Here is a 72,089-nt window from a genome sequence, read left to right as displayed (position 1 = left end):
AGAATAAAAAAATAGTGGTCGCAATGGGCAAAGATGGAGAGACAAAAAAAAGATGAAGGTTCATTGAAAAACTCAGACAATGAAAACTGACTTCTGATATACAGAAGGGAACACACAGTTCAGGCTGACTGAGTCTCATTGTAAAGGACAGCATAAAAGGATAGCGTAAGCAGGTGAAGATAACATCAGAAATGCCAAAGGAACAAAATGAGATATAACTAGCAAGAGACATCAGAAATGTACCTCTAGCGACACAGAAACATTAAGAAAAGAATTGGTCTACTGTGCAGCAGAAAGAGAAAGCTATTGATCGACAATGCTGAAGTGTCAGAAGCATTATATAGCTTTTTTGTTTATCCTTACTGAAAGTGTCAGCTCTGATCAGACAGAACCAAAGAGTGGGAACCCAGAGCTCTTGGTCTGGTTACAGTCAGCATGTAGTTGCAGGCATAATGGTGACATATTGTGTCACTCATGAAAATGATGTAATAACTTTCTAGTGCCATAGAAAGCCGACATCTAGCATACCACAGGCACAGTGAAATGTTTACAGGAACTTGCATGCCCTGAATTTGTCAATATTTTATGTTACCAAGGACTTTAGAAAGCTGAAGAATAGGCTGGGTTCTTGCTGCTTTCTACCACTGCTTGGAGCACCAGAACCTACCCTGTATGGACAAACCTCAGCCAAAACCAGGGCTTTAACTGATGTAGGGGTTTTTTCACGTGGAGACCAAAGATATGTCAGAGAGCACTTTTTGGAGTAAGAGTGTGAGTAGTAGCTATTGCAGCTCCACAGACGGTATTATCTTTGTGTCATACATAAAAGTATTCATTTCATTTCATTTCATAGTGGGTACAGATTCAAAGGAATCGCAGTGCAAGGTAGACTGGATTGCAGCCCTGGCTTTCAAACTGCCAAAGAAAGTTAGTGATGCAGTGAGGAGGATCAACTAGGCCCACATTTATACAGTCCTAAAATTACCTTCGGCCCTTTGAAGGCAACCACGAGGCTGATGTGGTGCCCAGTAAAAATTAGTTTGACACTCCTGAATTAGACTGGAAGTTATTTTACGTGTGCCTTTAATGAAGAGATTTGCCTTTAATTTGAGCTCTTGGACTGATTGTTCATGTTAGGGATGTGCAAACCAATTATTTTATGTGTCAGTGCATTTAGAGTAGCTACAACTGTTTTAAAACTAAAATAATAGTCTCTGATTCTCAAGTCTGTTTACAAAGTTAAAAGATTCAATATAAAATAGCTTAATTGTTTTCCGTTGCTATTTCCTTACTCACCTAATTAGGACCAGAAAAATTTTGTTATATTTTGGAAAGTATGGAGTAATTCTCAGTGTAAACTGAGTTTAGGTTTGCTCTTCTTTCTGTCAGTGATTCAATTTTATTTTGGGGTCTTATTGCCTTGATATTTCAGTATCTCTGTACAGCTGAATGTGGACTTACGCACAGTAGTAACAGGGGAAGAGGAGAAAGGTGAGACCCAGCCACGATGTGAATGGGAGATGCAGGATCTGTGCACGCTACGCTGCATGGCACACTTGTGCAACCCCGACTGTGATGGGAAGTCCTGGAGTGTGTGTGAAGTCAACAGATGGTGAGAGAGGGGACAAGATCTCCTTTACCCTTCCCAGGAATCTCATGCTAGACAGCTACTGATGCAAGAGCAGATATCCTGCTTTGCATTGGAGTGGATTCAAAATCCGGCCTTGTGCTGTGGCACCCACAGAAGGGTGAGCCTGTGGTTAGGAGTTGGGAGACTTTGCTTCACCTTTCTGTTCTTCCCCAGCATCCAATGTCATCTTGTCAGAGTTCTTAATGCCAGATTTCCAGAAGCTGTTCAGGCAAAGTCCCCTGGGTTTCAGTTTTGTTGGAAAAGGAAAGAATACATCCGTAGCTTTTGTGCTAGAGGTCTGCAAAAATGAGGATAACCTGCTCCCATACATGGGCATGTAGATGAAAGCGATGCAGTCCAGTACTAGCGAATATGTAACTAAAGGTTAAAAATGTGGTATATAGCTAAAACCTATTACTCTTCTGTTAAACTACTTGTGTTCTCTAGGAACGTTTTGATGTGACTGGTTATGTTTTAAGGAGTTTTGAATATGTTCCTGTAGAAATGTGGAAATGTCTTCTGACTCGTCTTCTGTTTTCCCGCAGCACCTAATGTTATCTGAAGGAAGTCAGTACCCTGTGTCATGCATACCCTTGATTACTCGTTAGCCTGCATTTACTTCTCTAATACTTCAGGATGGGTATTTCTACAGGCTAAATATATCTTGATATGCCAGTGTAAGCGTTCGGGTAGTAGCACGAACACATGACAATTGTATTCTTTCATTAACAGCTTTATAATTTTATACTTGTGGAAGTATCAAGTGCTTCAAATAATTCAAATATATATATTTCAAATATGTATATTTATTCAAGTGCTCAATATAATTCAAATTACATCTGAGGCAAATTTGGCTGGTTTTAATTTCTGATACATTTGACAAGTACAATGTTTTAAAAGCAATGAAACAGCACATGACAAAAGCCTCACTTAAAGATGCTGATCAAGTTAAAAAGCCTGAGTTTATAAAAAAAGATGGAATTAGTTATAAGGACTTTGAACTTCGCTGTCTCTATTTTAGGGTTGAATATTGAATGAGTAACTGGAGGGGGGAATATAGTGTCACTTTCACGACTATGTCTCTGGAAGTTTTGTCTTTGCATATGTGAAAAAGAAAGATTTCAAGAGTTTTCAGAAAAATCAAAAGTTGGAAGCGATGGAGACTTTTGTTTGTTTGGGTTTTTTGTTTGGCTGGTTGGTTTTAAAACCATGGATTCTCCCTACCCCCTGCAGCCCCACCCCACCCTTTTTTTTTCTTTATTTTTTATTTTATCAAATAAATGAATAAAAATCTCAGCCTATATTGCTGCTCAAAGCAGCTTTTCGGCACAGGTCCCATTTCCTGTTAAAGATTTTCCCATTCACATAATGAACTAAATCTGATCTCTTGAACTGCCTGAAAGTCTAGCACTTTGTTAAAGTTTTGGAGTAAGTAATTGTCAGCTACAAGGTATGGGATGTCAGAATCCGTTTGGACAAAACAAGTAAGTAATTATATAGACAGATTTAAAGCTTCCAGACTGCAATTTGAGATAGTATTATCTAGTTTTGTCATAACTTATTCATATGACCTGGGTTTTCTTGGTGTTTCTGAGTCTTATGATGATAGCAGGTGAAAATAACAATCCTGAGTTTGCAGTAGCACCAGAATAGTTAAGCCAAAGCAACTGGCAGTTTATGCCAAAGTGATTTCTGGGCAGCAAAGGCAGGAGGACGATATATTCAACAAGAAAACTTGCAATTAAAAGCTGAACATTTTTGTCTGAAAAATCCTGGACTATGCTTCACAAAATTGTAGAGCAAATATATTCTGCTTCCATTTTTTCCTGTAGGATGAGTTCTTAATTAAGAGATAAAATTCTGATACAGCCTGGATTTTCTTTCTTGAGACCAGAGACATAAATCGCAAAAGGTTGCAATGTACTGTAAAAGATGCAGTTACCAGTGGGAGACTGAAACCACACAACTACTTTCTCTAGACAGTGAATAATCCATGCAAAGATTAACCTTTCAGTTTTCTACCAAAATGTGGAAAGCAGATTTATCTAATCAACTTTTTTGTTTCACAATGTCTTGCTCTTCTATCAACTTAGTTTAGGTACATTTTTTTTCAACAGTTCCTAGGCTTCGGTCTTGAAAGTACTGATGTTCACCTGAAAAACCATATTGCTGAGAGCAAATGTAAATTGCCTGTGAAATAGAAATGACAAACATACTGGTAAGACTGTAACTTAAACTCAGGAAAATGGAGTTTTAGGTGTATTTAAGTATCTAGAATCTGAGACATTGGGGCTATCCCAGGGAAAATAAAGTCCAGTGAGATCAAGTCAAGAAAGAAGTTTTTGCAAAAAGATTTTTCTGAGGTTTTTGAGTTTTTTGCTAACAGTCTTACTTGCAGACTGAACATTTGGTTTGCTTTGTTTTTTCCAGAGAATGTTGTGGGACATCGTATGTGAGAAGAAGAGGGGGAATTGAACTGGTTAAGACTGTCTTACCAGAGCTTCACCCAACAACTGGTTTGAAAAGCAATAGGAATTAAGTCTTGCAGAAGAGTTTTCCATTTCCCATGTTGCCATTTGATTCTGATTTGACTGGACAGTTTGTTTTCCTTAAAAGCCTTAGAATTACTGTGTATCTGACTCAGTCATTTGAGCTATAGTTTTTAGCACTGTGGGTATAGCATCCATTTATGATTTATGAAATGGCACTAGCAATCCAACCATTGTCATCCTTGGCTGAGGCTGGTGTGACCATCGGAGTTTGGTAGCCCTGTGGGCTGTGTTCTGCACTGCTTTCTGGCTGTCTTATGTCAGGATTTTCTTCGGGATGGTGCTCTTTAACTGTGAGGAAATCAGAGAAACCTTGAAGGCTGTACTCCGATCCAATAAAATAGACTTTGAGAATATCTTTTGGATGTGTAACAATTTGTAACTTTAATGTTTGAAATACAGCGAGGATAGCTAGAAATACTCCTTCCTTTCTGCTTTTGTCCAACTTTTGACAAAAAGCCTATCCTTTTACAGCACACACATCAATTCAGCGTGTGTGTTGAAGGTAGAGGAAGCTTAACAAGGACCTTGAACCTCAGATAAATGTGGTTTTCCCTCACAGGTGCTTTATTGCAGTGACTCTTCCCATCCTGAGGCAACTCTTCATTCTCTCCTTGGACCTGAACTGGAAATGATTTAACCTTTCTTTGTTCCTTACCCCATCTGCCTCCCACCTGCTTCCTGATCTCACTTTTTGGTGTTGAAGGTTGCTCATAGAAGCCTTATTGCTCTATGCATGCTGCCACCAATTATATAGCACCACCCAAGCAATTATAAACCTTTCAATCAATGCAAGTACATTAGATCCAGGAAGGAGGATTTGTGGGATGCTAGACATAGGTGTTAGGTCTAATTTCTCCCTCCTTTTGCTGTCCCACATAACTTCTGTACTGCTGACCTGTTTCTTTGCTGGGCTTCAACAAGAACTGCATTTTAAGTGTGAGCTTTGCTGTGGTGGGTGCAGGCCTTTGCTTGCCTTGTGCTATCAGATCGATCAGTGACAAAGGGAAAAGAGGTCCATGCACACCTTCACAAACCTCGCAGATCATGCGGTGCTGCTCAGCGCTGTGGTCTGCTCCTTGCCTGAGTCAACCTGTGACTCAGTAGAGAGGGTCAGCCAACAGAACCGACAACGCAGAAACTGGTGCGATATTCAAGAATAATTGGTCATATATCCATATCCTTCCTTAAGGTCAGAAAGTAAGAGGTGGAAAGCTTACTCATGATGTTGATACAGAGAACTTACAGAACGGAAAGACTGAGAAGATAGCGAGATAGAAAAGCTATGTACTGTTCTTAAGCCATGGTTGTATAGGGTTGTTTCAGAGCATTCAGGAAAATGGTGAATTCAAGCTGGAATTGGTAAGGAAGGAGGCTATGAAGTTGGCTGAGAAACTGGGGAGCCTTTTTTATGAAAGGAGATGAAAATAACATACATTTGGGTTCCTGCAGAATGAGTTTTGAGAGAAGTGGCTGATTTCAATGTACTCATAAAAGAAGTAAACAGTAGCAGAGATGGGTGGGAGAAGAATGATTGAACCTACACTGAAACTTTAAAAATTGTCACCCTTCCACTCAATCTGGAGATGAGAGACATTCCATAGAGTTGCCTGAGTAGATTTTTCAATTTCCTCCACTTGTCTTCAGACTATGTTTAGCAAACTCAGTTTTTCTTAAGCAGACAGGTAGCAATCCAGCTTTGATCACAGCGGTTATCTGAAGATTGTATCATGTTATAAAATTACAAATATAAGTAAAAATATTTGAGCGCTATAAAATACACAAGCTGTCATGGGTATTTGGATACTTCTGATGGAGAAAGAGAATACTTAGTTCTGGAGATTATTTACTTCATGGCTACAATAATATTTTTGTACTTTGGAGAGATGTTATGTAACATTATTTAAAGGTTATTGTGGTGTCTAAATATTTTACCATGTAGACCATATTCACGTCTAAATATTTTACCATGTACACCATATTCACATCTAAATTTCCTAATGGATATGAGTTTTGCATCAGCATCTCTTAATCTACAAGGGTCTCGCTGGCACCTACAAGAGCAAAAGCTGAGACTTTAGCCTACAGTGAAAAAAGGACCACTGTGAAAGTTAGTGTGTCGAAAGGGGAAAAATTCATATCAAACTGCAACTTGCCAAGAAAAGGAGCAATGTTTTGTTTTCTCTTTATGCACGGTTTTTACTGCTGGAAAGAAATTTCCCATGTTTGTCAGAAGAAACCAGAGGCTTTAGTGTGGAGCAGCGTAGTTCATACTGCTCATTTATTCCTGCACGCTCCTCTGCTCTGGGTGCTCTCTTCTTAGCTACTGCCTTATTCTAACTTTCTCATTCTCAAAAATAAGCAGAACTGGCATATTAAATAGAGGTGGCTGAGTAAAATGCACTGCCTACATTGTGACAAGTGTTGCCAGTATGTTGTACATTGCTACAATCCTGGAGAGAGCAAGGTAGCACCGGAGGCTCGCAGATAGCGTTCCCATCTCTTTTCCTGCTCAGTGTAAGCAAATATTTTCTCTTGAAATTTGTTAGGTTTTGCTTTACAGTACAAGAAAGTACATAAATTCTGCATGTTTATTCACAGAGATTGAAGGCTAGGTGAATTGTCAGAAAGGGTTTAAGCAAGCTCTTCTAACTTCAGGCTCTCAGAGAGGTGCCCATATGATGAGTCATCCTAAGCAGCCTCTGTAGTCAATGAAAAGAAAAGGCGATCCTCAGAGGGAGAATTATTCCACCAACAAACAAGGTGATTGTCTTCCCAGGCTAGGCGGTCTCTTAGATGCCTACAGTGAAGTGGAGACAGAGGAAGACCTCATAAATCGAGATATGAAATATCATATCATTACACTGCATTGACTATATAAACTTTCAGCAACTGGAACATTAGGAAGATGTTGGTAAGCTTTCCCTCTCATCAAATGTGAGTTATGTCCGTGGCCCATCCTTTGCACACATCCATGTTACATCAGCTGATGGACGGTGGAGGATCACTTCATACTTGCCTCGATTTTTGTGCCCTTTACCCCATGTGTTCCTGGGCTACCCCCTCATTAGCTCATCAGCCACCCATGGCTGGGCCTGTCCTCTGACTTGCAATGGTCATTCTTACATATGTAAATGTTTATAACTGATCTGCATGTAGATATTTAAGGTGGAGAGGATTCTTAGGTGACAAACTTTGAGAAATGTCTCAAAAGTCTCGGTCTTCAGATGATCAAGGACACTTTTGTCACAAACACCACTAGATCTATCCTTATACTAAATAACATGACAGTAAGCTGTTTTTATTAGTAATCGTAAAGATCTAGTTAATAGTGTCTTTGAATTAGGTACATATTTTACTATAATTTAATTAAACATGGGGTAGGTGTGACATTGCAAGACTATAGACATGTAGTTAAAAGGTTTACTTTTGAAAACACAAATCTTTAGTCTTATTATGTGTACTTTGCATAATATGCTAAAAAAGTCTTAGAAATACAACAGATATTTATTTTAACAAACACTACGACCTCTTTCAGTTTGTTAGTCTTACATTTAGATCACAGTGGACATTTCCAATGTTTGCCTCATGCTCAGCATGGTGAGATCTGTTCTGAAATGACATGCAGATTTAGGTGGGATTTCTTCTAGACAGGCTTTCTTTCCACTCTGATCTTCAGAAGGACCAGATTAAAGCACCTTTGCACCCTGGCTGATGTCATTAGGGTGGTATCCAGGACTGAACTTCGAATTGGCTCCAGATGTTATGTGATCTCCATACTGCGGCTCAATCTGCTGGGCTGCTCAGTCCCTTTGCCACTTGTGGAGAATTGTTCTCTGTCAGCTTGCCTCACCTTTAGCATGGAAAAAAAAAATTTAAAAAAAAAAAAATATATATAAAATGCCCAGCAGTCATTACCCAGTTCATGAGGCTCATGACAATTTCCACACAAAGAGGATGTACCTTATCTAAGTTAGGTCAGGTGATGAGATGGGGGAGTTGTGGTTCAAGCCTGTGACTGGGATGCATAAATCTTCCAACAAGGCTCCTTAGACTACATGTCCCTGCTAAATGCTGGTCTTCTGCAGTGCTACAGCCTCTTCTCAACCCCAGGTTCCCACGTGTGATGTACCTCTGACTGACACATCAGCAAAATATCAGTGGTAATGCAGGCTTTTGGTGCTGGAGAGATGAGACAGTACTGCATGCAGGGTGCAAGAGTTCCCAGGCCTGCAGAGAGAGGGCAGGGGGGAATGCGAAGCTGGGCCAGAGGGGCAAAATGTGACACATGGCAGGTCTGCTAGACAGGACCAAAGGACCTTCTGAGGAGATGCGGGAGACCTGTTACACAGGTGTGCTCCCTTTGTGTATTGTGTCCCTATTTTTCTATCAATTGAGTGAGACACCTTTTTGCAAATACCTAGAAAAATTAATGGAAACTTGAAAGGAAAGAGATGACTTCACAGAATTTTCCCTGATGAGATAGTCCCATATATATAACACAGGGGAAATACAATAAGTCTACAAACTTTCTGTCCATACAGACCTGAAAATGAAAACAGATGTCTTCTAAGGAAATCAGATATAAGCTCAGAACAGGATGATTGCTCTCTGTGCAGCCAGACATGTCTTTCAAAGACATAATACAGTTTCAGCAAAACAATACCTTTATTTTCCAAAATGTCTGTACTGAACAACAGACCTACTTTGTTTATTGCAAAGGCATTCTGCAGAAAAGTGTAAAAATAGAAGGGAAAGAAGTGCTAGTGGGTTTTAAGGAGAAAAAGGCAAGCGTTTAGCAAGCACTTTTGAGAATAAAGCTCTCATTGATTAGAAATTTGTGAAGGTCGCCGCCATCTAGTGATGAGATGTTGAAGATGTTGCTCACAACTATAACGGTACCGAAACTCCAAGTGTCTTTTCCAACTCTGTATTCACTCAGCATACTAGATGTGTCCTGAATCAGTGGGTTTTCATTTGTGTGTCTTGTGGCACATAAGTTAACTGGGAACAGGAGAGACTTATTGAGACTTGGTGTATTTGTTCCTGTGGGCTGCCCTTGCAGTCCTAGAGCAGGGCATTCATGTAACTGGGAGCATTTGAGTGCAGTTTGAAGTAAAAACGTCAATCCAGCAGTTTAACTATGAATAAAACTCCAACAGTCAGGACAATAAATGTTACTCATGAACACAAAATGGACAGTGCACATCCTCTTTTATGAGCTGTCCCCCTGTGAAGCACTTGGTCAATGTCATCGTTTTCATTTAAGAAATTTTAAAAAATGTAGCTAAATGTACCTACTTCTTGTGCCTGGCTTAGCAAATTATTTGAGCGCTTTGTGTCACTGAGGATTTGAACAGTCCTCAAGTGTTTTAATCTAGGCTTAAAAATTCTATAAAACCAATCACTGTCATCTGAACACAAGGGAAATACAGTGTGCAACCAGTTGGGGAATCTTGCATGGAGATCTGTATATTTTAGAAACTCTGAGAACCAGGTCTGTGCACACAGCATCTACACCTGGTCAGTGTCCACAAAGCAACTTTTGCATGTTTGCTATTTTCTTTTAGTAGACACGCTTCTTTGAGCCCCACCTGTGTCTGTGTGGTTTCCTAGAAATGCCTTTACAACGGGCTTGACAGAGGAGAAAACGCAGTGGTGGGGGAAGACAGGCTTTGACTAACAGCTGTTGGCTTGGAATTATTCACACAGGAGAGCCAAAGTATCTACTTTGTGTAGTAGCTCAAAGAAATTTCCAATATTGACAAGCTCAGCCTGAAGTGAAGATGGATGGAACTTGAAGGGCCAACCAGCAACCCCCACATTTGCCTGTACAGTCAAAACATTATGCGCAACAGCCTTAGCTTCACTATTCCTTCCTGCTAAACCGCACCTCAGACATCCTGTACAGACAGCCACAGCTTCTTTCCCACCTTGAGGTGTGCACAAGGTGATGAGATGGTCTGCCCGATGCGACAAGCTGATCTGCCCAATGCTCCCACAACCTGTGGTGCCCACGGGTGAGTGTGGAGGAACCAAGAGGGACCGGGGGGCTGTGCTGCTCCAGCTGGCAGTTGCCCAGAGGAGATTTCACCATGGCCATCAGCATGTGTTTTGGATCCTGGAGAAGTGACTCCTTAACGTGTTTAACACAGGAATATATGGAGATAGGGCCAGTTTACAACTTTAAGATTTTGCTTCCCAAGCTCTGTCCCAGTTCAGATGAAGAGGCGCAGGTGAGTGACTGTGCAGCAGCTCCATTGACTGAAGTGAAGGTATTGCCTTAGCAAAGTTATAGTTCACATGAAGGTTGCAATGCTTACTCCAGTCCAGTGTGTGTACCTGCGTCTGAACCCTCTGCAAACTGCAGGCACTGGAAATGTCCTGCTAAGACAAAATTACATTAATCAAGCCTTTTGGCCCCACAGGTGTATGTTACTGTTGCTAGGTCACTGTGTTGTGAAAAAGGGGCAGCTTGTGCCTCTGAAATTTGCTTCCTTTCTGAAGCTGATTGCCACCTACCAGCCAAAATCTGATGACCTTTCTGGGGAAGGAGCATAATCAAAAGTGTCATCAAGATACTTAATCTGATTCATTATCTCAGCATGCATCCCTTCAACAGCAGGGGCATGAGGGAGAGAGCATCATCACAACAATGACCTTGACCAATCCACTAGACTTCTGATTTCCCTGAACGAAATTGTGCCAGCAGCACGTATTACAGCAATCAAACTCAATCTGTTTTCTACCACTAGTCTAAGTTTATTATAGCTGACTTGCAGTTCTAAAGGGCTTGTTGCCCAATCATCTAGTTTAAATATTACACCAGGAACAAAGCTAAGTGGTACTAAGTCAACGAGATGCTCGAATATGATACAGGGAATAAGTTTCTTGGAGCTGTTTTTATGGAAACAGACCTCTCCTTTTGTTTTCTGCTGGAAGTCAGCTAAGGAAATCGTCTTTTTACTAATAATGAAAAATAGTAGTCTAGTTTTTGAGCAGATCAGTGACAAAAGGAACCAATCTATCCAGCAAAAGGACGGATACTGCAGTCTTTACAAGAACAACTGAAATCTGATAAGCTGAACAAACATCAAATTGCAACTACAGAACTTTTTGGAGTTTGCGGGTTGATGAATCATACTTGTGGCCTTGAATGACCCAAGTGAAAGGCCATCAGTTTCTTAATATCTCTGCGAAGGCATAAGGACATTTTAAGTCTCCAGCTGCTGCCTGGCTAGTAACCTCTATATTCACAATGTGTTCTAGCTTCGGTACAACTCCATGTTTTCAATACTGATGGAAATGTAGTGTTTGCAGGCAGTATCAAGCTGGAAGGCATGCTCAGAACATGGCAGGACATAAGGGAAATTCAGAATTATTTTAATGATTTGGAGTAATACTCTGGAGTGAAAAAAGAAACTGCCAATGGGATGAACCTTGGTGGCACCAAATATGTGATATCAGCAGAAGGCAAGGATAAAAAATGGTAAAATGCCACATTTGGAAGTAACAGGCTAGAGAAGGACTAGAAGCAGGATAAAAAATGACTAGGAGATAATACTGATTCTTCTGGATCATGGCATAGCAATCTAGAGGAAAGAGGAAGTGACGGTAATTACTTGTAGGCTGTGAAGTAGTGTTGAAATGCCTAGTATAGTACTAGGGAGGCACCACAGCTTAAGAAATTCAGCGAAAATCCATGAGACTGGTAATGATAGAATAAAGCTTTATGACTAAATACCAAAGAATTTGGAATTATTTAAACTACAACAGACTGTCAAAGTTTACTGCAAGGAAACAATAAACCGTGGCAGATGCTCTGCTAACCCCCCATCCTCCCTGCTAAGGAAAGGTTGATAGGAAGAAAAGGGAGAGAGAATTGCAAGTTGGAAAAGTGTTAAATGCTTTACTAATGCTACTAATAAATAGAGAAAATAATACAAAATATACAAAACCAATCTTGAATTTCCCGTCACTCCAGCGGCTGCAGGGCAGGCACCCAGAAGTCCCGGGTGGGACTTCACAGTAAACAGGGACTGGATTCAGGGGTGCAGGGTCTGGATCCAGGCCTCGGATTCGCAGGCATGACTGGCAGGGTCCTCTTCAGCTGCCGGCCATGGTCGAAGAGAGCGAGACCCTCCCGATCTCCCTTTTTGATAGGGTGTATGATGTGTATGGGATGGAATACTCAGCTTGTCAGTTTTAGTCACCTGTTCTGTCCGTCCCTCCTTGCAAATATGTCCCTCTCACTTATGGGACATGCGAAATATTATCAGTTAACCTTGGTTGCTATAGCAATAAATCTGAACAAGGGCCTCTTTGGCATTCCATTGATCATCTTATCAGCTTTGCAGCGCAGTGTCTCAAAAAACATGCAGCTGAATTCAGAAAAGTGCAGTTACTTAGAAGGTACTTAGAAGAACTTACCTGAAAGGAAAAATCCACTAAAAGAGAACTGGTCTTGTTTTTGACAAAACCAGGACACAAACTGAAAGGTGATCTAGTCTTCAAATAGAGGAAAAAGTTGCTAAAATAGGAGATACTGATTTCTACATGTTGTACAGATAGAAAAAGAAACTGTGAATTTAAACTGCATCAAACTTTAAGTTAGACAAACCCCATCTTTTTCTTATAGTATATAGAGGTACATACTAGCACGTATGACTATTCTGACAGAAGGTAATGGAGTCTACAGTTTTGAAAATAGACCAGAAAAAAAATCTATCAGGAATTCTGTGGGTATATCTGATCTTAAAGAAAGGTATGAGTGAACACCTCCTTTAAATTTCTCCCACCCTTATTTTCCATCATGAATATGTGACCTTCTCAGGTAAGAGCATATATTTCACCTCCCCTGTAAATTCAGCAGCTCCTTAAGAGAGCAGACTATTGTTTCATGATTTTAAACTCAAAGAGAATACAAAGACTGACAATCAATTCTTTACATATATATATATATCCTGAAAAATTATTCACCCTCGCCAAATTTAGCAGCTTTCACTGATTGCCACGATTGGTGAAGATAAGTCATGCTAGGGCAATCCTGTCACATTCAGACGATAGCATGCCTTCTAGGAGTATAACATGGCACATATTCCTGGCCCTTGCTACTCAGAGTGAAACTTCAGGCTGTAGTTCATAGCAGTCATAAATGAAACTGTTAGAAGGTGACTTTTTATACATTGAAAACAGAATCTGAAAGAGCAATCCAAAGCTAGAGAGTCTTTCAAATAAATGTTTTTTCACATTAAGCCTCCAAAGTCTGACATTTGAGATGTTTATGTAATTTGCATTGTGTTTAAATATGAGACTCAGAATTTTGCAATGCCCCTCTTCTCACTGAGCAACAACCCATCTTCTGTACCATGTTATCTTACAAAATAATAAAAGAATGCAAAGCAACCATGATGTTAGATTTGTTAGTGAAGTGGGCTTAGACAGAAGGAAGAAGGGTCTCCTGTTCCAGCCCCATCTCCAGCTGGGGGCTTGGGGTCTTCGCTTGAGGTGTGACACATGGGTTTGAGCTCCTTCTGCCTGAAGGAGCCATTGAACAGAATCATCCTGCTTCTTATTGCCAAAACAGCAGCTTGCTATGTAAAAGTAGGCAAAAATGCCTTGTATACTTGTCTTTAAGAGCAGAGTAGACCAGGAAGCAATTTTTAGCTGTGAAGCCCAGCCTCACACTGGGAGAAATGTACTTTTCCATGGAGTACTGTTAGCTGCTGGCTTGCATCCTGCTGGCTGTTGGGATTTACACAACCGAGCTACTCTGTGGAGACCGGGCACCTCGGTCCTTTTTCCTTGGAGCTATTTGCCTACGTTGACTCTCACCCCCCATCTCTGCTCTTTAGAAAAAAACAAACAAACAAACAAACAAACAAACAAATCTGCATATGCTTTAAGTGCCTGACCTAAACACTTGTGTTGTTATCTCGGGCTCTGTCTCTTTGCAGTTTTGCTTTGAAGGCAAATTTTTGCCACTGGTTGGATTTCTGCTCATTCTGTGGCTTTCGGTGGCCTCAGATCAGGTTTATGGGTCCCTCTGGCTTATTTTTTGGCACTGTATGTAACTCTCTGAAGCTCCCAAGGGAGGTAAAACAGCAACTGAGTTGCTTTCTGTAGAGCTGACAAGACTAAGGGCTGTCCTCTGCTTTACGCACTCCCATCTCACTTTTGCCACTGGAATACAAGAAGTTTAATTACGGAAGTTAGGAGACCCAGAAGACAAACTGGGCCATTTCACCCTCTTTCTTCGTGATTAAGCTCAGTCTTAAACACCACCTCTTAGTCAGTAATCCTCTGTGGTGTGGACTGAATTTTGGTTCTCTGGAATTAAAGGGGGAGCTAATGGGGTTTTCTTAGCCTCACCAATCTCTAGATGATGATTATTCGCCCTTAAAGAGGAAGGCAATTGCACTGAGTTACGGCTACAGCGTATATTTGATGTTCTGTGTAGAAGGTGTAGTAAAATCACGAAGATAATGATTTTATTAGTGAAAATAGACACACTAAAGTGCACGGTGTAAAGGTTAGGTTGTATTCCAGTGCTGGCATGTATTTCTACAAGACATCTCAGGCACTGCCCACAAGAGATTTAGGAGGGATTTGTCACCTGGTTTGCATATGATTCCTGTCTTTTTTCTGTTTTTTTTTTTTTTCTTTTTTCTCATTCCCTTCTAACAGAGATTGGAAGCAAAGTTCATGTTTTCGTGCACTCACTGTCACTGTAATTAAATTTTGGCACTTTGGGTTGGATTCATTTTGTGTAGTGTAGTGCCAAATGTTTGTGCCCTCAACTCTTTCCATTTCAGATGGCAAGAGCTTTTAATGTGTTTTCAGACTGAGGCATGCCAGAAGCTACCACTTAACAGATTGTCTTTCACATATAAAGCATTTAATCATTTAATTAAGCAATAACACATTAGGCCATTAATGTGTGGTTTGGGTGTGCTGGGAGACATGAGGCTAAAGGCAGAGTGACTTCAGTCACCTTAGCAGCACTTTCATGCTCTGGTAATGTGCACCCTGAAGTGGCCAGTTGCTGTCATAATACAGTCTTTCTGTATTTGAAAGAGCTTTTAAAAATTTTAAATGCTTTTCTTTTATGTTTTATTGACTACATCTCTGTTTTGGAAAAATGGGTTATTGATGTTGGTCTGTTGAGACGGTTGCATACTAACTCTGTGCTGACCCTGGCTCTTTCCTCAGCTATTAAAATACATCCCAACTACCTTTTTCTCAGCTTCGTGTAATTATAGATGATGAAAAAGCTCCAGACTGAAAAATTTCTGGTGAAAGCAGGGTCACAGTTTGGGGCCTCATTTTCTTCATTTTTTATCAGGTCTGTTAATAGTATATAAAAAGGACTATTAAACATATATTAATATATGATATTAATAAACATTTACAATATCATTATATACGAGTAAAATAATGCTATTCACACTTGCATTTTTGAAGTAGCATAGCAGGCGTTTGAGTAGGTCTCACAAAAACCATATGAAGTAGGTAGGGATGTTGTAAACTGAGGTATACAGAAATTAAGGTTGTGTTTGCATTGGTAAAAACATTTTAAGGAGTGATATATTTTGAATGTATATATCACTTTTCCAAAGCAGTAGAGAAAAATGTGTGCAGGAAAATTAGAAATAAAATGGTTGAGATGACTTTTAAGCAATGCAATGATTCATGTCCAGCTAAAACCAGAACCCTTAACTGTACTGTACCCTAAGAAAAATGTACTGCACCTGTGGTGCAGTTTAATTCTTTTACTGCTTTTCCAGTCCCCAAGGTTACATTCTCTTTCTCTTTGCGGCAACTGATTACATTTTTAAAGGCAGTTCATGGACTCTTTTTCCTGTTTTCTCTTTTGTAGAAGATTTCCTTTAATTGTTACCCCAGGTTATGTTTTCTACACTTCTCTTTACTCTTGTTACCTCTCCATTTGACTCACGTCTTCCTTTAAGTGCTGTGCCCAATACTAGACATCACACTCTTTCCGCTGCCTTACCAAGGCTGAGTAGAGTTGAAGTCCCCGTAAGGCAAGATGGAGCAGCTCACAAAGTACTTCAATCTATATCAGCTGCCAGCAGTGTCAATAGGCCACTCCAGCAGTCAAGACTCGCTGAGATGCAAGAGAGTTCTTGTCATGTCCCCTCCTTCCCCCCACTCTCAGCAATGCACCTACCACTATAGAGGAAAGTATGTCGTATTCCTTGATTTCTAACTACAGATTGTTCACAACAGACGAGTAAATCAGAGTCAAGGCTGCGGTGATTATCTAAGGATGACTCATTGTTGCCTTCTTTGAAAAGCGGAAACATATCAACGCTGTGGTTCCTGAGTTTCCAACTGCACTTCCCTCTCTTTGTAGTGTCTGTGATTCCTGAAAAGCAATACACATGTGGTACATTGATATACATAGGAAACATAAACAAAATAATTCTCTAGGAATACCTATTCTAAAGTCCTAAACTACCCTGGACAAGAAGCCCCTTCTCCTGCAGTTCAGAGGAGCAAGGGGCCCTATCTTTTCTTTCCAGGCTAGATCTTTACATGATTCAGACAAAGAATTTGTCCTTGAGCTTAACCACATTATGGTCCACTCCTCAGGCATTTCTCAAGGCAAATTCAAACTCTGATTATATAGCACTTGTACTTTTTCTTCTCTGTGTTCTCATGAGGTGGCTCTAGTTTTGGGTGGAGGTGCTGAATGTACCAGGAAGTGTAACCCCAAATTGCCATCAATTTTCAGCTGTTTTGTGGACTCCACATCAGGTTCAGTTAAAGCATCCAGGTGGCTAGAGGTGCAGTTGAATATTTCTGATGTTCAAAACTAAGAAATATCTGGATGCGACCAATTATTAAGTAACTACAGCTCTTCCAAAAGTTCCTCTAAGGAGTCTAAGGTAGGAAGGCTCAAACCTGCTGCTGTGTGGGGATTTTGACAGTACTTCTAACCGGAGGCAAAACTAGAACTGAGAAGGCTGTGCGCCAAAAATTTCTATTTTCCTCGACATGACCATGGAGGTCAATTGGCCTTTGTTATGAACCAGGACAAGAAAGGGTTCGCTGGACCTAGTTCATGTTTGAAAGGTATATGCATATGTTCTTAGCTATCTTCAGTGGCTATCAGTTTTGAGGGTAAAGGTTTTACGATTTCAAAGCAGTCAGTGTATGGGCGTACTGATATCAGAGACAAACTAGATGTGGTCTAGAGCCCAGCAAATGATTCATGTGAATTTCATTGGTTTTGACAGGTAAAACTCAGCAATTTTGGCTGGGGTTTCCTTTGCAGCATCCAAGTGAGTCAGATATGATGTTTAAACTGTAAAAAATAGGCTGAAAAGTTGGCCTGGAAAGATGACTAATAGCTGTTCCTTCAGGTCTCCTCCAAATCACTGAGTCTTTCGCTTCTTTTTGGAAGCAGGATGAAAATTTCATGGAAGTCTTAAACTCTCGAAAGCTTGCTATGTTTGAAATGTACTTAAACACCCCTGCTCATTGCAGGCGGGTTGAACTAGATGACCTTTGAAGGTCCCTTCCAACCCAAACTATTTTATGATTCTATGATTCTATAAATTTATATTTCCCGTAAAATCCTAAGTAATTTTTTGAGACCTGTTCTTTCTACATTGAACGACTTTCTTTATCTTGATACACATCCTGATGACAGAGAGCCTGTTACAGAGTCTGAAGTTCAGGTCCAGGTTCAGATCTCTGTCTTGCTGAGGCTGCATTACAAATATTGCAAAGGGATTATTCTTCCTGTCTTTTCTCCAGAGGTCCCTATGATGCTGAACTTGCCCGGAGCAGCCTAGTACTATTCGGGCTGAGGATTTTTTCCGTGTCATAGAATCACAGAATCATAGAATAGTTTGGGTTGGAAGGGACCTTCAAAGGTCATCTAGTCCAACCCCCTGCAACGAGCAGGGACATCTGCAACTAGATCAGGTTGCTCAGAGCCCCGTCCAGCCTGGCCTGGGATGTCTCCAGGGATGGGGCATCGACCACCTCTCTGGGCAACCAGGGACAGTGTTTCACCACCCTCATTCTGAAAAATTTCTTCCTCTTGACTAGCCTGAATCTCCCTCTTTTAGTTTAAAACCATTGCCCCTTGTCCTATCTCATTTGCTAGTATCATTTGGGCTGGAGAAGACCCTTATGCTCTTCCCTAGTCAGGTCGCCGTCTCCCCTGATCCCGCCTGAACACTTTCCCACCGACAAGTTGGCTGTCACGGGGTCGCAGCGTTGTGGGTTTTCGGGGTTTTTTTTGTTTTGTTTTGGTTTTGTTTTTTGTTTGTTTGTTTGGTGTTTGGTTTTTTGTGGTTTTTTTTTTTTTTTGGCGGGAGTTCGGTGGCGCTGCGCTGCCTCCCGCCGCCACCAGATGTCGCTCGCATCCCTACGGAAAAGCGCGCGGGCGGGACGGGCGGCGGGAGCGGGAGCGGCGGCGGGGGCGGCGGCGGGAGCGGCGGCGGGAGCGGCGGCGGGGGCGGCGGCGGGAGCGGCGCCGGAGGCGGCGGCGGGAGCGGCGCGCCGGGGGAAGCGCCGTTTTCAGGCCGGTTCTGCGGCTCCCCCCCAGAGCAGCAAGTGGATAAGGAGGTTTCAGCGGGTTTAGAAGCCCTGCTTCTCGCCTGAAAACGTTCCTCAGTGCCAGCTGCACGGCGGTAAAAGCCGGGACGGAGAGTGGATGAGCTGGTGTCCGGTTTCTCCAGCAAGTCTTGTCCGTGCAGATCCAGGATTTGCCCGTAGGCTTTGCTGGGGCAATGAATACAGGAATTGTTTGAGCCTGAAGCCGAAAAGCAGACTTTGAATAAAATACGTGTAATTTGGGTTAATACGACTGTGGCCACTTTGTGCTCAGCCAGGGGTTGCGCTACCGAACGTGTGACACAGCGACAAAAGGTTAAGGGGCCAGAGAGCCACAAAGGTCTCGCATCTACGGCACTTTATACCTCAGGAGCCTCTACACAGAAGCTCTTTGTCGAACTGCTGTGTTCTCCACTGCCCTTCTGCTTGGCCACGAGCATCAAAATGCATTTTTAAAGGAATATTCTTTTGCTTTCTCCACTTTTGTTCTGAAAGGAGAAGGTCATAGGCATTAAAGTTCTCAAGCCCTGTGGCTAAATCAATGTTGTTCAACACCTGAATTCCTTTAATTGCTTATTTCTTCTTCCGGAATCAAATTCAGTATCCTCAACCTCCAACTTATCCCTTTCTATTTCATCTTTAGTGCTTATTTTGTCAGACAATATTTCATCCCACCTGATCCTTACGTCCTGCTTTTATCAACAGTTCTTTTATATTTTTGTTACCAGGATTAGTCTGGAATTCCAGATACAAAACTCACCTTTACCTGCCCAATTTTTTGATTCTTCTGACCTGAACATAGGCACAGAGCTACTGTTAGAACATATCAATTTACTTTAGCAGAGAAAGCCACCTTTGTGTTAAGGTTTTGTGTTTAATTCCAGTTACTTTTGCTGCGGTGTGTGCTTTTTGTGCCTTTCGTCTCAACTTTTTCTCTTAAGAAAAATCAAGTTGAACCAACAAGGCAGAGAATGCAAATGCAAAAAAATGTTCTTTTAAATTGTGTAACAGCAAAGAGCAACTCTAGGCTCAACATTTTTAGTTGCTATAATATGCTTTTATTTTATGAGTTCCTATCAAGAACTAATATTTAAAAGTGTAAATGAGAGAAAAATTAGTTTATGTTTGCTATGCGTCTTTTTAATATGTACAACTGCATGCGAAGAGAGACAAAGATATATAATTAAATAAAAGGTTAATTCTCGATGCATCAGGATGTGACTTATCCCTCTTAGTCACGTTGAAAGTAGGAAAAAATGCAGTGGATTAATTTCTTGCAGCTCTAATGTTCAGCTGATATGAACCAGTGTCCTGAACTGTATGCCACTTGAACTTGCCCCTCCTTTCTCCTCAAAAGCAAATGTTAATGAGTGGTTTTGTTGTTGCTGTTGTTGTTTTATTTTTGGTTGGTTAGTTGGTTGGTTGGAGGGTTTTGTCTGTTTGTTTGGAATTCTGGTTTTTGTTTGCTTTGTTCTTTGTTAGTTAACAGTATTTCCTTGTTATAAAAAGTTAACGAAAAAAAAATAAAAGAAATAAAGTACAAAAAGTCACTTGAGGCTCGATGACGTCATGTTATGTCATGTGGAAAGACTGTGGCTGATGGTATTTTAGGGTGCTCAGCTGTCACCTTTCACCGTAGCTGGATGCAGCACAACCAGGTACTGCCCGTCCTGCAGCTGCCTCCGTCACAGCCTCCTGAGAGCGGGTCTGCGCCTCCCTCTATGCGTCTGAAGGTATCGGTGTGCCTGGACACACAGGGTCACCTGTGCTGGAGGACATCTGAGGCTGCTCCTTCAGCCCCCGTGTGTCCTGGGAGCAGAGGTGGCCAGGGAAGCCTATGAAGCCTCAGCTGGATCCAGTGAATTTCAGGAGAGCACTGTACAGGCAGCCTGCTCACTGTACAAATAGCCCTATATTGGGTATTTTCTGATCTCTGGATGCTTAAGTAGACTGTATGAACATTATTTTAACATGTGTTTTGGTTTTGTCCTTAATGGAGTATTATACACTCCTGCAGCTATTGTGTGTTTGGTTCCACAGTGCTCTGGCATATGGTGGATGTTTACTTGTCTTTGTTTGAAATAAGATATAATTAAATTGGGTAACATGCACTGTCAAACAGTAGTGCTTGGTGGTTTGCAGTCCTTGCAAAATGTGCCAAAACCCATTCTTGAGCTAGAACCTGGTCTGATAGCTATTCCTTTTGTCTCCTTTCTGTTGCACAACCAGAAACCTGTTCAGTGATGCTTTTGGACCTCGGTGAGGGGGCGTGATGCTTAGGCCCAGAGAGGGCTGAGATGCGGAGTCTATGTGTTCTCTCCTGAGCATTGCAGGCAGAATAGATTTAAAAGGGTTTATGTGAGGAAAAAACACTTTACTCATCAAGACCAAAATGACAGGACAGGTTGATTTGAACAAAGTTGTTTAGAAAAGAAACTGGTGTGAAAAACACTTGCAGACCTTATAGTTTCACCATTCAAAGTTCTTCCTGTGGCGCAGACCTCCCATAGATGAGGGTTACAAGGTTTCTGGTCACTTCTCTGTGGGGCTGGAAGCCCCTCAGGCCCTGCTGAGCCCACTTTCAGGAGGGAGCAGGGAAACTATAAGAGTCCCACCATGAGCCCTTGAATATCCTCAGACCTTTTGGGCCTCCTGCTTCAGCCTGGGAGTACGAGATTCCTTGCCAGATTTACTTTGAAATGTTCACTTTTTATTGCTGGTTGGGGTACATTTGAGGCTCCTTGGATCTCTGGATTCGGCATTAAGCCATATTTCCTTACATAACAGGCAAATCCTTAGTATATCACACTGCTGAAGGAATCATCTACTGTCACAGCTCATTTCTTAGTCCAAGGTGCCTAACTCAGCTCTGATTAGCTGTGTAGCTGGGCTACGTTTCTTAGGTTTCAGATCAGGTTGGCAAAACAAGTTCAAGCCAATAAGGAGGTCTAAGGCTGAAAATGAAATGTTCCTTTACAGTCCTGAACTGTAAACGTGCTTATTGCAATATGGACTTGAAGCAATGATGCTCTCCACAGCACATAGCCCTCTCTTTATGATAGCCTCACCCCTCCATTGGTATCTCTAGAGCAGAAGGTGCCCATGCTCTGCAAGCAGCACAACTGTCTAGCAGAGTCATTCAGCCCTGCTGGGTCAAATTGGATTTATTCTGTGGTTAAGAAGACTTTAGTCCCAGAAAGAATGCCTGTATTTGTCCCCAAAGGTCTTCTATTCCATGACACCACTGTAAAGGATATCTTCCTATGGTAAATTGAAGTAAACCATCGTAAGCCAAGAGTTACTTTCATGTTTATCTATCTTTCTGAAGAGATATTACAGAAACTCTATCATCAGCTACCTTCATAATAAGGCATCACACAGTCATTCTTTCTAAATGTTTTAATATAATAAATCATCAGTGGAAAACAAAAAACGGTGCATTGTCCATCTGCATTTTCTGTCTTCTGGAGCTCTAAAAGCATTAAATAAACATTTAATAGATCTAATAACGCTCCTATGAGAAAGTCATGTTAAAAGTAGGGTGGCTTGTCCCACAGGAACAGGATGATGTAGCAGGGCACAAAGTAGCCTCACACCTCCTGTGTGCATTAAATAATGCACTGTGCATTAAAACCAGAATTAATTGCACGAGCTATTTCAAAACCTTGAAATAACTTAAACTCTGTTTAGAATATTTATATTCCCTGTCCCTCACATTCTCCAATGAGACAGCACAATCTCCAATGTATTTTCAGGTTTTAAATAGCAGCATGAGATAGTGAAAATGCAGGTTTTACCCTTAAATAAAGTATTCAATGAAATATGCTCTATAGGACACTGACAAGATGCTTGCAAAGTTCCTGGGCTGTATCTTGATCTGCAGCAGCTGCAGCTGTAGTTAGAGACGCTGTATCATGATTGCTGTAGATGTTAGAAATGGGGATAAAGCCAGGCAAGTGATGATACAAGTATCTGTAAATAAAAATGGACTAGCAGAGGTAGTATCACTGCAAAAAGAAGCAATACACACTCTTCAGCTGAGTAAATACCTGTCACACAATGCAGCTGACAAGAATAGCCTTAAGCAATGGGATTAATAAGGTAATCAAACTATGAAAATGTTAAATGGTTAATTTCTGTGATATCTGAATTTGGTATAACTTGTGAATAGCAGTTACTTTTAGAAAAAAGTTCCATAACAGTGCAGAGTATTTAGGGTAGCACTCACCAAAATAAGCATTTAGTAGTATATAAAAATAAACAGAAGCAATATTAATTTTCTTGATGCTTCCCCAGTGTCAATATTTAACATGTTCTATTGTTCTGACATCTGGACCATTAAACAGATAAAGATAATAGGGACTGGAAAAATGGCCAGCCAAGCTACCCACAAAGTTGGGGTATTATGAAATACTGATTGCAACTATGATGACTAAATTTGAATACGTAACAAAGCCTTTGGAGTTAAAAAAAGAAACAAAAGACCCAACAGCAACAAAAAAAACCCAACTCCCAAAGCAAAACAACCTCCTCAGAAACTCGGCCAAAAACCTGCATAAGCAAAGAGGAATTTTTGTGTGCAGTTCTTTACTCATTAATATCAGCTTTTGAGGCATAGTCTGTTTACGTGTTTATTTAGTAAACTAAAACAGACATTTGACTTGGTTGTCACATGAGGTCCGTTCATTTTTGCTGTCCCGTGGAAGGAGCGTGGAGTAAACAGGGCAGCGATAAGCCATGGAGTGGCAAGCTGTGTGCACACATTTCCCACGCAGGACGGAACAGGTGGCTCCAGGATGTAAATGTTCTTCTGACAACGTGAGTGCTTTGCTCCTCTCTCTCTCTTTTTACTTCAGGGTCTCTGAAGGGTGGAATGATTTGTCCATGTGACCTGCTTTATGACTTTACGGCATCTTACACCTACTTTCATTTATACATACATATATTCGTACGAAAGTTCCCTTAACACAATGTTGCAAGTGCTCTTAATTCTCTTCATACTTGAGTCCTCCAAAACTCACAACACTAAGACTGCAAAGGTTCAAACTTGATAATAGCAAAAAGTTGCATCCACTTTGACTTTTGACTTTTTTATGATTCATGTCAGTTTCCTGAGTAATTTATATTCTCAGGATGTAACTTACATTTTTGGTGATTACATCTTTTTAGAAAATAAAATCAGTTCTCACTAAGAATATAGAGAACTAGCTTTAAGGCAGTATTTCTCAGGATGGAAACATAATTTAAGGAGTTCAGAAGCTTTCAATCAGCTACAGAGGGATTTATATTCCTTAATGTAAGATTACTCCATTATAGTGTAAACACTGATCCTTGAACTCTGACTTCATATTCATAGGTGAGTGTGCGTCCTAAATAACATTTAAAAATGCTGTCTCTGATTCTCCTCTTCTCACATTTGTTTTCATTACACGATAGACATTAATATTAGAATGCCATCTCATGAAGTCAAAGTACTCATAAAGACTACTTTATAAAACATACAAAGTCTTCTTGCTGCCATACATGGGGGTTTCTAAAATGTGGAAGATGGGAAGTGCTTCAAGAAGGCTTCCAAATCATATACCTACAAATAGTATCTTGTGTAGATACTTAGACATGTAAGTAAATGAACTCACACAGAACTTTACCAAATCTGAATGGCTGGCATTTTTGTTTTGCAGAAGTATAAAAGACTAAGATGCAAGTCTCAGTGCAGAGATTTCATGTTGTTGGTGTTGTGTTCACAGTAAACACCTTTGTGAAATAACAAGAGTGATGTTTAAAAGGCTTATTTACACAGGAAAGATTGTACGTGGTGTGCAGGAGCACGAGTCTACAGTGAATCAGCTGCTCTGTACTGACTCCCATACACATTGTTGACAAGGGCTGTACATCCCTACTCCACTTTCAGAACTAGGGCCTTTGTGGGGAGAGCAATACAGACAAACCCTAAGAAGGGCTGGAAAAAGAAATGCACCTTCATAGTCCAGTGGTCTTGCCAGGACAGCTTTTATATCTATCAGAGCTGCCAGACACGATGCTCCCTGCTTGTGTGGTGCTCACTGCTTGTTCTCAGCTCCCACCAGTTGGAATCATAGAATAGTTTGGGCTGGAAGGGACCTTCAAAGGTCATCTAGTCCAACTCCCCTGCAACGAGCAGGGACACCTGCAACTAGATCAGGTTGCTCAGAGCCCCGTCCAGCCTGGCCTGGAATGTCTCCAGGGATGGGGCATCGACCACCTCTCTGGGCAACCTGGGACAGTCTCACCACCATCACTGTAAAAAGTTTTTTCCTTTTATCTAGCCTGAATCTCCCCTCTTTTAATTTAAAACCATTAGCTCTTGTCCTGTTGCAACAGGCCCTGCTAAAAAGTCTGTCCCATCTTTCTTACAGGCCTCTTTTAGGTACCGAAAGGCCACAATAAGGTCTCCCCAGAGCCTTCTCTTCTCCAGGCTGGGGCTGATGCTGCTCTAGGGAGGATGCTTGGGTCCTGCTGCCGGGGCTGGCTGTACACAGGCATCATGCAGCCTGCGTAGCACCGGGAAGGTGTTTTGGTCTCCAGCTAGAAGCACAGTTGATTCAAGCCTGTTTTGACAAAGTAAAATGTGTTTGTTGTGAAAACCACTTACACAGCAAACTGTAATTACAGAGCAGTTAGGTTAATAGTGGAGCCAGTGTAACAGGCTCACTTGATTTGATGTGATCCAACAGCCTAACCTACTCATGGAACAGAGCAGATGAGAACATTCCCTTAACTTTCCCCTTGTATCTTTTTGAGACTTGGTACATTCTGCTGTCTTATCTCTTCTAAAACCAGTAAGTACCAGTTTAACTTGAAAGTGGTCTTTTTTCCCTGCCTGTCTGCAATGGTGTTACCTATGGCAAAGTCTCATTTTCTGCCTGTTTCTAAGTTGAGGGAAACATTGTTGCTTCAGTTTCCTGATTTTTAAATGTGTACATTGGATTTAATTTGTGAATTAATTACAAAATTGACTCTTATTCTTCCTTATTTTATATTTTGCTGGCTTCTCATAGTTTTAGTGTTGTTTTTCCATGAACCTTTAATAATTCAGTTCTGGCTTTATAATGTAATCTCGCAATACAGTCCAAAATATATTCTCACATGCCACAGGTATGGCTCGTTTTGTGCAAAATGACTGTTATGCTTGCTCTGTGCCCTTGTCACACAACCTGACGTGGTGCTGCCTTTTCTGTGAGGAAGGGAAGGTTGAGGACTGTCCTCTCTCATACTTGTTGGAACTCCTTACTGTCAGGACTCTGGCTGATGGTGGGGATGGCTGTCACTGGGAAGGGTGAGGTGCCCTCAAAGATAAGCTGTTAGCTACTGATGAATGCATGGCACCATTTGGGGGATGGTGGCATCGATTCACAACAAAACGAAAGACTTTGAGTTGGCTCGAGGAGAGGGCTAAAGAACCTACTTTTGTCCGAGATGGGGAGCTTGGCTAGGCACTGATGGAATTTGTGAACTAGGTCTGAGACCCTCAACCCAGGTATTTAGGCTCTGGAAGCGCTGTCTGTTGCCCACCTGGTGTTATGCTAATGTGAGCTGCCACTTGCCCTGCAGTGTTGTAGAGTGAATGTCCATACCCCCAGCTAACCTCATGCTCCCCAGTGAGATGACTATTGGTAAAGGTTATAAGAGTTATTCCAGCCCTTAAAACTACTTTTGGGGATGTCCCAACTGTTGTTTCAAAAAGTAGTGGTCTGCCCTCAGAGCTCAACATGTATGTCATTAAATAGTAGAGCTCAAACCTTTCAGAGGTCACTGGCATTACTAGGGAAGGTCCATTTGTTTGGTGCAACAGCCACCTCACTGACGTGCATATTATCATCCCATTTTGAAAGGATGTTGACATGGCTACACCTGGTTTAATTTCTTTTGTTGTCTCAAATATCACAAAATTAAAAGTGCTTTAGCTTTTGGATCAGTTGTTTAACAAATGTTTGCTCCTTGAGTGAATGACGGGGCATTTAGTTTACTTGCTTCTTTTGTTATTGGGTCTTCTTTGCACATATGACAATATACAGCTAACTGATGGAAGAGAAAGTGGAATATAGGCAGCTAGAAAAATTGTCTTCTTCACTGTGTACCTGGGCCTTAAATGACTGCATGGTGAATGGGTATGGTGAATTAGGTATGGTGAATATTCACCCTGCATGTTAGCTTTTCAGGAAAGTCAGTGTAAGTTAATGCTTCTGTCAATAACACTGAGATAATAATTTGTGAGGTGATGATGCTCTACTGGCACTCTCTTTGAGAAGAACTAAAGTATTTTGGGGCACAAAATACTGAGGATGTTATGGTGAAGTAGCTGGACAGAAGCATATCCCTTGAAGTCAGAGTGTTAAATATTCTTATCTGGCCAAACATGAATCTAAATGAACCTAATGGCTGAAAGCCGTCAAAAGAAGATAATGGCATTTTTTTATAAAGCCTAAATAGTCTTGCTTGTGAGGGTTCTCTTGCCTGGAAGTTTTCCAGAAGGAGAGAGGAAAAAATGGCAAAGTAAAAAATGTGACTGATGTGGGGAGGAAGACTTCCAGAAATAGGTGGACCTCAGGTCTGCAAGCTTGCCTGCTACAGTCTGAAGAAGCAAGAAGGCCAAGTTAGATTTAATGAAAGGGCATCCAAGCAGAGGCAGGACCAGGGCAGTTTGCATCTGAGTAGAACTACTCTGAGGACCTGAGTATATTCAACTAAGTATTTAACGTAAAAATTCAGTAGACTTATGTAATTCTTTCTTGGCAATTGTTTTTTAATTAAAGGTTTTTAAAAAGTCCAATACGATTGCCCAGTGGTCTTGAAATGAGTCAAAAGAAGGGTACAGGAAAACTGAAGGATGGATGGGAGCAGCACTCCTGGAAGCTGTGTCCTTAAGCCTTCCTCCAGTAACTGAGAACTTATTCCAGGTAGTGAATATATGGTCTGGCAAATAGAATTGGTTCCTGGGTTTCTTCTGAAATGTCAAAAGGCTTTGCTGATTTTTTGAAACTCTGCTTCACCTGTATATGATGCTTCTTCAATAGTCCGGAGGCAGCATGCTCATTTAGTGATGTATTAATGTCTGTATGTATGGAGAGAGATGTGCCTGAAGGAGAAAACACACAGCTGGTGTTTTTATTTCCAGATTTGCTCCTGGTGTTTGCTCCTGCTTATTCTTCCATCAGCCACTGTTTTCCAGCCTTTGTTCAGCCTCCAAGGGCACAATCTGCTCTGAAAGTGTAAACTTCTGGTTCCATACTCCCTCTTCCTTCCTTCATTAAGTTAGTTTACATCGGACAAGAAAATAAAGAGTAGATTTTTTGTAGCTTTGAACTTCTGCAGCTATTATCAGACATATGGATGTTTGGGCACTCAGCACCCCAGAAAATCCTATTTCAGGTGTTTAAAGTAATCTTTTGTTGCTTTGTTGCTGAGCTGCTTCAAGCTGTGCATAAGCAGATAAACTAGGTGCATGTTTTCCAGTGACACTAGGAATTAGTAGATTTAAATACAGATCATTCTCAGAGCCAAAGAAGTAAAATTCAAATGCTTTATATTTGCTACAGTAAGTACATATGTGAGCTTTGAAAAATTGTAAATGTGAGACACAGATAAGTAAAACAAATCTGTCAAGAAAACAACCTGTACTATACCTTAGTGTTCCTTGAAACACATCAAACAGTTTCTTGCATAAAACTGGGACTTTACGCTAGTAAATACTCTGGTTTACTGGAAATTGACTGTTGATTTAATAATTGTGTTGGTGACCCGCTGCCTGCAGCTTTGGGCTGACTACACCATTTCTCCTGATGCCAAGAATGGCAGGCAGCTCATCGCTTCCTAATCATCCTCGCTGTGATGTCCGTGCCTGACTACCTGAGGATCCCAAACTGCCACGCAGATATTAATGCAGCTGTGTAATAGCCAGTGAGTAAGTCGTGTTATCTCCGTTTTACAGATGAGGTAGCCAAGGGAGGAAAAGGTAGGTTAAATGACATCCTGAAGGTGACAGAGAAAGTTTTGGGTTAGCCAGCTGTTCCTTTGGCTCCAGCCCCAAATATTAATGATGAGATTGTCTGTGCTGGCTCCGTACGCCTGCTACAGGTGAACAGGAAAGCTGGGGCAAGACACAAAGAATTCCACGCTGGTTTGCAATAACATAGTTTTGTTTCTAAACACTTAGCCTGTTGTTTCACAGCTGAAAGGGGCTTGATGTAGCAAAATAACTGACACGTATTTTAGTCATTTGGAACCTCTACTCTCTTCCTCTGCACTTTCCCAGAGTTAGGGATGGGTGAATCTCAGCAGTGGTTACCTACACCTGCTTTCCAGCTTCCAGTACCAACATGGGGTGACTTGGCTGGGATTAAAATTCTGTCCCTCATTTTCTAAATTGGTTTGCTTAGGGCCTTGAAACAGCAGGAAGAAAAATACAAAGTGTGATTCCAGGGAAGTAGTTTCAACCTTTTGGCATGAAGAATATTTTATTTTTCAGTGAAATTCCACTTGGGCTGTCTGAACATTTTCTTCCCCTCTGCATTTCCTTATTACTGTTATTTTAAAATATTCTTTGATCATGCTGCCTTAGCATTGTTTATCTCACACAGTGTAGCCTTTTGTCTCACAAGAGCAGGTTCACTCCCTCCCTGCCTTGACACATGCTGCTGAACGTGGCTGTGCTCTTGCTGTGCAGCAGATCTATTCATGGTTTTATGAGTGGAAAGGGCTGTTTGCCATGTGGAGACCAGCAGGGCTAATAGCATATTTTTTCCCTGAGCTATTATCCCATTGGATTACCACCTGCCTTTTTACTATTTTGCAGGCTATTTACATGGTCAGCTGATAAGTGATAGGTAAGCTTACTACTAATTGAGTTCTTTTTTGTCAGAGTGCAATTTGGGATGGACAGACCACACATAAGGCACCAAGAATAAGTCCCCAGGAGTATGTAGGCTCTGACTCAAGTCAGTTATCAGGCTGAATCGCAAATGCCATTTACTGAGTAACTTCAGACAAAAGATTCCCCTCCAGAAAGAAGCTCTGTTCTTTATAGCAGAAGGTTCAGGAAAGATGATACAGCCTTGAACAGGGAAGATACAGTTGACTGTTGCTATAGCTGAAGTTGTATATTCACTTGGTTTCCTGGAGCAGGCAGGTGTAATTTTCAGTCTTGATATTTACAATCGAAATGTTTTCACACATTTTTTTCAAGTTCACAATCACCTATGTTGGGTCCCCACTGCTTCCATAGAAAATTTGGGGTAGAGGAGGTAGTGGTGATAGGCTACTAAAAAATGGTCATTAGGTTAACCATTTTCCAGCCACCAACGTTAGAAGCAAATTTTAGGAGCTTCTGCCAAAGACTCATCTAGCCCTAGTCTCCCACTGCTGAGGACATATACTCCACTCCTTCAGAGCATGGTCAGCAGTGCTTCAGTGGTTAATACTGTATGATAAATGGTCCGGTTTTTCCTTAACACAATAACTCACCTGAGAGTTGGAGAGTTTCACATGTTTATACATCACATTTGTTTTCCTACACTGCATTTTCAGAATGTTCATTCAGAACACAAGCTGTCCTAATCCTTGTATTCCAGTTTGAAACTTGAAGAATGTTGAAGGTTACTCTTAATAACTCCAGGGTTATTATCTTCATCAGTGAGGACAATAACACAGAAGAATTCCTTAGAACATATGGTAAACTTTGTGAATGTAGGATTTATTCTGTAGGATTCTGATCAGTACTTGTTTGACCCAAGTCTTGTCTACTGACCAATGCAAGATCATTCTACTTACTCAGTTAGCCTACTGTGTAAAGCTGGTGCCTGGCAGACAAATAGGAAAAATGTTATTAACAATCGAAGAAGATCATGGAAAGAAAAGAAGAAAAGAGAAAGAGAAAGAGAGAAGAGAAAGAGAGAGAAAAAAGAGAAAGAGAAAAAGAAAAAGAGAGAAAAGGAAAAACAGAAAGAAAAAAGAGAGAGAAAATAGAAATAGAAATAATAGAAATAGAAATGAGGAAAATAAAAAGAAAAAAGGAAGAAAGAGAAAAGAGAAATAAAATTCTGTATGGGAGAAGCTCATGATTGGGCACATTTCATTTCATTTTATTTCATTATTTCATTTCATCTCTCTTTTCCCATCAGAAATGGCTCTGACAACATAACTATCAAATTAAAGACAGGAAAGAAGCTCAATACCTTTAGTTTGAAAGTTGTTACCGTATGTCTAAGCAGCATATCATTTCTAGATACCATTTTCATTGTACTGGCATCAGTAACATTTTTAATCTAATTAACACAAAATAGATATGACAGGAAAATGAAGAAAAGAATATTGAGTTGCCATGTACAACCACGTTTTTAAATGGAGACATATTCTTTCCAACTTAGGCCATGTGCAACTATTTTGATCACATCACAGAAGAAAATGGCATAAAACATTGATTCTGTTGACATCAGTAGGGGTTTTGCCATGCACCCTAATGGTAGAAGGTTTCCCTTCCCAGTCCCAGATTTACTGCCCGTCCCAATAGATCTTACCTGTGTCATGTTCTAATATGAGATGTTGTTATCACTCACAATACTTCTCAATGTTGTGGTCTCCAGTCCTTGGAAAGAAAATTAATTTTTCACCACCTTTTCACACCACACACTCGCTTATCTTCCCTCAGAATGTACCAACCCTTAGCAAAAGCTTGTTCCTCTGAATTTTAAACCCGTGTTGCGTTTTGTGCACCACTTCTGACAATGCTTCTCTTTTTGTGCCTTGATTAGTGGCCATGTAATTAACAACAGTGACAGATAGAGCTTTGTGATTAGTCACAGAGTTGTCAAGCCTTGCAGTGAGTGGGGTAACCTACATCAGAACCAATGTTTTAGGCTCTCTGCAGATGAAGGCAGACATCATCAGAAATGCTTTATTCAAATAATATTTTGAAGAATGTTCTTGCAATCTAACCCCTGGCTTAGAAAAACAAATGAACTGCTAAAAGCTAACTCAACCACCGTAAATTTTAAAAAAGGGCTGGGAGATATATTGAAAGTTTTAGCAATCAAACCGAATTCTTCCTGGAAATGCATGCTTTGTGAAAGTCTGATGTATAAGCTATAATTATGAATGAAATAAAGATAGAACATAACTACATAATGACCCAATACAATATCTCTGAGACCAAGAGAAAACAATTAAGTGCTGTTGCATTAATATGAGTTGAAAATAAGGTACTGTAAGTAGTAGAATTGAAATGGCTACTATAAACCAGCTCCAATTAGCTGTTGCAATGAACATGGTGGACAATTTTCTGTCCTTATCTTTTAATTGTTCTTTCAACTTTTGCATCCTTTTCTTTTTGCTTTGAGAGAAACAATGCAAAACATTTGTTTTCAGGATTTTGAAGAGAGCTATTATTCATTTATCCTAAAAAAGAGGTGTCAGTACTTTGCACAATGAGGGATTGCTCACTAGCAGAAAAATTCTAGTCCTGCTGAACTGTGAAACTTATCACTGGTTTATACAAAAAATTAGAGCTTATTTTAGTCCTCAAATGTCCCTACCAAAATACAAACAGTACTGAAAAGTACTGACGTTGGAGAGGCAATCCTCTTACTAATAATTAGATTAAATCATCTACCCTTTTGGGATTCCTGTATGCATAGTCTTTCTTCATTCTGTTTTGGGTCTTGTTGAGGTTGAAAGTTGTGCTGTGGTCAACGGGAAATCCCTCTCCACTGTCACCTGGGAGGGACCAAGATATGGCTGAGAATTACATAAAAGCTCTATATTGTGTGTAAATAAATTTTCAACGGGAGCTCAAAACCACGGTAAAATATTTTGCCACCTGGACCTTTCCTCTTTGGCTCAGATCTCTTCCAGTCCCTATCCCAGCTGCCTCATGCTGTGCCATCTCCCACTGCCCCTGCAAATCTTTTGCATAATGATGGCAAAAGTGTCTAGAGTAAATTTATCCTGTTTGAGGTCTCCTGGGCTTACTGCTAATGCTCTACATACTTGTTTCTCTTCAGAAAGTGTTAATCTAAGACTGCAGCATTCTCATACTGAGTGAAGGAAAATTCTAATTGATGGTGAATTGTCTCTTGTATTTTTAAGAATAACTGCATTATTTTTCTCTGCCCCTTGAAAGCCAGCTGCTTTTTCAGTATGATGGCACATCTAGGATTCAATATCAACTTTCTTGCTTTAATAACTGAGCAAGTCTCAGTCTTTTTACCAGAGACCTGATGAATGTTGCTGCGGAACTTCTGCTCCTGAAAGAGAAGGCTTTGACTGTGCCAGCTGACAAAAGTGCAAGAGATAGGAGGAAATGGGTAGTCTCAACAGAAATATCACATTGTGGAAATTTGGCAATGGTTAGTTTTGATACTGATATGAGTCTTCTGTTAGTGGAATTCAGTAAAAAATTTTAATCTGTCCTGTTCTTCTAGCTAGAAAAACAGTGTGTGGGGGGGAATATTTATTAGACTTCTCTTTTGAAGACTCTTAGAAAGGTTTTGGTTTTTTAGGCTTCTCTCAAGTGCAGGCCTGAAATGAGAAGCTTGGTTGCCTTTTCCTTGTTAGAGAAACTTGTGAGACTTGTCAGCTTCTCTCTAAATTGGAGAGATATGGACTTAATGGGTGAACTGTTCAGTGGCTGAGGAAATGGTTGGGTGGTTGCATCTAGAGCGTAGTGGTCAATGGCTTGATGTCCAGATGGAGATCAGTGACAAGCAGTGTCCCTCAGGGATCTATATTGGGACTAGTACTGTTTAATATATTCATCAATCATATAGACAGTGGGATCGAGTGCACTCTCAGCAAGTTTCTGATGACACCAAGCTGAGTCGTGTGGTTGACACACCTGATGGATGAGATGCCATCCAGAGAGACCTGGACAAGCTCGAGATATGGGCCCGTGTGAACCTCATGATGTTCAACAAGGCCAAGTGGAAGGTCCTTCACCTGGTATCAATGCAGGCTGGGGAATGAAGGGATTGAGAGCAGCCCTGCCAAGAAGGACTTGGGGGTACTCATGGATGAAAGACTGGACATGAGCCAGCAATGTACACTTGCAGCCCAGAAGGCCAATAGTATCCTGGGCTGTATCAAAAGCAGCATGGCCAGCAGGTCAAGGGAGGTGATTCTGCCCCTCTGCTCCGCTCTGGTGAGACCCCACCTGGAGTCCTGCGTCCAGCTCTGGAGCCCTCAGTACAGGAGAGACATGGACCTGTTGGAGAGGGGCCAGGGGAGGCCACAGAAATGATCAGAGGGCTGGAACAGCTCTGCTGTGAGGACGGGCTGAGAGAGTTGGGGTTGCTCAGCCTGGAGAAGAGAAGGCTCCAGGGAGACCTTATTGCGGCCTTTCAGTACTTAAAAGGGGCCTGTAAGAAAGATGGGGAGAGGCTTTTTAGCAGCCCCTGTTGCAACAGGACAAGGGGCAATAGTTTTAAACTAAAAGAGGGGGGATTCAGATTAGACATGAGGAAGAAATTTTTTACAGTGAGGGTGGTGAAACACTGGCCCAGGTTGCCCAGAGAGGTGGTGGATGCCCCATCCCTGGAGACATTCCAGGCCAGGCTGGACGGGGCTCTGAGCAACCTGATCTAGTTGCAGATGTCCCTGCTCATTGCAGGGGGGTTGGACTAGGTGACCTTTGAAGGTCCCTTTCAACCCAAACTATTCTATGAACTGTTCTGTGAAATAGGTGAAGCAAAACAAAGGTTACTCACACAGATCTTAGCAGCCATTCTCGTGTCCTTTTAGTTGGGGTGCAGCCCACTGAGTCTGGATCCTGCACTCCTTGTGGAAGAAGTGACTGCACTGTGACATCATGTTCATGTCCTTTGGCCAGAAATCCTGAAGTATCTTTTGCCCACACAAAGCCTGAAAAAGGATTATAGGCATGTAATGCCTTGTAGGTAGATAGAAGCAGGTAAATTAAGATATGTATGATGTGTTAGGTGTATCCCTCATTTACCAGTATTTATCATGCAGCATTTATTTAATGTTGCTATGACTGAAACTTCCAAGAGTATTTTGAAAGACAGAAGTGTCTCTATTTCACAACTACAGAATGAAAAGAGCCTCACTTCCCAGGATTTAGAAGTACTACTTACTGATCAGCTCTTTTCTTGGCAATAGTGTGTGGTTTGCAAACTCTTCTATTCAGGCTTCAGTCTTTCCAGAAAGACATTTTGTTCTGAATTTGTTTACATGATGCCCAGAAAAACAGTGTACTCAGTTCTGACTGAAGCTCCTCAGTGCTACGATGCTGTCCTTAACACACAACACTCTGCATGTCTTACTCTAGAGTGAGTAAAGGTACACCTGTATACATCTGCAAAAAGAAGTCATGCTTTGCACGATGTGAGCACTGGAGACATCTCTTAATCCTTGGCTCTATGTGCTTGTCATTTTCTAATCCCTTCTTCAAATAGTACACTAGTTTAATATGAGCTAGTTACTGGGCCCAGTACATTTTTTTTTCCAAGAAAAGCTTTTTTTTTTTTTTCCCCCCCCAGAATGGCAAAGGAAACTGTGCAGAACAAAAGGACACACTTCATTGCATTAAAGCAGTCTCCTTCTTTGCCACCAGAGTAGTGGCTCCAACTATGCTGAAGCACTCACATGCCATAAGAAAAAGAAAAGGAAAATCTCGTCACTGACAGCTATACAGGGATGATTTTTCATTCATTGGAAAGACTGTCATAACTCCCAGTCCTAAGAGAGTGTCTGTTTCTCGCTGTCACTGGTGAGATAAGCTATATTTAATGCTGCAACATCAAAGCTGCCAATTTTACATTTGCATTTAGTGGTACAGTTACAAATTAAATACACTGCCTGCCTGGTTTTGGTTTGCAGAGGGTAGAGTGATGTTAGAGGGGAAAATGAGCTTACTTAAAAAAAGTTACAACATGCAGTGTTTGACGTTTTAGGAACATTGGACAGGTACAGATTTAAATGATGTGAGTTTATATCTTATCAGCAATCACACTGAAAAATGTGCATGATCCTGTTGAGGTCAGACTTCTTATTCTGCAAATTACTACAGAGTATCCTTGGATAACTCAGTGCAAAATATAAAAGAACATCAACATCCAGTCTGCTAGAACTAGTATGGAAAAAAGGAATTTTCATTATCAGCAATGAAGATGAGATATTTGTGACTGTAGGCAGTGTGAGGTACAATTAGAATGAGAATATCCCTGTTGATTATCTATTTGTTTAAATGAGACAAAATGCATCAAGTTCCTTTCAGGTGGTAGACTATATAGCAAACTACTGATCAGGATTAAGCATTACTTCTTATTTTCTTTAAAAGGCTAGTGAAGTAATTGAAAAACACTGGATAGAGTCTGTTGTACTAAGACAGCATAAATCTAAAGTAAGGGAGACAAACATACAATGGTTACACTTCTTCACTATCCATGTGTCCTATGTCTGAACTATTTATTAACTGAAACGTGAATGGGCAATGAAAGGCCAATTTATATGTTAGACCAAGAGATGTATTATAACTGCCTTAAGCATTGATTTCCTTCCTTTGCCTATTCTTGATTGGGATATACACACATAGAACAGCAATAATGTGGGGCTTCCTTATCAGATCCTGGATATTTCCCCAGACTGTCTGCGACCATTAACCTTGCATATTATCTGACTTTAGTGATTAGTACAAGGCACATAAAACCGTATTGATGGCCAGCCTTGGGTTAGAATGGTGAGCTGAGTTATTGGAGGTTAGATTTTGCTGACTTTGTGATACAAATGATACTATTATGCTGGTCCTGTGAAATTGCTAATTTGTCATTTCTTTCATGGTGTAGTCAATGGTGTGGTACTAATGAATGAGGCATATAACTGTGTGATACTGAACTGCAGCTTCTCACTGATGCCTTCTGCGCCTGTATTAAGAGCAAGCAAATGCCAAGACTCTCTTTGTTCAGCAGTTCCTCTCGCATTTCTGCGTCCTGCTGCTAGATGGTCAGAAACAGGGTTTGTGATTAATGCTAAGGCTGTTGCAGTTCAGTTTATAAGCCTTTGTTCTGTTGTGCTCATTACTTTTCCAGGGTGCTTTTGGTAAGCTTTGGTCACTTCTTTGCTCTTGCAGCTCTGCTGTGGGATGCGTACTCTGCATCTGCAGCGAAATTCAGCAAATAAAGTCCTCCAGGATCTTACAGTTGCTGCCATTATGAGATCCCCCCAAGAAGGTTTTTTCAGTGTACATCTCAGAGACTATTCAACAAAGTGGGTCTCCAAAAGGATTTGGAAGATAAACTAGAGTGTGAGAACTGAGGGTTCAGTATTAGAAGCATTTCTTTTTGTCTACTGTTCTATTTTTGCTGAAGTGGTTGTGCGAAGAGATCTAACTGGACCCGATTAACACATTGCAGTGTGAATCAAAATGCTTCATATCCCTATGATTAATTTAAGGTTTCCCTTTTTTTAAAAAAAAAAAAACTTTTTCTTATTCATTATCCTTTTTATTACAAAGAAGAGTGAGGCTGAGGAGAGGAAGGGAAAAAAAGAAAAAAAAATGTGGACTAAGTCTTTTAATTGATAGAACAAAGTTCATGATTGTTCATAGGTATGATTTCAGCTTGTGTCATTAAATACTTTCTAGTGGGTATAATTTCAGCTTGTGTAATACTTTATAGTGCTTCTCCCAGAAGGCACTGAAAAAATAGATGTACATATATCTATCTTCTTTCCACTTGGCATCAAGAAGCAGCTGAGCCAGACCTTTAGTTTTACTTATGCGATGATGGACCTTTTAGCAGCCTGAGGTGGAGTCAGTTCTCCTGCAGGGAGGGCTGGTGCGGGGGCAGGAACACCAGCTCAGGCACTGCCATCTTCAGGAGCTTTATGGTGGTCTTATATGCTCTGACATCACACCTAAAGCTCTAGCTCTGAAAAACAAAGGAAATATTGGAAAATCTCAGCCTGTGTTAAAATAAGACAGAAAGATGAATAAAGAACAAGAGACAGTATTTCTTATAAGAAAAATTAAAAGCAACCATAGCTGGTTGAGCAGTCTGGAAAACAAGCCCAAGTGGATTCTGAAGGCTTGAAAACCGAAAGGTGTGTGTGGTGGAGAAAGAACCTAGAGTTTACACTATTACTAAAATATAAAAATTCTGCTTTGTGCTAATTGAATGCTTGTTGTAGGCACTGTTAATGAATTTTACAGATTTGGAGACCTAGAGTCTGATTTACTGCTGTATGGTTTGTTTTGACGACCACTAAGCTGAAAATAATGGACCTCGTGCACAAGTCCTTGAAAGTCCTTCTCTAATTGGTCTGAGTAGTTTAACCTTGAGAAAATCATTTTGGAAATCAGTATTTTAGCTTTCTTATGTGTAAAATAGGAATAACAGTACTTCTTTATCTCTGAAAAGTGTTTTTCATTTTCATATAAGAGCGACAGTGTTCGGGTGTTAGTGAATCATGCCCATGATACACAGCAGAGGTGTTCTGCTTCCCCATCACATTTAAAGTGGCAGAAATACATGCTGCCCAAATGAAAGAGTCAAAGCCCCAAATTAATTGGATACGCTTAAATTTATCTAAAAGCCCCCTCAATCTTTTTAGGCTCATAATTCTGTTCTCTGGTTCTTTGCCATGTGCAGCTATAGTGCTCTAATGAACTTCATCAATGCTGCAGTTGTTATATTTCTTAAAATGACATCAGTATAAATAGTCTTCCTTTGTAACAAACTGTGTATTTATTGCATTAGTTTTCAAGCCAGTAGTCACGCTATTCTAAAACGTATTATTAACACGTCTCTGAGTTTGGAGTGATGTCCTCCTCCTGCTGCTGAAGAACTCAAGTTCTGATAGTGACATACTTGCAAATTACTGTTCTGCTTGAAGCCTCTTAATGGAAGATAGGAAGGTGGCTGTTTTTCAGAGCCAGGTTGTTTCAGCTTACAAGCAATTTTGTGTTGGTTTTAGGAGAAGAATTTACTCGGGAGCTCAATTCTTCATTAACAGATAAATGCTTCCATCAGGATAATTCAGAAACAGTCAGTTGCCTTTTTCCAGATCTTTACTCATTCCACAAGCATTTGTGGAATGTTGGGTGCCCCAGCTTTTCTGTTAGATGCAGTATTTCAACAAAAGTAACCAGCAAATACAAGAAAAAATGGAATGTTAGGGTCCCTCTAATGCTGAGCTAGTGGCTTTTTGAAGCATAGGCATAGTAGGATTTGGAGAGGGACAGCAGGGAGCACATGCCATTTCTGCATTGTGAAGGATTTCTGGAGGATGGTTTCTCATGGGCTTAGGCAGTGCAATTTAACAAATGAATCAGTGAACAAGTTGCTGTTCCTAGTGCTGTCCCCAAGCAAAGCTATGATTTTCTTATTTTCAGAATCTAAGCTTCGTGGGTTATATTTTATAGTGTGTTTGCACAAAGCCAAGAATAGAAAGGGTTGAAATCAAGTAGATAGATACATTTATATTCTTCTGTTACTGTTCTTACAGCTATCTAAGGAAGCAATTAAGAAAAGTTTTGTAGACAGAGACAATATCTATTAGTTTGAACAACTAGTGTAACTGGAAAAATCTAGGCAGGCTCTTGGTCATTCAAACCGATCTTTAGGTCTGTAATGGGAGAGGCACGTGTCAAATATAATCAAAACCTGTATCTTACTGGAGCTCATGATTTCTGGTATCCAGAGAAACTACGAACATTATTTTACAGTTGCTGTTTGAAGCCGGTTTTGTATTTATCCACTGAAGAGCAGGATTAGAGATCAGAGATGGAGCGATTGCTGAATACCTGGGTCTTTAACTAATTTGTATGGATGTATGAGCTCCCTCTAGGTTATAGCAGTTAGTTGCTGTGTTTTGCACAATCAGTTTCTGTGAGAGCTCTGTGTGAAGTATTCTATGTGTGAGAACTATTGGGACCTAAGGATTTTGATTTTTGATCTATTCTGACATTACACAGGAGTGTTGGCAAGCTTTGTGCTTATTAGTCAGAACAGACAGTCTAGATCCATACAGTACTTTTTGGACTATAGAAACTTTCACCTATTTGTAGTGTAATAAAATGAGAAGGTTACTTGAAGGCTAGGAAAATTTGTGTTGGGAATACATCTCTGAAGGTAGGATCTCCTTTCAGAACACTCTGCAATTTCTCAATGGTCTTCTCCATAGTTTCCAAAGACTGCTGGTATGTGCTGCTGAGGTGTGTGCAATCAGTAAGTTGTCTGGGGTTTTTTTTGTGGTTTTGGTTGGTTGACTGGTTTTTGTTTTGGCTTGGTTTGGTTTGGTTTTTGTTTGTTTGTTTGTTCATTTGTTTTGTTTTGTTTTTTTCATAAGGCGTTCTTATATAGTAACTGGGTACTTTCTGTAGCTGTGTGCTACAGAGTATGAGTCTTAGGCCTCTTTATTTTTTGGTAAAATAAACAGTATATTGCATCAAATAGAGATAAGGAAGTTATTTACTCTTCTAGTCCACCTCACAACAGCTGCAACACTTCGACAACATTTTCAGCTCAGTTTTGTGTAATTCAGGTTCTACTTTTTTTATTTTTCTCTCTTTTCTTCTTTTTTCTTTTTTTATTTTTCTTCTTTTTTCTTTTTTATATTTTTCTTTTTTCTTTCCTTCTTTCTTTTTTTTTTTTTTGTAGCTTTTTTGGTTGTTTTTAAATTCCTGGTAATTAGCGGAAGTTTCCTGCTCTCTGTCTTGCTGTTCTGGTTGGGTACTGCAGAGGTTTAACCCAGTGCTGAATGTTTTCCCTGAACAGCACCTGAAACAGGTCAAAAGAATATCTTCTGTGGTCAGAGGGTCCAACCATCCTTTTTGACTATGAGCATTGTGGCACGCACTGATGCTGAAAGTGCTGGGAGCCCTGCCCTGCCTCTCCATTACAGGGACCAGGAGGAGCTGGACTCTTCGAAGACCTGCAGTCACCCTTTCAAGACTAATTCACATGTTGCTGGACCCCAGCGAGGTAAAGCTGTCTCATGCTGGCTGTCATCATCAGCTGCAGTCTGGCAAACACATGGTCTGTACACTATTTCCCTCTCCTTGGGCATAAGCTAAAAGTAGCTGACAGGGTAGCTGGGTCTCTGACCAAATCTGTTCATTCAGATCCCACACATATTTCTAGTGGGGCTTGCTGGTGTGATGGTAGAGGATCAAAAGCAATCTGAGTTGTTAACACTTTGTTTGAATCAAGAGAGGATATTTTTGACCTGAAATCCTGTGCATTACATGTTCAGGTGATAAAAGAACTGCCATTGTTGCTACAAATTATCTGTTTTGTCCACACTAAAATACAAAACATTTCTGTTGAAGGAAAATACAGCACCATAAATAATTAAAACCATTCCAATTGACTTTTTTTGTCAATTTTAATCTGACCTTAAATCACAATGGTCAGCTGTTTTATTTATTTTTTAATTACTGATTATTTAGAGAGATTACCCTAAGCAATTACTAGTTAATATCCTTAATAGCCAATTTTACATGTAGTCCACTGCTATGTTGCCACTGGCCCTGCTTGAGAAATATAATACACTGAATATCAGATCACATCCTGTATGCCCACAGTATTAAAGAGAACAAAATGAAAGTAATATGAATTTCACTGATAAGGACCACTTTTGCTGTGATTATAGTTCTATCAAAATGTACCAGCCTAATATTAAGCACAGATTTACATATCTTTGAAATAATACAATTATATAGAAGAAACCTTGCTTTAGCGGTTAAGACAATGAGATCTGCCCTATGGTGTTATGGGGAGAAGTCGACTTTTTTTTTATTCTGGGCAGGTTTTTTTTTTCTTCTTGATATTGCTGAAGCTATATGAGGCAACAGCTTTTTTTTTTTTTCATATTTTCTGAAGGGTTACAATTGTTCTGTCAGTGATACTTGGGTTACATATTAAATGACCTTCTGGAGGTTCATGTTTTATTGTAATCAACCATTTAGCAACAACTGGATGGTATATTTGTGCCTCACAGTTAGTTGTTTCACTGAGATTAAGGAACTATGGAACTTCTATATGTGCTATTATTTATTGAACCATGTTTGAAGAAATTCGTCTACTGCTTTTCATTGATGGGAGTTTCTGGCTAACAGCACTTTAAATAAGTGGAAAATGCTCAGTTATCACCCAATGTGAACAGGATCAATAATAGTTTAGTAGTGTCTGATAATTGCAGTGGCTGTTATACACAAGAGCTTGCATCTTCTTGAGTGACTCTTATCAATCTATTGTCCGTCATCATCTGATAATCAGACCGAAAATATAGTGGGGAATTATCCCTTTTTGAATCAAGCTTGTGAAAAACATTTGAAATAATAGCAAAAAAATTCTCATTGTTCCACTCAGCAGGGAGAAAAATTCAGTATCTGGGTGGCTATAGTGAGAAAGGGACCAAAAAAAAAAATCCAGTGTGCACTTGCTAAGTAGAAAAATATGTATAGCACAGTGACATAAGGGCAAAATATTTCTGTAATATTTGGAGAGTGCCTTAAAATATTTGCAGTGATATTCTGAAGGAGTCATGACCCTTTGTAACTCTCAGGACTACGCAACTTGGAAGGGAACCGTAGGACACAGATGCGGGAAAGGTGTGCCGGATGCAGCTGAGCACAGCTCTCCTGGCTTTGTTCCTGGGGGCAGCAGCACCTCCACTCCACAGCACAAGCACCCCGACTGTGTGGCTGCGGCTTTGGCTGTTCCCTCCTGCTCTTGGGAGTAACGTGGCTCTTGGACATACTGAGTTCACTTACAAAAATAGGAGTATTTATTTTCCCACACACCACCACCTCTTTCCATGCCCATAGGAGTGGCTTTTTTAATGATAGTCTCAGCATCTTCCTGCTTATGCTTCTCTCTCTGTTTTCCTTTCTCTTTTTTTTAATGTATCTTTTACCTTGGTACTTTCACTAACATGTACATCCTGGCCATCTCTAGGTTTCACGGGCTTTCTCCTCTGATGACAACAGCCAGAATTGCCAGACATCTGTCTGGGCATAAGTTTTAATGTTGCTGGGCTCAGTTATCTAAGAGAATCCTTTGGCTCTTTTTACATATTTGTTCTAGGAATGAAGAAAATATATTTTTTTAAAGGCAATTAAATGATATATGCCTCTGTAGACCACAGTCTTTCGTGAAAAGAACTTGAAGGTTTGTGTGCATTCTACCAGTAGAAACATCATGTTTTCTTTGGGATAAGTTTCTGGCTTCGGTGTCTATTGTATCAAGGCAACTGACAGAGACATGTGATGGAGGAAGACAAAAGCACAATCTAGCACTCTTTCTCCTTGGGGTTCATACTTTTAATCGCTGAATCATAGAGTAATTCAGGTTGCAAGAGACCTGCTCAAAGCAGGTTCTGTTACTTTATGTTTATCAGAGACTGGTGCAGGCAAGTCATGTGTTTGGTGTCTGCAACAATCTCCACAGCCTCTCTGGGTTCCTGTTCCAGTGTTGATCACCATAATAATAATAATAATAATGATAATAATAATAATAATTTCCTAATTCAGAGGAAATCAGAAAGTCCCATATTTCAACCTGTGTCTGTTCCCTCTTGACTTACCACTATGCAGAAGAGTCTGGTTCCATCTTCTCTACAGCCTTGCATTAGGCAGCTGTAGACGGCAATAGGGTCTGACCTTATCTTTGTCATCCTGGAGTTGAGCAAATCCTCTCCTTTAGTCTCTCCTTGCACACCATGCGCTCCAGCCGCCAACCATCTTGGTGGTACCATGCTGGAGTTACTCCAGTTATGTCAATGTCATTCTTTTACTGGAGAGCCCAAAACTTGACACAATGCCCCAGGTGTGGTCTCATTAGTGATGAGCAGGAGGGATGGATCACCTCCCTTGACCTCTGGGTTGTGCTTCTGCTTGTGGAGCCCACTATTTGGTTGTTCTTCACTGCAAAGACTAATGACTCATGTTGAAAATGAACATGGTATGATATGAGGGCATAAATTGTGTTTAATCATATCTAGTCTTTGGCACCAATTTTGTGGTTTTGAGAACTTTTAAAAAATGTTGTATCAAGTGGTATCCCAGACTACTGTATTCAGAGCATCTCAGTTTAGATCTTACTGAATAGTTTCTGCAATAGTCTTACATGCTGGTTTTGGCTGGGATAGAGTTGATTTTCTTCATAGAAGCTAGTATGGTGCTATGTTTTGGATTTGTGCTGAAAACAGTGTTGATAATACAGAGTTGCCTTAGTTACCACTGAGCAGTGCTTGCACAGAGTCAAGGCTCTTTCTGCTCCTCACACCAGTGAGTAGGCTGGAGGTGCACAAGAAGTTGGGAGGGGACACAGCCAGGACAGCTGACCCCAACTGTCCAAAGGGATATTCCACTCCATATGATGTCATGCTCAGCAATAAAACTAGGGGGTAGGTTGGCAGGGGGCCACTGCTTGGGAACTGGCTGGGCATCAGTCTGGTGGTGAGCAATTGTTTTTGTTTGCATCACTTGTCTCCCTTGGGTTTATTTCTCTCTCTTTGCTAAATATTTTCCTTTCCATTACAGTCGATTATTATTATTATTGTTATTATTATCATTATCATCATCATCATTATCATTATTATTTTATTCCATTTATTAAACTGGTTTTGTCTCAAATGATGAGTTTTCTCTCTTTTACCCTTCTCTTTCCCCATCCCACTGGGGTGGGAATGAGTGAGTGGCTGTGTGGTGCTTAGTTGCAGGCTGGGGTTAAACCATGACATCTTAAACAATATTTGAGCCAAAGTCTTCAGTTAACCTGGCTATATAGTCCTTAACAAACTCTTTTGTCTACTTTTTAATAAAAACTTGGTTTTTGACATAGGGCTTGCAATGTGAAGTGTTAAATGCAGTATTTCTGTCCCTTGGCATGTGTACACTCTCTCTTCCTTTCTATTATTTCAAAGGAAGTTTCAGACTTCAGTGCGGTCTGCTGTGTAGTGTCTGTCTCCTGGACTATTCAAAACTGGATGAATTTGCAATAGCTATAATTCCCTGAGAAAACACTTTTGACTGAGCAAATAGGAAACTTAACTGGTGGGTACTTCTGTAGTCCTTTGCTAGATGATTCGAGCACAATCAAACACTGTTGAAACACAGCAAAATCTGCGGGTAGCCAAAGTATAATTACTTTGAAATATTAATAGCTTGTTGTGTACCTGAGGACTTCTTCTCTATAAGAATGTTGTCTTCTTCTCCATATGTCACTAAGGATTTACAAATGTTAACAAAACTTATTCATATTTTAAAAATGGCCCTATTCTATGTCAGGACAAACTCAACCCCACACTGTTTCTGGGTGAAAAGGCGGCAACAAGTGATTCCCCATCAAACCCAGAAAAGTAATATCACTGAAGGTATTGGGGAACTGGTTTCAAGTTCCTGTTCTGCTATACTTCCAAAGTGATAAGCATGATTTTAGATGCTAGGCAGCTGGAATTCAAAGCAGTCAGTTATTAAGTCACCTTCTAATTTTCAGCATTCTGTAAACCAACTCTAAAAAGAAACCAAGTGAGATGCTTGTGTACAGCATTCAAGCTCCCATTACAGTATATAAAAGAGGTGTCAGCCACTCCTGTTTGACTGGGAAATGTTCCAAAACTGATGAGTGGGGGTCTTCACTCAGGTAGATAACTTGGGTGCGGACAGAATAGTTAAATACCTGCTTTATTCAGCCTTTTTATCTTGAAATTAATTTTCCTCTAGTACCTACTGGTTAGAAAAAGCTTTTCGTTTTCCTCTGCAGCTGTTTGCTTTGGCATGGAAGGTGGGAAGAAGTTCCTTTTGGGGCCAGTGCCTGCTCACCCCAGGGCTGCAGGGCATTATCAGGCTTATCTTCTCCCATTTCCCAAGCCAGGGCTGCCATCCTGAGCATGAACAGTGGGTTTCAACAGATCCATGCAGCGAGCTGCCTTCAGGCTCTTGGACCAGCCCTTCCCACCCTCTTTATCCTCCGAAGTGGCGAGAGCCTGATATCCAATGTCCAGAAATCCAGTGGGAATCACGCTCTTCTATTTTAAATCTAGATAAGTGAGTGTCAATATATAATCTTACAGCCTACCAGTCCTCCAGGATAAACACTAAAATCTAAGAGCATTGAAGCACTGAACTGTTTTCCACAGCCCCTGTCTTTAGGGCAGAATAGGCCACGCAAGTGAACCCAAGATCACTCTGAGTTAATAGCTCCCCTTTTAAGACAGGGAGGAGTTCATAGAAGATAGAGAACAATAGAAAAATACATTTAAAACTGGAACTGGGTAATGGCTTTTGTGCTAAAGGGCTAAAGAGAAATAATGAGTGCTCTCAAGGATTGCAGTTCTGTTCCTGATTTTAACAGTTCAGTCAGGAGTCATCAAAGCAGCAAATAGCATTTTTTCAGTTATTATTACTTTAAGAAAAGGGACTTCTCCCCTCCACTCCGCTGTCTTTGTTTGGAAATGGGAAACTCCTTTAACAGAGGTGATGGATAACAGGACAGCAGATGACATCCAAGTACATTATAGTCATATCCTCAGCCTATAACAAAACTTCTCTTTCAAAAGTCATGGTATCAAATAAAGGTTTTAATGAAAGGTTCTTTAGGTAAATTTATAGAAGTTTATCAGTGAACAAAAATTTAGCATGTATAATTGAGTTATTCTTTCAACAACTGTAATGTCCACTTTTAACATCTAATCTCCCGAGATACAAGATATTCCTCATTTTTTTAACCCGGTATAAGGTCCAGGTTGTGTTTTTTTGTTTTGCTTTGCTTTGCTTTGTTTTTAGCATTTGGGAAGATATGAATCTGCCTTTTACATCCTTTACATGACTTTTACGTACCACTCATTTAAAAGAGCATTACTGTCACATCAGCCCCTGTCTTCCAGAGCTGTGTGGAAGTGCACTGGAGCACTGCTCCCTTTACTTGGTGTATTTTTGACAGAAGGTATAGCTGAAGTATCTCTATCCAACCATACTCCAAGATGGTACTGAAGACTGTCATTTCTTAGGCACCATTCGTCATCCAGCTTGACATATGCTGAGGCAATTTCCTCCAGTTACATTTAGTATTTGAGTGTATTTGTATGTTTATAATCTTGGCTGCTCAACTAATGGCAATATCAGAGAGATGTGACATGGGATCTCCCTGTAAAATTTAAATGTGTCCTTACGTTGGGTTCCACTGTACCTAAAGCACGGTGTAGCATTTAGGGTTTATTAAAAACATCGAAGACATTTATTGTGTTTTGTTTGGTTGGTTGGTTTTTTTTTGCAAGCAGACCTGTTCAGAGCAGAATTGGGTCCAGGTATAGCTTTTATTACACTTAGAATTCAACTGATTTGCAGGGGGGGGATGGTCCATTCAGCTGTGTAAATCTCTCAAACATCCCTAAGTTAAAAAATTAAAGAAAAACATTCTGCTTTGTCACCCATTATCCCATTGATATATAAAATAACATACCTTTGTGTAGTAGGTGCATACATTAATAGGAGATTTAACTGTTGATTTCTCTGTTTCTGTCACCATTATAATATTACTTAATCACAGCTTTTTGTGTCTAATTTACCCAAGAGTATTTTTAATAGAAGCATAAAAGAAGTTCAGTGCTGGGTATGAAAAGAAAATAAATTGGGGTCCAGTCTCTTTGGCAAATACTCCATAACAAGGTAATTCTTTAAAGGCGTATCACATAGCTCTGAGAGAATAAAAGAAATGCTTCAGAGTAATTCTGGTCTTCCAGATAAATAAAAAATGAAATTATATGATTTACATTATATGATGTTAATTTACATAGGAAAATATGTGAAGCATTCCCAAGGAGTAAGGACAGATCTATATAATTGGAGAGACCTTTAATAAGCCCATGCTCCCCCGTTACATGACAAACCAGAAATCATGTTTAAGTGTTCAAGCTTTTGCAATATGTTTGGGAGCTTTTCTTACAAATTATGAATAAAATTAGCTGCTGCTCATTCTCATGCATGATGTCAAGTTTTTACACACCAATATATCAAGGTTTTTCACGTCAGCATACTAATACATGTATATCTTTAACATTCACAAGACGTAAATAAAAACATCTAAGAACAAATGGGTAACTGATTTAAATAAAAGTAAAAAAAAAAAGTAAATTGAATCATTAGGAACATGTCCATTTTTGGTTTTGTGAAGCAAAAACTATGAATAGCCCATTAATGAACCATGTGTGAACAATTTCCTTGCCAGATAAGTTTATTAAGAAAAAGGTTTTATTTTCATATAGAGTAGACAAATGATTTAAGATACACAAAGAACACAAAGTGATGGGAACCGAAGTGAGTTTGTCTTCTTTTTCGTGGAAGACATTGCAGCAGGCAAGTGAATGGACTATGGTGGGTCTTCCCAACCCAATCCAAAAGCCTTTATTCAGTTGGTTGCTTCCTTTAATGTAAGTGAAGACTTCCATGTGAGTAAAGACTGCAGGACTGCCTCTCCTCTAACAGCATTGCCTGGAGGAGAGCTCTAATTTTGACTACTTGGTCATTGAATGCTCACATAGTGAACATGTGGTTTATTCCCAGCATGCCTAATTATCTGTTTATATTTTACAAACTGCTCTTAAGAGCATTTGTATTGGGGTTTTTTGTTTCATTTGGGTTTGTTTGTTTTACACTGGCACTCACATATATTTTTTTAACATTTCAGGGACATTATCCCATAAATGTTTAAAACTATATGTGGCTAATACAGAATGTGGATATCATTGTGTCGCAATGAAAAATGATGCCCTACAACATGACACATATAAATACATCAAAACTTGTGTTTATAATATGATCAACCAGTCCACCTAGCCTTAACAGTTAAGATTGCCGCTTCCATTTCAAATGAGAAGCAAACCTGGCAGAAGGTTACGAGCAAGCCACATAGCCCCTTGCTCTCTGAACTTTACATTTGCAAAATAATAATGTTTTTTTCTCTGTTTTGATATAAAGAATGCAAGGATGTTAAAATTGATGAGATATCCACTCTAAATGCAATCGCTGCCATTACCCTGTTTCCCCCAAAATAAGACCTACTCTGAAAGTACGCCCTAGCACAGTTTTTCAGCATCTTTGAGGATGCTTGAAATATAAGCCCTAATCCAAAAATAAGCCCTAGTTACAGTTCTTTAAAAAAAAGTCCATTTAAATAGTGTCCAGGCAGCTATACATGTAAAATAGTAATAAGTTCTGGAGCAAAAATTAATATAAGACCCTGTCTCATTATCAGGAAAACAGAGTAGCAGAAGCAAGAGGCATCATAGATGATGCAAGGGTCTTTTAAAAAAAAAAATTTTTTTTTCTTCTCTTTTTCTCCTGTACTGACTTGAACAATTTGTGTAATGAGTAATGCTACACCTGTTAATGAGCACAGGCCTGTTTAAAGAGAGAAATGGTATTCTCTGCTTACTCATACACGTTGTATACAGGGTAACGAAACATCCAATGTTAAATATGAGGACTGTGTCTTCAAGGTTTCTTGACCAAACACGAATGTGCATGTATATGCATCACTGTAGGTCAGGGTCCTTCTTTTTAGGACACAAAAATTACCTGGTGAGAAGACCAGCAAAACCCCAGATGAATACAAGATACAATGAAGTTCTCAGATTTTAAGAGGAGTGTAGCTTTGGATTTTTTTTTCTTCTTCTTTTGTTATAACCACGCATACCTGACATAGGTACAGTATCGATCCACCTACTGGTGGTGAAGCTGGCTTTTTGTTCATCTGGTGGTTGTGTTACCCTAAAGCTGCATGTCAGTTCATCAAAATCAATTCCCTTTTGATTTTTGCAACAGCAGAGATGGGTCAGCTAACAAATGACAAAGGGCCCTATTCATGACAAAGCGATTGTTGCATTACAAGTACAATTTTGTAGGAATTTAACAAAAAAAAAAAAAGAAGCACAAGAACACAATTTTACTGCACCATTTAATGTCTCACATGATTCCTCAGACCTCTTGAATGTCACATAATACAGTGTTTAGACTGTCTTCAGAGTAGACCATTCACCTTCTTAAAGAGAAACACAGCAGACTCAACAGTGTGCATTCTTTCAATAGAAAAAAAAAATGTTCTTCCTTTAAATGTATTTCCTAACACTTTGCAATAAATTCAGAAACACCTTAACTGACCAAACAGAAGCCCCTCCGTATTACTCACAATGTTAACTTCTATTTATTTTAGTTACTTAGCACAGATTATGTAGGTGAGGCAAGAGCTCACTGGTCCAGTATATGAATTGATCGTATCTCCTGCTAAACAGTTACAAATGCCTCCTGCAAGGCTGGCTTAACTGCAAAGCTCAGACAGAATCTAGGAAAAGACACCAAGATCCACTTGATAATTTTGCAGCGATTTTTACCAGCTCAGTGCTGACAACAGATGTAAATGTATGAATTAACAGAGGAAGGGTATGAATTAACATTTTCAGGAAACAAAATTTTACCTCTGGCATTTTTGTCTGAATGAGAGTTTGTATTTGAGCAACACTGAGCTCATGCAGGCCATGGTTGTCTTTCCTCGTAGATGTTTATTAGATGAATGGAGAATCTGTACATAAAAATCTAGTTTAAACAGACACAAACATGAGTGTGAAAGTTTTCCATGGGGCTGGGAGTGTCCTTATTTATATGCATACGTAGAACATACTGGGCATATGTTTTAGCTCTGTTGTATTGCAGTATTAACACCAAAGTTTGAAAAACTGCTTATTTAACTGGTTGGAGGCTCTTGTTTCGGAGTAGCTCTTGGATGCCACAGAGTTGAAAAAGATACACTTGTGATCTCTTCATTTTCAACAGCACTGCTGTAGTGCTTTAGGAAAACAAGGATTTAGCAAGCTGGTTGAGCTAGTTCCCATCTCTGATGGTTGTTAACTTTTGTCTTACACTGAGATATTGTCACCTACTTGATACCAAATCGGCTTCACGATTGTCCCTAGGGAAGAGTTTTGTGCCTAGGAAGGCTGTAGCTCCTTTTCAAATTTGTCCTTTAATAAAGTTTTCTGAGCTTTTTTTTCTCCAGGAATTCTGAAGAACCATTGATGTAATAGAGGCCAGAAAATACTTTCTCATTATTAACTTGCCTAAGAGTGGTTTCTAAGCATTGCCAGGGCAGTGAAGAATACTTTTGGAAGCACTGCAGGGAGATGGCATACAGCTTCTTGCAAGGAGGCAGCCTCCAGCCTCTAGCTCTGTGGGCTATTTTGCAAAGTCTTTGCCTTCTCAACCCAGTCAGAGTGTTTCCAAGTGCAGATTTAGCTCTCCCCATCTGCACTGACGGCCAACACATATGCTTCTTGGACACATAATACCATGGGGGGCTGTGAGATATGCTGGCAGCCGCATTGGAATTGGGACTGCATCTACCCCAAACTTCCTGCACCTCCACAAGTTCATGGAAAGGACAACCATTAGGGCACTCTGGGCTTGGTTTTGTTGTTGTTGCTTTTTGTTTGGTTGATTTGTTTTCATTTGTTGTTGTGGTTGGTTTGGTTTTTTCCTTTGTTTCCTTTTTTTTTTTTTTAATTGCTAGAGAACTCCAAAGAGAAGCAGTTGCTGTTTGTCAAAGGAAAAAAAATGCAAACAATGACAGTATTATGCCTATATGGATGTATGATTTGCATTTAGATTTATGTAAATAGCTATGGAAATTAAGTTGGCACTTGACTTTCAGCAGGTTACCGGTATGGCTCACGGAGCTGCGAAGTTTGAACAGTGACATTTTAGTTCCAGTGGTCATAGAAGTAACTCTTCTCTGCTTAAACAGTAGATCGGTCAGTATTCCTTTTTAGTTTTTGCAAGATGCTAGACATTTTCCCTCAATTATGAATTTGAAACTATTCAAATTGTTTGTTTTTAGCCCCAGAAGTTTTAAGCATGCAGATGCTTTTTTGGCATGTGCATATTCTTGCGTATTTTAATTTATAGACACAGAACCAGCTATTTACTTGTCTCTTGTGCAGAGGGATTAGACATTGGTAGCCAGGACCATGTTGGGACAGCCTTTTCACAGCTATTTAAGCACAGAATAAAACCCCTTATTGATCCTGCTGAAACACCTACGACATGGCTATTATTATTACATATCCATTTATCCCCTGGTGTTACATTTGTCTTACAGACAACACTCTTTAACCAAAGTGTTGTCCAGACTGCTAGGAAAATGCATTACTCTGGGGGATGTGCTACTGTTTAGGCACTCTAATGCAATCTTATTCCTGATACGAAGGCGGACATCACATTAACTTGATTGGTAACAGACTCAGTCTGCCAAGCTTGGATAAATATGTATTTCCATGTTCCTTTAGGAATTACGCAGCTCCGAAACACCTTTTCCTTAGGACTACTTTAAGGTCATTACATCTACAAGTATTTTAATTACAGTCAATACATTCCCATTGCCTATTTCCTATTTTCTGAAAGGCTCAGTAACGTTTGCCTCTTCTCTCATAAAAAATACCAAGTCCTATTCTTTTCCTCAGGCACACATATGTGATTTAACTCGGGGTCTGCCTGGTGCAGAGATGCTGGGAGTTTACCAGGGCATTTTTTTTTCTCCCAGCAGTCTCCTTCTGGGGAGTTTGTCAGTTTGCAAGCTATAATGAGAAGTAGGTTAAAAGAAAAAGGGCATTTTAGTGGAGGAGGGAATTAAAATTCAGCAGCCTAATATCAGCAGTAGTTTATAACAGGGCCTTATAAAAGGCAGCTCTGTGTCTTTTTTTGTGTGCAGTTTTATTTCCTTTGATATCAGCAGGGGAATTTTCTCTGCAAGACCCATTCCCATCTCACTTTTCTGCTTTCAGATCCCTGCTGCTCTGGGTTTTCTCCTTTCATTTTGATATATGTTATATTCTTCAACCTTCCCACTTGAAGGTTGTAGGAAGCTCGATATTGCCCTTAAAATAGAGAACACAATTGACGTGAAAATTCTTCAAGGGGTGGCCCTGCTTTTCATATATGTTGAAAAGAATTCTTCCACTTACTGGGAGGCCTTGGAGGTGGTTGAGGTGAAATCTTTAGGACACCATCCCATGCCTAAAGAAACTGTACTAGAAATGGTAACTTACTACCGGCAGTTTCAGTTGTAGTATATCCTTAATATGAATGCATTTGAGTATTCTATAATTACACAATAATAAGATCTAATTGTGGGTTATGTACAGGTTTATGTACACGCACCTATCTCTAATGTTGCTACTGAATTAAAACTGTGTTGTAATGAACTGCTGCTCTGATGTTTGCCCTCCACAAAATACATCAAGCTCCCTAGTTTAGTTTGAAATTATTCCTTTTCTATACTTCCCAGGGCAGACGCTAAAAAGCTGATGAGGTGCTTCAGCAGAAGTGGAGAATTTCTTTCTAGACACTGATCATAGTGTGGCTAGCATGTTCCGAATGAAATTGTGCTTAAACCTCCCACGACAATTTCCTCGAGCTCCTTGCTGACTCTTTTTTTGCTTTTTGATGACCCCCAGGGTGGGCTGGGAAGGCAGGGTGCAGGGTGCAGGGAAGCATGTCCTTGTCTTACCAGGCTCCCTTCCAACAGTGGCCTCCGGTGCATTTCTAGCTCTTACAAATAGATGGCACTTTTGACTTGTAGTAGAGCGATTCACTTGGTAGGATGCAATACCTGGGGAAAAAAAAAAGAAAGAAAAAAAAAGAAACAAACAAACAAACAAACAACAAAAAAAAAGCCAACCCCCAAACCAACCAACCAACCAACCAACCAAAAACAAAACCAAAAACCAACCAAACAAACGACAACACACCACTTGCTACGGTTTTCATAAGTCAGGCACATATTTGTTATTATTCATATAGGGGCAAAAGAAATGAGGCAGATTTGAACAGTCAGCCATGTATATCTCAGGCGGTGAAAGCCGAAACATATAAAAATTAAATGGTAGAGCGGGCAATTCAAGTACATTTGTAACGTATTTTTGGACTCATGCACTGGATTCTCGGGGCAAGCTGGAAGAGAATTATCTTTTAATACTGAGTTGCTTTAAACGCGAATGAGGCAATTGCCACAAAAGTCTCTTCTTTGCTGCTTTTCTGCTCTACACGTGTGCACACAGAGACACACATACACACACGGGGGGGGGGGAATCAGCCTGTTGTCTTGCAAGTGTTACTTATCATATTAATTAAAATCTGGTGACACGATAACACTAGCAGCTGTGTGGGAAAGCGAGGGAAATTAACAACCGTTTGATTTGTTGTGTTGCTAATGTGACACTTATTATACAGGTCACAGTAAAACAATACCTCAGCCAAAATATGCTAATACTGGTGGAGAACTGTTGCAGTTGTAAAAACATTGGTGTTTATTATAATGAGGCAAAATAGCACGTTACCTTTAGCAGAGTGAATTGCTATTTCTCACTGCAAGAATAAAGTATGGCTGAAGGTTTAATTTAAAAAAAAATGTAGAGGAAGAATAAAGTGAAATTGTTATACTTATAAAGCCAGTAAAAAGAAAACAACCTCAGGTATGGAAAGGACATACAGCTCTTAGAAAGCAAAGTATGTAATTTCTAATGGACATGGATTAAATGGAGGATGCCTGCAGCTTCTTCATTTAGCATTCCAAGGAACTTTGTTACAAGAACAAAAGAAAATGATTTACTAAGGTACAAGTTATGCTATAAAATACACGTAGCGCTGGAAATGTAATTACATTTAGAAATGGATGTATTAACCGCCCTTTTTCCCCTGAGGAAAACTAATACGTAAGCTTGTTTTTAATGGTAGCTTATATCTAATCAACCGGCTTGATGACATTTTTAAACAAAGACCTTCGGACTTTAAATAATTATTCCCATGCAATTGTTGCATCACCTATAATTGCTTGCTGTTCAGTACCTCTTCCCAAACTTAATTGGACTATACTCTGGATCTAAGAAGTTTTTTGTATATAAAAATAAATAAATTTGTGGAATTCAAATCTGAAATAACAAAAATTCTTGCCACACCTGAAGTAAAAATTAGGAGTATGCATTCAGCACTTGGTCGCTATTTATATCTTCTCAGGAATAATTTGATTTTTACCTTTTCAAAGGTTTCTTTCATTCCCAGGGTATTTTCTCAATTTCTGTACCATATTTTTGAGCCCAAGGAAGGGGCTTTTTTTTCTTTCTGGTGTTTTGATCATTTTACTGAAATGGGGTGTATGAAGTCAACCATTTGTTTGACAGTCTTTGACAGCAGATTATGTAGATTTTGCCTGACAGAACACTAGTCATTCGGAACTGAATTCCGAGTGAGCAATCTAGATCAGAGGTCAGGCTGCGGGGTACAAACTGGGACAGATATTTCACCTTACCGTGCGAAAGGACACAAAAAAGCACACGAATCAGGAATTGGTGAGAACTAAAAGGTGAAAGCAGAGGTGATCCAATTACACAATATTTACAGGCTAAGATTGTGCTAAAGTCCTTCTGAACCTCCTGCCCCTCCAGTTCACGGAGGAAGCAGGCTCTGATTTGGAAGCCTTCTCTGAAGAAATGTAAATGCACTCTTTAAAGATTTGCTCTATGCCAAAATGCTAAAATATACCTGTTGTCTCTTGTATTGCCCATCAATCACCTTGGTTTCAGTTTCAGATGGGGTATCAGAGTACATAGGTGCACATGCCAGAAAATAGTTCGTTGTTCCTACTCCTTTTCAGAACAGTAACAGTAAGAAAATTAAAAAATATGAGGAGGGGAAAAGATAGTTATCTAGGGCAAAACTCAGGTACAGAACCCAGGGACTAGATATTTTGACTTCTCAGATGAAAATTGTCAGGTGCAAAAACGTAATACTGAGACACTGAATTCAATTACTGGCAAATTAGATTAAAAAAAAAAAGAAGTGTCTTATATTTTAGTGGTAACTGGACCATGATAGAAATGAAACCAATTTGCAAATATCTTCAGCTCTCAAGAGAAAGTCTGTTGTTTTTTTGGTTGGTTGGTTGGTTTTTTTGCTTGTTTGGTTTATTTGTTTTTGTTGTTGTTGTTTTTTGGTTGGTTGGTTGATTGGGGTTTTTTGTTTGGTTTTTGTTTTTGTTTTTGTTTGTTTCTTTCTTTCTTTCTTTCTTTTTAATGGTCAGTACTATCAGTTACACATACAAACCAAAAGTCACATGAACATCTGAGTTGGAGATTTAAAAAAAATAAGGACTAGATCAGAAAGTTGGTTTGTTTTATTATTTTTACCTCTGAATTACTTGTAATTGGACATAATTTTCAGAGGAACATTAGAGTAACATTTATTATTTATCCTCATCTATTACACTCATTTATTAATATCTTCCAAAACACAGCAAAAGACGAAGAAGTTTAAAGAAATTCCAGAAAGTGAATAACTTTGGTTTTGGTTTTGGAAAATCTGTATAAATTAGATGGAGCTTTTGTGCAAACTTCTACGTTATATAAATATGAAAGGCTGACTCTATATGTTCTAGGAGGTTAAGGATACCTGAATCAATAATAAAGATGTCAAGAGTGCAATTTAAATCTACTAAGTAACTAAAATCCTAAAACCATTATGTGGGGGGAAAAAGAAAGAGAGAGAGAGAAAAAAAGAAAACACTTAAGGCTGATGAAATATCAAGGTTTATTATTCTATTAGACTTTGACAATGAAATGAAGTACACAGACCTCTAACGATGTTATTAAAATAAAATTTCAAAGCTTGATTTTTCAATCATGCAGTCAAAGAAAGGAAGACATTTTACAGTCATATCCTGTAGAGTACAGGAAAGTTCTCTGTCAAAGCTCTGTAACATTTTGATTAAGTGCCTGATAGATTATAAATATAAGTCAGAGCTGGCAAGACACTGTAATAAATGGATCTTCTATGAATGACTTGTGATCAATTTCAAATTACAGAAGTTTGTAATATACTTTTTTTTCCCTATGTGTACTGTCTTTAATAATGTTTTCAATTCCATGTATGTAGTTTTGTCTGTATGTAGGTACTCAGTGTAGAAATACAAAGACTCATGCCTGTATAAATATATGTATACTTACATGTACACATACACGTGCAAATGTTTGTACATCCACATCTCCTTCTATGACAGTTCAAGTAGTGTCCTGTTCTGCAAGTTTGTGTGGTTTGTTTGTTTGTTTTTAAATTGATATTATTTTGTATATCATTAAACTTTAAATCAATGGCAAGACCTGCTGCAAATGGGTTTTGGGCAAGCAGTCGAAACTCCAGACCCAGAGATGATTCCATAGGAAGTCAGTGGCAAGTGCAAAGCCACAAAAAGAGAATTGCAGAGCCGCTCCTGCCGGATTTCAGCGAGCAACAAAACACTCTGCTTTTTGCTGCTGTGCCTCATTTCCACTGCAGCGTAACTTCGTAAGATTTTTTTCTAAGGGAAAATTATTTTGGTATGAACTAAGCAGTAGCTGATTCTGTTCTGTGCTCTTAACTTCTGTTACTAGTACTGTTCATTGAAATAATATAATTTATTGATATAATTTAACCTCTCTCATATGAATTGTTTGAAAGCAACCAGTCTCTTAAGTACTATTGATCTATGCTCTACCCTGATTTTAATGGGCACTCTTATAATACTGTCTCTGGAACCTACTCTATTTGTCCCTAAGTACATTCATCTCAATAATTACAATTATATTCATTATAAAAATACTCCATGTAGTACCTAAAAAATTTGACTCTTAACTGGAATTAATTTGTCATTATCTTGTTCTGAACTGGCAGAAGCCTACCAAAAAAGCAGGAAATGACTAGAGAAAGAAGAGAAAATTTCCAAAGGGTTTATCTAATAAAGGAGAGACTGTTTCCAGGGAAGTTGCACCGCACAACATGTTTTAAATGCATACATTCAATCCTATAATAAGTTTACAGTCAATAGTTGGTTCATAGGTCATCGGTCATGAATTATAATCTGAAATTACTTTCTTCTGAGTAAACTCTGAAACTACACAGGTTTTTCGTATATCAATCTTTACAGTTCACTGGGAAAGATTCATTATCAATGCAAGTCTGATAAATTTGGCAGGATGTTAACTTTTATTACCAACATTTGTTTGTTTAGATTACTGTAACTTGCTGTACAGTGTATTTATAATAAGCATTAGACCAGCAATAATAGGAACTTTCCTTTTGAAATATCACAGATGTGCCATTCGCTTTAATTCTCTAGAAATATGGGAAGTGATGATAGAAAAAGGGGGGTGCCGTTCGAAATATGCAATTTGGTTTTTAGGAGCAATTTTTAAAAAGACCAATTTCCATATATCAACACTTCTCAGTGAGTTCCATGAAACATTTTGATATGATTTACCAAAAACAGTTTTTGCATCAGGAACATTACAGTAGCTAATCTGCATCTGTAAAGAGTAGGAAATGGAATCATATTAGATATAAATGTAATGCAAAAGAAAAGAAAAAAGTTAATGCGACATTATGGTAGAGAATTTAAATGTACAATAGTGAGGATATTCAAAATTTTGGTTCCCACGGCAACAGTAACTCAGATTTATTTACGTTGTAGCATTATATATGTTTTATTCCTTAAAGAAAAACTGATTTATTTTTTCTCTACTGTACAAGATAACATTTGCACATTAGGAAATATTTGTCTCTGAGATGAAACTGTGAACACCAAAGGTGTTCAGTGGAACTGGGTATTTCTGAGTGTGATCAAGGAAATATCTTTCACACTAAAAGAGGACAGAAATTTAGCTTAGGAGAAGGGTATTTAAATTAGTGTGCAGTAATTTAGTGCCATTAACTGCTTAATTGTTGACCTGTCATGAGATTTGCTAGAAGTACTTGAATACCTCAGTTAGAACTATTTGAGTATTTCCTATTTAAACATTAAACTTTTGCTTAAATATCAGATCCCTTTAGTTATTTAGCATTTAACCTGACTGGAAACTTTTTTACATGTTTTCCACTGAGCTTTTACACTGATTGGATCATCCATGATATAAACTTTCAGCAAAATGGAGAACTGTATTACAACGTTTAGAAGAGCCTACTAAACTGATTTTATCTGTCTGTTAAAACGAACAGAACATGAACACTAATAAGTAAATGAGATGAGAAATAAACAAAAGGCTAACTATCTATATTTGGCTATGTCCTTCACCATAATGCAGGTTTTATAGCGATAAAGCAGGTATCTCATTTTCAAAATTGCTTTCTCTTTCTCTGAGTAAGTTTAGCTCATTACATAAAAAATGGAAAACAGGCCACTATAACACATCATATCCAGCCATTAGGCTCCTCCCATGCGGGTCATTAGTCTATTATGGATCCTGAACCTTTGGATTCCCCCACTGTGGACGTCTACCACTCAAGTGACAAAGCAACTGTTAACCTCTCTTGGGTACCAACCCCTACAGAGATACTTGAAACACTCTTTGCTAGTAGATTACATTCAGAAATCCTGAGTTCACTCTGTAGCTATGGCACAAGGTTACGGTGCAGCAGTTACTAATAGGATATCTAAAGCTTGTACATCCAGTACATGAAGTTTTGAATTACAGGGTATTTGGTTGCAGATCCTCCACTTGTCTGCCAGTGGGATTTTGCCATTCGTACAAGATCCATCATGCTAGAGATGTCATGATATTTGTTAGGGCAAGACTAGTGAGGGTTTCTGTGGTGTGAGAGAGATACCTAGTGAACAGTGCTATGTTTAGAAACAGAACCAAGCCAAGGCACAGGTTGGGTTGTTGTCCCACCATTGGTCTTGATATACTCCTAGCATGTAAGCAGACAGTATATTTGAGGAACTGTTCCTAAGGGGAACTCTGGTGTAGGCGAGGGAAGGTTAACTCTATAAAGGTGAACTTTGTTGTGGCACATAGTCCATTTTAATTGTCAGCACAGACATGTCCTGCAAGCTCACCTGACACGTAAGTGCCCGTGCTCACCTAACACACTTAGATTACCAGAGCAGCTTAGGTCTGCAGCTGTGCTACTCAAATACTTGTGCTTCTGGGGATTATTCCTGGCCCTTGGACCCAGTAAAGCACAGTGCTTTGCATCCACCCAAACCCTACTCAGACTTTTCTGGGAGGCTAATAGTTGGAGCACCTAAAAAAAAAGGCAAGACATAAATTTAAGAATTTTGTAGTATTGACTGTTGAGGATTCCACAATCTAAACCTGGTCCTCACAGTGCTTTAATTAGCAGTGGGTTTGTATGCTAGTAAGCCCAGAGATGGTAAAAAAGTGGTATAGTGAAGCTAGTGACTTGGTGCAAAAGGGATTTTCCTAGGTCCTGTAGCCTGGTGGCTGCCACCAAGTAGCTAGGTGGGCCGTAGGGGCAAGTATTATTCATAGGGCATCCATCACACTCACATTTTCTGCCCAGATCTCTGGTCTGATGTTACCAACACTGTACTTAACAAGCGGTGTTAAATTAAGCCCTAGACTTTCTGTGTCCTACCTAAAATTATGTTTGTCATCAGAATTGTGCCTATAAATCTTTACATGCTTACAGACTGCTCCTCTGACAGATAATATACTTAATGTACTTTGAGTGTCCTATACACGCAATGGAACTGAAATTCCTGGATTGTTTGTTTATATTCTTAGGCCCTATAAGTTTGGATTTTGTTTTGGTTTTTTTTAAGAACAAATTAAAAAGAAATTCTTGTCTCATTAGTCAGCATCCTCCTTAGCAATTTTGTTAGAGAGAATAGTCATTTCACTCAGGGATTAAAAAAGATTTCCACTTCAGTTTCAGTCCTGCAGAATTCAGAGGGAACATTTGGAGGGAGCAATACAGAGAAATTTACACTGGCAAATCAACTCTGTTTAAAAACAGAAGACAAGTCTGCTGAGAACTCTTCAATACAGTCATTTTGGAGAAAACAGAATGTTATTATGAGTGAAAGCCTATGCTTATCTGAGTGTGACAAATTAGAATCCAACCCAACTACATGGTTTTGATTGTTTCCACAGAATGTTTCCAAGTACTTAAATATCACACACATGATGGCAGAAAACCATAGGAATAATGCTCAAAAATCTACTGAGGTAAAGTGTAAATGAAAATGTGCATTTTTCTGCTACTGGGTAAATAATTCTAAAACTAGCAAATGATAATGAAAATTGTAATCTTGAGAAGTAATTTCTAAATTAATCTATCCAGAGATTCCTAAACTGCTCTTCTTCAGAGTAGACTAAATCCTTTGAAAATATGAAATTGTAAAGGCACAGTGTATTTTAGTCCTTGTATCCAAAAGATGAAAATGGCAATTTTTAACTGATTCGAAAGTAAATTCTCCATGACAGTTTATGTATATCACCTGTGCAGCTGGATTCGCAGCACAGTCCACAGTCTCTCGGCTGCAATTCCTCAAACTCTGTTGAAAGTGAAGTACTCAAACTGCAAAAGTCTTCCCTGGTTTGAACAGAGGACCTAAAGGAATAAACTCTCTCTCTTCCTCCCAGATCAAAACATTGAAGTGTTCAAAAAGTTATGCATCCTTGAGAAAGACAAGTATGTAATGAACTTAGTTATTTTAAGTCTACTTTACAGGAAAACATTGAAAACATTATTATGAGCTGCTGTGCACTCATTTAAAACATTATCATATGTATGGCAATATAAAAACATTTAAAATAGCTCCATGAAACTCAGACAGCTCATTTCAGAGAATCAAATGCACACATTATTCTCTGTTTCCTGATAATTTAATTTATTACCTGGTAAAGATAGCTGTAAATTGCTTCCAGCAAAACAGTCCTTCTAGACTGGGTGAATGAGTTGTGATAGAAAACGATGGTTGATCAGTTTTTGAAATTATTATTTTTAGAATGCATAGCTGGGATAGCTGGAGGTTCCGGATATTTCCACATGGATGACATTTCTGTGTCTTTGAACCCACTGAACAGAAAACTCTGGATAAAAATCCAAGATTGTTCAGCTTTCCCTGGTTACAAAAAATGATGTGGTGGGTTTCTGATTTCCATAGTACCTTATGAAGGGGAGGTCCTTAGTGAGAAGTTGGCATTGCTGAATCATCTGGACGTAGTCACCCTACAGATTCCATAAGGAGAGTGAGCGAGTGCTTCCTCTGGAGTATTATATTAAGGCAGAGGAGCTGGATCAGATCCTTCCTGGTCAGAGGGGCTTTGGAGCAGCCGCCTCTCTCCAAGGGGTACAGAGGTACTCCGAAGAGACCAGGACCCAGACTTGCCCAGGGGCCATTGGGGACCCCAGGAGCTGCCATAAGCAAACATAAGGCAGCACCACCATCGCTGTGGCAAGGACCGGGGAGCAAAGGCCAGAGGAACGCTTTTGCTTGTTTTACATCAAAGCCTGCAGCAAAAAGCCTGCCTGCTGGAGATGATAAGGAGAATGTGCGGCAGAGAAAATTAGAGATTATCTAGTAAATTGGGAAAAGGGAAGTCATGTGAGGAAGGGAGAGAGGAAGTAAACAAAACCAAGCAGAATGAGGACAGAGAACAGCATGAGGTCAAAATAACACACCAAAAAAAGCAAAATCAAGATGGTATACATCTGAAAATGTCAGTTTTAGAAGACCAGCTACAGCTCAAACTCAGGAACTTCAGGGGGAAACTTTGCAGCCTGGCAAAGGAGATTAGCTGAGAGGACCATATCTCTTTCCTAGTGTTTACATTTCTAGAGGTTGGAAGGAAAATGTAGCACAGTCCTCATCTGCTTCACTGTTAGGAGTTCCTTCCTTTGGCCTTAACTCCGGGCATCTGTTGTCCCAGGGGTTCCTCAGAACAAGTTAACACCAGGGAAGATCTGGTTGCCTTGTGAATGTCTTTTTAGTTTCAAAATATAGAGATTTAATCATAGTCGACTGCTGCATTAACTCGCACTAAGTGCAAATCACACCCAGGGTCTACTTTGACTCAGGGAAGACCTCAACTAGTTTATGATGACATTAATTCTGATTAAGTCTAGGAAAGCTGCACTGTACAGAAACCACAGAGACAAACACAGGTTGGAAAAGTGTATGGGACAGTAAAGCTGCTGCAGTCTGCTCTCCATGGTGAGAACCGCATTTCGCCAGCAGTGACGTTCTCAGTACCGTGCTGGCAAGATTACAGTGCATTTGTTATGGTCTAATCATCAGAATTGGAGATGAGGTCTCAACATACATAACTTGACATAAATTTGAAATTGGTTAACAACGTGTACAAAAGTTTCATGGTTAGGGTGGCTATTAGGTTGTCCTCGACAAATTTAAGTACACCATAAGACTCTCCACACAGTCAATATCCAAGGAAAGGGTGGGCACTTTTACAGACTTCGATGAATGCCAAAATGAAACTTTTTGTATACTGCTTTTGATATTCCCAGTCTAACCTGAGCTACTCATCTCTGTTGCTGGGCAAAGATGCCTCCTTACCCTGTCTTTAAACTCTTTAAACATATTTCTGCTAAAGTGACAGCGTGAGCGAAGTGGCCACTGATATTTCCCCCATCCGTATGGTCAGTTTGAAAGCCAGACCTTCCTCAACTTTTTTGTTTTTTAATGGCAAAAGCTGAGTAAGAAATCCTAACTATTAGATGAACTAAGAACTCAGTAACTTTGGACCACACAGCTATTACTAACAGACAAATTACATATTCAAACTTATCTTTGGAGGTCAGGATAGACAACCCAAATACTTTTAGTAGATGGGGAGATGTGTTGGTCTTACAGGATATATTGTCAAACATTTTTGTCTCTAGGTGGCTTTTAGACTGCATTGTTATTTCATGTTTTCCAGACAGCAAATACACACCTCAGATTCACCTATTTCAATTCCTCCAAATATTTTGTTTTCTTTGTCTTTCTGTACTTTTTTCTCTTGCCACATCTGGCAGTAAGCCCCTGCCTATGACGAGTTAGGAATGAATTTGCTCAGCTATGCTAAAGTGTTTCCAGATACACTTCTTTTATATGTTCCTAACCTCCTTAAGGGTCTGGCTCAATGACTTTGTCTTATGTAACCATACCCATCGCACCGACTTAAAATTTGTTCTTGGCTCCTGCTTTGTGTCCTTTCTTTTGCTCTTTTGCGGTCTGGTGTTCTGAAGTTTGCCATTTCTCATTTTAGATCAGGACACTAACAAAAATGTTACCTTGCTGGTACCCAGCTGTGAACCTGACTGGTTTGCCACACTGAGGTTCCCATTTGGGATGGAGGTGGTTAACACAGTGCAAGCCCAGGGACAGTGATTGCCCTGTTGAGTTCAACCTGTCCAAACTCTTGGTGAATATCTGAAGCCAAGAATGCTTTTTTTCCTTTCCAGCTGTTGTTTAGCACTTACTATTGATAGTCCTTTCCAGATTCAGAAAAATACTCCCTCTTCTTGGTTTCGTTCTACCAACCATACAATTAACCTACTTGGGTAATGTCTGGTTTTGATTAATAACTACTTATTTTATCATAGGGATGCACAATTTTTATTTAGTTTTACAGTGTTGGTTGTATTTCCCTTGAAAATATTATTCTGAGTTTTTGAAGTCTCTCCAGAGGGAGGAAGGAGTTGTCTTTACACATGCATTACATTATAGATATTCTCCCTTTGCCCTTAATTTTGATATAAACTTCTGTGGTCCTGCCAGGCTCCTTCAGTTCTGAAGAAGCACTTCATTTTTCTCTATAACTTTTTCTTATCCTTCCAGAAGGAGTTATTTTTTGTAGAGTAAGGGTAAGTATCCACTCCCAAAACAACATTTAGGCTGATTTGTTAGTAAATTATTAATGGATGTGGGAGATCAGTGCATAAATCTAATGCATCCTGTGCTTTTTAGAGCCTATCCAGGTATGGCTTATTGCAAGATTAGAAAATTCAGCCTACACTGGACTTCAGATGCGATCAGCTATATCTTTGGCTGGGGACTGTGGATCACAATTAAAATGAGAATTCTGAATTTGCACAAGTCATTTAAAGGAATGAATGTCTTCCTAGTCTTAATAGTTCCGTGCAATGATTTAGATATAGCCATATTTTTAAACATAGTATGGGTAGGAATTATTTAATTAAAAATGTAATAACAACCATTTAATTATTTTTCTGCAAAAACCAAACAAACCTTTTTTTTTTTTTCCCCTTTTCAGCTATTGTTTAGCACTTGCTGTGACAGTACTATCCAGATTTGAAAAAAATACTCTCTTTTCTTGGTTTCATTCTACTGACCATACAATTAACCTACTTGGATAGTGTCTGGTTTTGATTAATCACTTCTTATTTTATCACCTGGATGAATAATTTTATTTATATGATGTTAACACAGGCCAAAGATAATTAACTTGCTTTTATAATGTATGTGATCCTTCTTCCTCTTATATAACAGCATTTAGATTTTAAAGAGTATTTAGGTTTTCAAGACTTTTTACAGCCTTTAAGAACTCAAATAAAACCTGTTCGAACACAGTGAAAATCAGTCAGAAACTAACAATGGTAACAGACCAAACTCTTACTTTAAGAGGCAGTAGGAAAAATACATTTTTTTAATGTTTGAAATATTTATTTCAAAATACACTTAACAACTTTTATATTGTCACTAGCATAAATTAGGAAAGAAACATTCAAACACAATTATTTTATTTCACAATAAAATATCTGTAGAAACAGATTCACAGATGGTGTTGGGTAACCATATTCTGTGGCATTAAATTTGTAATCATTGACTGCCAGAGAGAATGTCTAAATAAATATCAGCTAAATAAAACATTATATTTTTTTAATTCATTGCATTTCAGTTATGAAGAATGGTATTTTTTTCGTCACAATGACTTTGCTGCACAAGGAAACTCAGTACCTCTTGGTTTTTACCACAGAAATCCTGCATCTTTCTGAACTAGTTATAAAGTAATTCTGAAGGAGGATGTTGTCAGCAGTGGCCCAATATAAGCGGCAGCCAGTCTGTGAGAAGACTGTATTTTCTTTTGCTTTCCATGAAAAAGTATCAAAACTAGTGGTCAGACATACTTTCACCAGCTCAATGTATAGACATAAAAATGTCTTATCTGATAATGTAAAATTGGTAGATAATCTTGAAAACAACGTTGTCCAGGCCACATTGAATACACTTGTAAAAGACTGTTTTGTCATCAAAGGGGGCTGTGAAATTTCTCCTAGTTTCAGAATCTGTTATTTCTGTTCCTTTTAAAAAGTCATTATTAATTTTTTTTTCACTTACATGGTCAAAGGTGGGTTTGCTGCTGGGAAGATGAGGTTGATAATACCGCTAACGACTAGGCCATGGGGTTCTGAAGGAATCAGATCAGCATCTGGCAACCCCAAAGAACAGAGTCCTGAAAATAATTTTCTTGAAGTCAAAAGAGACATATAGTCCAGATGTCACTTCCAGACTGGAGGGAGATTAAAGTTTATTAAAGATATGGAAATTAGAAGCAATAGAAGGTGGAAAGAAACTTGAGGAATGAGAGTCTCAGGATGGAGAATGAAGTAACAACACAGAAGTTCTGGGGTAACATTCAAGGAAAGCTGGTAAGGGAGATGAGGAGATAACTCTTATGAGCTAAACCTACAGCAGTAAAATCTTCAGATTTTCAGAGGATTTGGTGATGGTAGATAAAAATGTAGAAATCAAACCATAAGCCAGAAGGACTTCTCATAGCGGTGCTCTGCTGCTCTGAGCTCATTCACACACAACTATGAAAGAGGCTGAACCACATTAATACGAGGGACTGTCATTATTCATACCATGCCTAGAAAGAGAACAAAATGCTGGAGTGAAGTAGGTCATTTATACTTGTAATGAGTTAGAGCTGAGGAAACTGCCACCTCAAACCTTGCTAGCCGTGTCTAAATAGAGCTTGAATTCAAAGCAAAGTTTGAATCTCGGGGAAGGGCGTTCACACAGGGGAGATGTACATGACTTCTATTGAAATATCATTTTCTAACTTACTGCCTTCCCCCGGTCAAGCCTCTTTTGTAATGAACTTCCTTGGGATTTCGAATGTGTCTTCTCTGAATAACATTAGCAGCTCCAGGTCTCTGGTGAGTGCGCTAACGAACGTGGGCCTATTGCCCCTGCCTGCCGTGCCAGTCCTACAGCTGGCTCTTCCACCAGCTCCTTTGAGACTGCCAAGAGTGGGACCTCTTGGTGTCTGAATGCTTTGCCATTTTCTGAACATTTCCTAGATTTATTCTGTTTAACTTATTGTGGCTGTGATCACTGAGAATGTGGAGAAATGAGGCAAGATGAATATTGTGCAGTAATTTTCTCTTGTGTCTCAGGAGACTGCAAGTTTTCCTCAAAGTGTTCTTTCTGCAAACAAGTGGGTGATGACCACGACATTTTAAAGAGCATCTCTTCTGCATTTTGTCTGGTTTTTACATGTTTAAAGTAACCACTTCTTGCAGCTATGAGCAAGCTCACTGGGGTTCCTGCTTGCCCATGGTCACCTGCTTAAATCTTCTGGCACTTTTCTAGAAGGACGAAGAAGTAATTGGTTCCCACTTCTAACTTTCAGTTTCTTCTGCCTAGTCACCATGAAACTTTTTCTCTAAAGATCCCAAAGACAGAGGTTATTCTGAAAAAAAAAGGTATTCATCTTGAAATAGGAATACTGTATATTTTTTTCCCCTTTTGAGTACATAGTAGCACATATATATATATTGTATCCTTTGCTTCCTCCCCTGAATCCTTCTTGGAAATGAGCTTGCACCCCAGTATTTATGGTTAGATACAGCTGTCTTTGCAGATGATAACGTTGCTCTATATGCAGTTATCCAGAGAACAATATGAAGGCTTATTCCCAGGGACTAAGTGCTCTTCATCTTTGGGGCTTCCAACTCATGTACAGCATTGGTTTTGAACCTAGATGTCCTCAGACACTTTGGAAGGTCTGAGCTGGTACTTCTCAGATAACCGCATCACCTCTCACAGGGATGGATAGTATACAATGTGTAGCTTGCTGCATCATTTTCCATGAAGCTTCCTTTCAACTCTTTCTGAAGATAGTTAAGTCCTTGTAAAACCTCTCTTCGACATCAATGCTGTAGGAATTTATAGTGTCCTATGCCAAGGTAGAATACAGCAGATGAACAGTGTACTCAGGTTATGTATGATCTTATATGCACAGAATATAAGCACTAGAACTGATTAATTGGTAAATTTGTATAGTTTAGATGAGAGGACAAAAAAGTATTTTTTTTTAATACGAAATTATTCATATTGCTGCATTTAACTGAGTCTGCACTGTAGCACGACTGCCTATGTGGTGAAGAGGCATTCAACTTCATTACTGATTTTCCTATTCATTACTTAATAACTCCCACTTTTTTTGGGGGGGGTGGGGAGGGGTGCAGGGGGTGGGCTGGCAGCAAGAAAGGCCACTTGTCCTGTGGGAGCTTCTTAATGACTCCTAGAATGTGTGCTCTTATTGGGGAAAAAGTACTTTACCTATAGTCAATCCTACAGAAATGCAAGGTGAGCTCCCAAGACTGCAATACTTATTTTACATAAAACATCAGGTTGGTCTTTAAATAGCAGTCCCAGAAGCACAAGGCATTTTATTATCCATTAAGTTACTTAGCATCCACTATATTTTTTTTAAGTTATTTTCCCTAGAGGAGTTCCTAATATATGGTATTCCAGCACAGAGGAAAAAGAGCAAAGTATCTACAGCAAATAATCTTCTGCTAAATTCAATCCTTATAATGTAGGAAGTATAGTAGATAGCAGTAGGAGTGCTGAGAAATCCCTATGATACCTCACTAAATTTGGGATTTGTTCTGGACCTCCGTATGGGCAAGATGGCAGACCTTCTTTCTCTTTTTTATAAGGAGGGGAAATACTTATTTTGATGTTTTTCCTGAGTACTTCTACAGATAACATTCTTCCGCGTTAGTTGATAATGGGCAACTCCAGATACAGGCACGTATGTGGGGGTTCCAAGTGGGTAGGTACTCCTGGAGAACAGGAGAAGGCAGACCAGAGGCACCGTAGAAGTTTTAGCTGTGCAGAACCTCTACAGAGAAACGTTCACTAGAAGCTTATGACAAATGAAGGAGTCTGGCACCAGATTATGAACCTTAAAACCAGGTGGACACCCTTCTGCTTACTCCTGACAAAAGAGGTGGGTGGAGGGGGCATTAGTCACATCTCCCCAGTTAGATTTCTACCAGAAGTTACTTTCTTTAGATGCCATATTTAGCTGAAATGAGTCTTCTGCTCTGACTTGTCAGACTTTCTGCATAGGCTGTCTGGTAGGTACCCAGGTCACGTCTCTCAAAAGGGAATAAATTCAGTCTCACAAGATTTATTCTAAGGCAAAGGTGAGCTCAAATTTATTATATTTTCTGTGATGAGGCAAATTAAATCTAATATGAACAAAATGTTCAAATGATAATATGAACAAAATGTTAGAGGTGCTGAATTTTGGAAACTAAGAAGATGACTTATTGGCTGTAATGGAGATGTAGAGAAGAAAGCCTGAGCTTTACAAAATAAATCAAGAAAGGAGGAAAATAAAAGCTTCTTCCAAAAGGCGAAGCTATAGTTTGTGAAAACTGCATGCTTAGGTACTGGTTATGGCCTTGAAATTAATACCATCAGTGACAGCATCTGCATTTTTTTTCCAGTTTCCTGGAATAGGAATTTCTTTATCACTTTCTTAACACGGTTGGCTTTCAGCCATCTGACTCAACTATGTACCCAGATTTGTTTTAGTCATTAAAAGTGATAATGTATTACGGCAGATACGTGGACACCGTGCCTGAAGGCATCCTCCAAACTGCATGAAGTGCAGAGATGAAGTTGCATATGATCACAATATGGACTAATTTTCTGGCTTTTATTGTTGTTATTGTTAAACCCCATTATTTGTTCAGCAACATTTCCAAATATGAAAACAGGGGTTTTGCTTGACTGTCCTGTTTTGAGTAATAGTGCATGTGTCTTTTTATTCAGATCTATATCAGATTTAGTTGTGCAGCGCACTAAGGTGAAGTTCTCTGAGAACAGACATAATATTGGAGGGAGACTATGAGGGACAAAAGGGATTTATAGAAAGGTATTAATGAATGTTCATGTTAGCTGAGGGATGCCAGCTGGGCATGCCACTCGAACTGATGATCTTCTTTTAAGGTTTCCTATGCTCCTGTTCTCTCAGGAGAACTGTCTGATACACAAAGGTCAGTGCACCTCTCTCCCTTTAGACTGCTACAGATCTAGCAAGAGATGTCTTAAAAATCCCTCCAAAGATGATAGAAGAGTGTTTTGGCCAGTTAGCTACCTACTTGTTTCAGCTCTCTGGAAAAATGTGGCAGGAGTTAGAAGAAGCAAGGCTCCATCTCTAAATTAGAGAAGAAACTACTGGGATAAGGAATGATCTAAATGTTGGTCTCTCTACCCATGTAATGATGGCTAAAACTCAGATATTTGTGAACCCTCCTCAAAAATGTCTGTAAACCTCTGATGGTGGGACTGGAAAGCAGGGATGTGACTGCACTGTTACTGCTCAGTCAGCAGATTTTGGCCTACCCTCATTTTAAATCTGTTCTTTCTAAGCTTTGTGGACTGCAGCATTGCGCTCTTATCAAGTCATTAATCCATAACGAGAATATTAGTCTGTTTGCCCCAGTAGGAACAATCATTATTTTTCTTTTTTAAAAAAGAAAAACAAACAAAAACCAAAGCACTACAGCAACTATACCAAATGCTCTCAGCAAAGCAGAGCTGCTACCTTGACATGGAAGCTTTGTCCTCCTTATGTTTTAAACACTTTGAGGTTGAAACGACTTGATTCAGCAGAGTTCATTTCCTTTCAGGTTCGTTTATATAAGATGCTACAAGAGGAATAACTTTCATCTTCCAGCCACCCACAGAAGGTGCAGTGCATCTGGCTTATGTGGTTTGTATACACAGTGGCTGCTGATTATATATTATTCACCAACACACTAAGTACAAAGGCAGATAGTTGCCATGTTTGATAGGCTAATTTTAAAGGGCTTTTGTTAGCAAACAAATCTTAGAAATAAAGCAGAAAAAGGCCCAAGTTTGGTTTCAGCCTTTCCCCCTCTGCCAGGGAGGAGCTGCTCGCCTCTTCAGCAAGAATTCAAATGAATTGAAAATTCCTTTAGAACTGACAGCCCAAGTGTAAGGATGATAAACGGCTTTGGCCTTGATAATTTTTATTAAGCACTAAATGTCACATTTAACCTGCATTACTGAAAGCAATTACCCATGTATCAACAGTCAAGCAGTGCAGAGCTAGGCGCCTGAAGCAGCAGCATTATGCTCCATCTGGGAATAAGGATTTTCAATTAGAAGGCAAATAGCTGGAGAGGGGATCAAGTCCTCCAGTGGCTCCCAAAGGAGGTCTATGAGAAGCAAAGTCTTCATATCCAAGTAATCGCAGGCAGTGTCAACAGAGCATTCCAAACCATCTGCTGCCAGAGTAGCATTTACTTTATCAAATCTCAATATTTACAGAACACTGATCAGCTCATGGGACCAGGATGGCTCACTGCCAGGGTGTTCTGGGAAATTCATTTTAAGGTGTGTTTCAGTAGGCTAATTAATTTACAAGCACCTGTTTCATCACTGGGAGCTGTTAGCACACCAGATGAGCTGTAGCAGGGGAAGGGGACTTTTTATCCCAGCTAAATTGATTTCAATTGATTTTCATTTACTGGTGGCACACTTGTAGTTTAATATAAGCATGGCTTAAAGCCTTTTTGTTTATTAATGTATAAGCCAGTTTAGAGAGTTTATAATTTACAAATAAACTTTGACTTTAGGAGAACTATGAGATTTTTTAAGTTAAATACAGCACACGCCTTCCTACAGCAAGGTATATTGTATACATCCTATTCCTGTTTTGGTGAATTGGTTTTTTTTCAATTCTATGTTGTTCAAAAAGAAAAATACGGATTTTTCTGTTAAAAGATGGGCCTAATTCTGTCAGTGTGTCATTCAGAAAGTCTCTGCAAAGGAAACGTCATGCTGTTATCCTCTCTGCACCCAGCACCAGGAATCATGCCACCCAACGTTAAACTGCTCTGTCATGCTAGGCATTGAGGTTCCTCACTTCTGTCTCAGTTTGATCAATCAATAAAGACACTATAATAACTTCTTGCACTACTTCTTCGCATCAGGGAGCCAATTCAGGATTAATTAGTTTGTGTTTGAATGTCATTTTGCGAATGGAAAGTTCAGGATACTTCTAGTTAAGATGTGACAAGTGGCACAGAGGAATGATTTGTAAAGCCTAATTAATAATTTTTGTTTCATAAGTATGGTGTTTGGAATGAGGGCTTTTTCCCTGGCTAGCTGCAGAGCTTTCGCAATCTCTCTGTGCTACCCCAGTAATGG

Source organism: Caloenas nicobarica, chromosome 1 (assembly GCF_036013445.1).
Source record: "Caloenas nicobarica isolate bCalNic1 chromosome 1, bCalNic1.hap1, whole genome shotgun sequence".
Taxonomy (NCBI): Eukaryota; Metazoa; Chordata; class Aves; order Columbiformes; family Columbidae; genus Caloenas; species Caloenas nicobarica.
The sequence above is the reverse complement of the archived record's forward strand: the minus strand, read 5'-3'. Positions refer to the sequence as shown.